The sequence below is a fragment of the Hevea brasiliensis genome, chromosome 14, assembly GCF_030052815.1.
Source record: "Hevea brasiliensis isolate MT/VB/25A 57/8 chromosome 14, ASM3005281v1, whole genome shotgun sequence".
In the NCBI taxonomy this organism is placed as follows: domain Eukaryota; kingdom Viridiplantae; phylum Streptophyta; class Magnoliopsida; order Malpighiales; family Euphorbiaceae; genus Hevea; species Hevea brasiliensis.
This window is the reverse complement of record NC_079506.1, coordinates 10,622,790-10,694,878: the sequence shown is the minus strand read 5'-3', so window position 1 is coordinate 10,694,878 and position 72,089 is coordinate 10,622,790. Positions and strand designations below refer to the sequence as shown.

The following is a 72,089-nucleotide window of genomic DNA, read 5'->3' as shown; positions in this document are numbered from 1 at the left end:
CCTTTGAATTTTTGGCAGCCATGGAACTTGAAGTTTGTTGCTTTTAAGTGATCAAAAATGGTTCCATGAGAATTATGTGATGAGTTGGAATGTTTGGGTGTTTGATTGTGTAGTGTTTGTGAAAATTTAAAACTTTGTAAACTAGGGTTTGTGTAAATGCTTGAGAAATTGGTGTAAATGTTGAAATTGACCTATTGAGTTGAGATTGTTGCTTGTAGAAGTGTATTGCATGCAAATTGAAGTAAGGAAGTTGAAGGAATTGAGATATTGGGAGTGTTTAATTTTCTACAGGTTTGGACTCAATGAGTCCAGTGGGTTTATTAACCCATAACTGAAAATGTGTGACTCCAATTGGTATGAGGCCAATTGGAGGTGAAAATAGACTCAAAATAGCCCATTTTTCATGCAGACTCCATGCCCAAATTTTGCCAAAATCATGACCAATTCTCTGCCCAAACCCGGATAACCAAACACTCAAACCCAGAAAATGACCAAATGAACAGTATAGTCATAACTCTCTCTATACTTGTCCAAATGACCTAAAATTTACATCAATAGAAAGCTTAGACATAAGGCTACACTTTTCATGAGAACTACTTGACCCAGTTTTTCCTTTAACCAAATCAAATTATTAGCACAAGTTGAGTCACTAAAACTGTCAACCCAGAAATTGTTCAAAATACTGTTCCTTTGGTATGCTTAACCAGTTTTGGCAAAAATGTCATAACTTGGTCTCCAAAGCTGCAAATTGAGTGAAACTAGTGCCAAAAGTTTTATAAGACATAGAACAACAATTTTTATGTTTTGACCAAGCTCTAGAAACCATTGCATCCTAGGGAAAATATTAGCCAAAATTAGGAATTGAAATTTGGAAAATGTTAAGTGGAATCCAGAATGCCATTTGATACCCATGTGTTCATTTGGGCATAACTCCCACTAGGAAATTCCATTTGAGATGTGCCAATATGATCTGGAAACATGATACTTAGGGCTACAACATTGATTTAGACACCTTTGCCAAATTCTAAGTGTAAAAAGAGGGTCAAATATACTACCCTGAAGTTTGGTTATTGCCTTTATAAGATTGAAAGTCCAGGTTAATACATTGACTATAACTTACTATACCAAGCTTGAAAAATTATGAAATTGTACCTGGGAGTCCCTAAGACATAGAAGAACATATCTTGTGAAGGAACCTAAGTCTAAAAATGACCATAAAATGATCAAATAACTAGTCAAAGTTTATTGACCAGGAATTGTAAATTCTGGACAGCTTTGAGGCAAAGGGACTAGTTATGGTATTTTGACCATAACTTGAGTCTATAACCCCAAATTCAGTGATTCAAAAACTGAAATTTAAGTTTAAACATAGAGGAGCAATTTTATGAAAGAAGTGTGGCTAAATAGACATCCTAACCTAGTCAAATTCCTAGATAAAGATAACACATCAACATGAACCTAAAGAAAGGTTCATGGGAAAAATGCTATATATGATAATTAAAATACTCATAAGGATAATTAAATATTAAAAATGATATGAATATGTAAATTGGGACTAATGTCCTATTAAATTGAAATTAATGGTACCAATAAACAGTACCAGAAAATAGTAACAGTGAATAGTGCTAAAATAATTAAAAATATTTAATTGCCCATACGCCTAGACTTATTTATTTAGTTTGGATAAATTGGTATACCAATTAAGGACTACAGATAGCAGTACTACCTACCGAGAAAATCATGAACTGACAAAATATGTCTGGTATGATTATTCTACAGGCTATATGCCTACTTATTGGCTATTGTGCCTAACTTTATTTCTGGCTTTATAAGCCTGACAGCGGGTCTCGTGCCCGATACCGCCTCGTGCGACAGACGATATCTTTGGATGGACATATGGCTGTCTAACCAGTATACACCCGTGCATCCAGCTTTTATAATTTGTTATAGGTTTCTTGGGCACTGATAAAAATTAATTAAGACTTAAAATACAATAAGTAATCATAAAAGATCCCGATAATATTAATTACTTCCAAAGAGCAATAAAAATGTAAAAGACCTACAAATTATGATTTGCAGATATTATTTCAATTGTTAAATTACTGTTATTATAAATTATACACCACTAAGTGTCATGCTTAGCGCGTTGATTTTCCATTGCGTAGAGCAGCAGCACCAGTAGTGCACTGACAGAGCTCTGACCAGATCTGCCACTGTCCAGAGCTACCTCACCGGTCTTTTGTATTTTGGTAGGGCCCATGTATAGATTAGTATTTTGGTTCATTATGTCTAGTCATGATCTATTTCATTTTGGACTTGTAATTAAACTTTGAGATTGAAATGAAAACTTGTAATTTATTATCTATGAATTTCTATATGAATGCAATAGTTGATACTTCATTTTTAGATCTCATAAATAATTGTAAATGATATGATACACGAGAATATGATATGGAAATGTGTAAAATGAATATGGACATATTAACAGGTGATTAGTGGAACTCGCCATATGCTAATAAAATAGGGGAGGCTCTGTCCTGGTCTCCACAGAAATAAGATATAAAAAAAAATTCTATACATAGAATATATGTTTTAAATGACATCAAAAGTTTACAATAGATATGATAAAACAAGATAGGGCGCTCCGGCACCGAATGTGGCACTTCTTGCTCAGCTATACAGTAGACGGGTAAGGGGCGTCACATAACTAGTCACCAAAATCTCATCAAACTAACATACTCAGGATTACAAACCTCTTATATTTTCATTTTCAACACTACCACTCACTATCTTTTTCAAAAAAAAAAAAGTTAATACTCCTTTAGTTCTTAAAGATGAGGGAAATGATGAAGATATTGATTTTGAAGATGAATATTAAGAGAATGAAGGTGTACAAAAAGATGAAGAAGATATAGTTACTTTATAATTTCTTAACTTTACTTATGAAAGATTAAAAGACTATTAAAGTTTTAATAATTTAGTACTTAAATGCTTATTTGTTATTATATTTTTAGTTTTATGTTATTTGAAGTTTGATGGAATATTCATATTTATTTTTTATTTTTTATTTTGGCGCCTCATCTCACTCAGGCGTGCGCCTTCGCCTTATGCTTAGGCTCCAGGACCCCTTGGCGCCTTAGTGCGCCTTGAGCCTTTATTAACTATGGTTCCAAAGTCCATTGGTGCATCAATGAAGTCAAAATAATCCTGGTTTTAAATAATCCCACAAAAAAAAAGTTACTTTATGGAAAGAAATAAACATATCAAGCATTCTGGCATAAAAATATAGGACTGTTATCAGAACAAACCTAGTACTTCCACATTTTGTATTCATCTTGTATAAAGAAATACTGAGTGCTCAGCGATGGGCAATATTTTCTTTCTTGTTGTATATAGTTGGTGATTAATATGACATGAAGAAGACAGATGAGATTCCTATGGTATACCTGAGGGTGGACATTAAATAGAGAGAAATGCAGAGAATAATAATGAGCCAGCAATCATAAACGAGAGACTATGGCTCCTAAGCATTTATTGATCCACACTCATCAAAGACAAGCAGCCGTCAACACCAAATTAATTGCAAAAGCTTCATTGATCTTGGCAATTCTCTCTAAGGAGCTGTAACATTCAAAGTCACCAATCTATGCAAAATGAGAGAGAAAAAAAGAAAAAAAAGGGAAGGGGAAGGGTGGGTGGGGGGTCGCGGGTTGGGGTGGGGGGGGTGGTGGGGTAGAGTTTGGGGAGGGGAAGGGGAAGGGGGGAGGGGTGGTGGTTGTTTGGGTGGTGTGGTATTAAAAGCATTGTGCTATAAGGACCATGGATATAACGTCATTAAGCACCCCAAACAGTAAGTATTTCTACTTACAGGTATTCCTAGAGCTTCAGGATTCACAGGAACATTGAAGGGTTCAGCTGCATCCATTTTCATTACCTTCTTAATCACCTGAAAGGATAAAAATAAACAAAAATCACATTTCAACCACACTGCAATGACAAAATTGACAATCATGTAGTCAATAAAAACAAGGGCATCCCACTGGAAACTTCTAACATACCAACAAGGCAGAATCTAACTCTTGCTTGTTATATTGAGATTCCTGATGAGGTGTCTTCGGTTCCTTTTGTTGTAAACTCTCATCATGCACCATTACAGTGCTACCATTCTTCTGCACACTCAATCCACCAAGCACATTTTATTTTCAATTCGAGCGACCAATTTACATTTTATTTGCATATATTGCAATTCCTGTAAGTGATCTCTTTAATTTTCAATGCAATTTAGTTATATTATTAATATTTATAAAGTGTTAATGATATACATTAAAAAATAAAGAAAATTAAGAGATATTAGGAGAATGTATTTAGGTAATTTTAACTTTTAGCAATTGAAAATCTACTGCAACAAGTAAAACAAATAACGAGAGATTTTGTGATACTAAAACTAAACTTTTAAAGTTGTTTTGGTAACAAATTGAAAAATTGACATGAAATATCCCTAAAATTTAAGGACCACAATTGCAAATTACCCCCCACTAGGCTCGTTCCATTTTGTTTCTTTACCTTACCCCACCACACTCAGTCTTGAGTCCCTTGACCATAAGATTAATTATATCTTTGTAAAAACCATATCCAAAAATATGGAAGGCTACAAAAAAGCTTGTGGTGTCCAATTATAGAAAAAAAGTTGTATCTAACAAAAGCAATTATTGCTCTTTATTTTACACTCTTCCATTGTGCTCCTTCCTGTTTGTTTCTCCTTTTGCTTATACAGACCTCCACTTATCTATTTATATTTATATAAATATCATAAAGTTTGTCTTAAAAATAATTTCACTAAAAAATGATAAGTGACATTTTATTTATTTGTCACCCGGTCATTTATTATATTTTCCCTTATTTTGATGCTCATAAATCTCCCATCTCATTTATTTTTTTATTATTTTAGTGCTTTTTCTTTTTATTTAGGCCACAACTTTAACACCAATATAATTCACTTTATACTTTTTGGAGTCACTTGATGGTTACAACAAATTATCATTTTATTATAAACTAAAATTAAATTACATATTATATCAAAATATTGACTTTCAAAATATAAACCCACAAGCTACCTTTTCCTTGTTTACTACAATTGTAAAATCATGTATTTAATTTCTTATAATAAAAAAAATTATGACAATATTTACAATTTAATTAATAGTAGGAAAATTTTTCTCTCAAACTTACGAAATAATATTTTAGTAATTATGGCATTAGAAGAAGATAGTAAGATAATCTTCGTATTATAAGAATTTATTTATATATTTTTTTGTTAATTTATTTGTTTATATTATTTTTAATTTATGTTTATTCTTTATATTTATTTTTTTATATACTTTATAGTTCTTTTCATAACTTTTTTTAAAACATTTTAAATAAATTAAATATAAATATATAGGAAATGCTATATAGCTATACATTCATTAAATTAAATAATATATTAATAATAATTATGCTCACGCAACACGGGCAAAAACCTAATTTATTTTACAAGTCTAGCACCAAACTTGATATAAATCAATTTATTTATATATAATTACGAATAATTATAAAATTCTATATATACTTTAGATCATTATAATTTAATTAATAGTGTCATTATATTATTAGTTTAGTTATTATAATTGATTAGGTATATCATTGAATGATCAAAATGTGAAATGAGCACATAAACTTGATAAAACAGGTGGATTTGCAACCAATTTTACAATCAATTTATGACTTTAGCTTTTGTTTTTTTTAAGAAAATAGTGCATAGCAAAAATTTATTAATTAAAATATAATTAATTATTAAATCGGTTGCAAATCAATATTATAAAAATCTTGAATATACAATTAGCAATTGATTCATAAATTAATTGCTAATACCAATCGATTATTAAATCAATTGCTAAATTTAGCAATTAATTGTGAATCGATTGCTAAATTATAGAGGTTTTTTTTTAAATGGCTTTATAATTTTGCAATCGATTCCCAATCAGCTGCTATTAGTAATTAATTTCTGAAACCAACTAATATCGGTTGATCAACCGATTGCAAATTGATTGCTAAATTTATGAGGCAAAAATACCACCAATTTTTTCGATAATCCTTTTTTTTTTTCAATTTGCATCATATTTACAAATTGGTTGCTAATTGTTCAAGGGAAAATTCCTACCAATTGTTAAAAAATTAGCAACCAGTTGATTCGGTTGCTAATTCATTTATATAAACTAATCAATTTTGTATTTCATCTATTTTATTTATTTTTTTTCTCATCATTCTTTAATTTTTTTTCTTTTTGATCTTTTTAATTTAATTTTTTTTGCTAGTCATAAAATAAAAATTATAGTAAAAATGTTTTTTTTTTTGTTAGTAATTTATCTGTAGTTGTAATTTTTTTGTAATAATTATTTTTTTGTTATATTATATATATGGAAATTTTTTTATTTTGGTTATTAATTATTGTTAGTAATTTGTTTTTATAATATTTTTATATTAAATTTTAAGTACTAATTTTTTGTCAATAATTTATTATTTTAGTAACTTTTTGAAAAATTTATTTATGTGAAGTTTTTTTTTTGGAAATTTAATTTTTTAAATATTTTTTTAAATTAGCATTGAAAATTTGGTTGTTAAATCAATTGTAAATAGCAACTAATTTAGAAAACGTTTACAAAATTGAAGACACCAAAAATTTTCAACTGGCTATATATTGGTAACTATTAGCAATGGTTTTTTGTTGTTAAAATGATTGCTAGTAGCAACCGATTTTTTTATTAAAAAATTTATTTTTTTAAATTAATTAATTTAGTATCCGGTTCAGTTGCCATTGTTATTTGCAACCAATTTTCGATTGCTAATACCGATTTATTAGTCGCTTGCAAAATGAAATAACAACTAATCTCACTGCATAATTTACTTTTCAAGCAATGATTTAATTTCCTACTAAGCAATCATTTACTTTTCAAGCACATATTTACTTTTCCAAGTGATATTTTTACTTTTCTGCAAAGCAATCAATTTACATTTTTCAAGCGAGTAATTATTTTTCTGTAAAACGATCAATTTACTTTTCCAATGCACATATTTAATTTTCAGTCAAGAGCTTAATGTACTTTTTCATAATGCAATTTTCTTTTCAAGCACATAATTTTACTTTTCAATACACAAGCCTCATTTCAAGTTTTTTCAAGCGATCAAATTTTCTTCCATTTTCACAAAAGTTTAACGAGTAGAAAATCCTAATGAAGTGCATCCTAGTAGAGTTAGGGAACTCAAGTGAAAATTAGGTCCTTTCATTTCAACCAATCGTTTGGTTTAGAAGTCAAATCGGCGCACATTTGTTTCACGCATACGCGTCCATGGCACACCTGCAATCCATTTCACACGTGAGAAAATGCTATACGTGTTTTTAACACGTGTGAATTGAGTAAAATCAATTTCATAGGAAACATAGTCGTTTTGGGCATTCCTGAGCAAGAGAACGCTCTTCTCCGACCCAAGGCGTCGAATACTCCCTTCCCACCTCTGGGTTGGGCTGCAAATATCTTCTCTTTTTGTTTTGTTATAGATTACATGTTGTTTTGGCAAGGATTTTTTCTACTAAACCTGCGTTGGTGCGTTTTCATCGGCATGGTCTAGTGTTTGGGTTAGCCCCACGGAAGGGTGTCTTTTATTGTTGGACCTCAAGGGTCTGATAGCCGACATGATCTGACGACCGCCTCACCGCCTATCAACTCTCTCTGCTGATCGCCGAGTAAAGATCTGATTTCGTTGTCTTGAGGCCCTTGTGCTATCCCCGGAAGATTAATCTTAATGGGTGGTGATGGCCTACTCGAGTTATGTCCATTACTTCTTGGTCAAAACATCCTTTTATCCCATCTTCCAGCTTCCCATGTTTTTTTTTTTTTTTTAGCCATAGACATTGTCTATTAGACAAATGTCTATTCTAGAAAAAAAAAAAAAAAAAAAATCTAACCAAGCTTGGAATGTTCGCAATTGTAACTTTGGTTTCAGTTCATGAAGAGGCTCCTGCCATATTTTTAAATTAATCCTTTTGAGGAATGGTTAGGATTTTGTCCTCGACACACCTGAACAGAATTTCCTAGGCTTCCACCTTAAATGCTGCTGTTCATTTAGAAATGAAAAAGAAATAGATGTGTGGAAATAAAATGGATCAACTATTCACAGTTTTACAAGTTATTGTTTCCTACAAAAACACAGTAAAGAATCTTTGCTCAATATTAAATCATTACAGGCACTAGGTGTTTTCACAATAAGAAATATCACAACAAACGCTGACTAAGGATTGTAAATCAAGACCACACCAGAGCAAATTACCATCCTCAGCTGAGAAGAACCAACAACTACCAGACATTCCATTTGCATGTAAGCATTTATGTCAAACATGCCACACTATAACATTATATTTGATCAAGGCGAAGCAAAAGATTGCTTCAGATCCTTTGCAGTCGCAAACTGAAGTAATCAAAAAGTACCTACTTCATCAAAGTTTCAATAGCAGCATGAATAGAACTTCTACGACCAGAACCTTCACGCTGAACCAGTGAGTGAGGTCCACTCCAGACAGACTTATGGTTGTCAGAGATGAGAGTTCTGCACAGACTTAGAAGCAAGGGAATTTCAGAATGGAACTTCTCAAACATTATAGCCTTCTGCTGTCTTTCTTGTGATTCCTGTAACCGTGTAAAATCATGGAGCCAGTGTACCAGATAAAAAACCTAACATCATAGAAGCGTATTGCGACATGGTGTGTGTGCATCTTCCAATGCGGCATGGTGACATGGATGAATTAATATTATTTTATTGACAAAATGTCAAATGACAAAAAATCCACCCACCCACATGCTAGGCTTCCTATGTCATCAATATGCTAAGCAAAATTGTTTGACAAGCCCACACACAAACATCACATAAAATTTATTATGGTAATTACCTTGTTCTTATTTTGCTGAACATTTTGAGTTTCTTCGTCATGATGCCCTATTTCATGTCCCTTCTCAATATGCATTTGGCCCACTGCACCTGCTATCCCTGCTAGTACAGGCTGAGATTGTTGATTAGGCTTCTCTCCTGATCTATCAGCAAACTCTGATTGCTCTGACGTTTCAACCTTCCCTTTCTTTTGAATCTCCATCTCATTCTCCTCCTCTTCTTCCTCATCATTATCGTCCTCCTCATGCTTCTCCTTGACCTCCTGGACTTTCTAGTAGTGAAGATCCCTTCAAGAAGTGAGAGAGAGAGACCAAACAGGTATCATTATTATTATTATTATTATTATTATTATTATTATTATTATTATTATTATTATTATTATTATTCACTTTATAACATGACATTTTAATATTATTCTTTTTGTGAGCACTAAGCAAAGAAAAGAATACTATAAAGGGAACCAAGGTGGTGCCAAACCTAATACATTTGTAAAATTATTTACAAGACAAAATCAAAGAAGCCCATGACAGCTATAATTCTTGCTCAAAGGCAAAAATCCCAGAAACAGTTATTGGGATAAGACTCAAACCTCTTCTTTCTCCCCTTATGTGGTGACATCACAAACCAATTCATTATAGAAAAGGGGACTACAATCAATAAGATTGAACCTCAAAAAGCACACTTTTTAAACAGTTATGCACAATCTAGTCAGTCAATATTTACATTTCATAATTTAAAGGAAAAGTCAATGCCATTAAGTGGGACCCTCCAGATAACCACCCCACTAATTGATATGGCATTAGATTCCCTTATTTCCTTCTAATTCGATATTCATATAAAACAGGGATTCTACTGCTGAATTTTACCACATTAGCAAAGGGCAATAATTGTCTTTTTGCTGAAACACAAGACAACAACTATCTTGGGGACAAATTAACAGAGAAATCAGTGTGTAACCATTAATTACACTCAATCAACATATAGAAGTAAATAATCATGTGCACACATATGTATATTTATAATTTACATGAACAGTTTATGAACAAAATTCCACAGGCATTGACTACTGTGATTGAACTAGCTGGTTTTCCACTTTAGTGCAATTTTTTTCTGCGTTAACTGCTAAGAACAAAAAGGGTTGCACACAAAGGTTCCACCTGTAACCAACACTTATCAAGTATGCAACTATGGGATACTTCTATCAAATTCAAAAAGATCTATTTCAAAATTTAGGTAAATTTAAGGAATATTGGGTATGTAACCAAGATCTTGTCAAATTGGATATTGTTATCAACCACATTGTTGTCCCAAAATAGTCCAAAAGGGGGGTGAATTGGACTTGAACAATTTTTCGGCCCTTGCTTGTAGTCTAATGAAAAATTGTGACTTTGTTCAACTAGGTGCTCCTTTATATATAATGAAAGTGATATGTATTTCAATAATGTGTCCCTAAATTGCAATTCAAGTTTCAATCAATATTTATACCGATTTTTAACATAATATGCATCACAAAATATTCAACTAAATTCTCAACCTGCTCAATATATCCTCAAGTATATCAACTCAATTTATTCAATTAACACTCAATATAATGCATAGAAATTGAATTACACAAAAGTAAAGAGATTAAGGTTAGAGAGATCAAACACAATATTTTTTATAGTGGTTCGGCTTAACTAGCCTAAATCCACTCTCTCAAAGAACCCTCTTTGAGTCTTTTCTCCACTATTTGCTCTTTTAAAGGCAAGATACCAAAAGCCCTTTTACAACTTTTTCAACACCAAGCTTTTACCAAGGTAGCTTGAACCCTTGACAAGTGCTATCTCAAGCACTCACACTCTCAAGCTTCAATAGGTGCTTGTACAACCTCTCTTAAATGCAATTTAATGTTTTAATACTCACTCTCACTCAATACAAATCAAACTATAAAGAAGAGATGAGTTGATTTGCCAATGGTGGATCAAAGACTTTAAAGCTCTTGAATGAAAGAAATAAATGAAAAATCAATATTGGAGTGCAAATGTAAGCTTTCATCAAATCTAAAATGAAGTAAAGAAGGTATATTTATAGTCCCAAATCATTTTAAATCATTTGAAATCCTTTTGGAACGTTATACACTCTGCTCTAGGCAAAATAGCCATTATTTTGTCTTTTTGTGCGAAGTTGAACAACTCTGATCATTTAGCAAACTAATGAAATTTTGGCGACAGTAGTAAACTAATTAGCAAACTAATATTTTAGCAAACACATTAGCAAACGAATACTTTAGCAAACAAGTTAGCAAACTAATTTACCAGTTGCCTGTCTCAAATTGTAATCTTAAAAAAAATGATTTAGACCTTAAAAAAATATATATATTCCAATAGTAATATTCAAGGTCACGATGAGAGAAAATTTTATAAAATAATTAAAAGAAAATTTTAATTTTGAGCTCCATTTGACTAAACTTTCATCTATTTTTTTTACACAAGTCTTAAGACTCAATTTCTAACTCTATGACTTTCATACCTTTACTTTGAGTCTTAGCTTTCATAATCTTGTTCTTTCTCATCTTCGATTTGTCTTGAGATGCCTTTGAGTATTCTTTCTCCTTAGATGCAACTTCAAAGATTCTTTATGAATAAGAGAAAGAATCTACACATCACTTTAAAGTTGGGATAGATAGATTCTGTTTGAGTTTTGTTATCATCAAAATCAATGCTCATTTTGAGCTACACGGGGTCAACAATCTTCCCCTTTTTGATGATGACAAAACTCAATTGAATCATCAATCAAGAATAAATAAGAGTGTGCGTAAGTTTATGTATAACCAAGCAAGTTAGTATGCAGAAAATACTCCCCCTAAATATATGCACAAAAAAAATATTGTCATCTATACAAAACTCCCCCTAAATTTATGCTACAAAGCATGTTCATAAGATATTCGCAATTTCAATATGCAAAACATAAACATACTTCTATTTTCAAAGTATAAGCACATATCCATTCTATTCTCCCCCTTTTTGTCATCATCCAAAAAGGAAACAGGAGATATTAATCCAAAAAGAATCAAGTTAGCCCAAACTTAAAAGCAGTAAAATAAACAGTAGCAAACTGAAAGATTAGTCAACAATAGTAGTAAACATACTAGTAAACTAAAAATGCAAATAGGAAACTAAAAATCCATATTATTTTCTAGTCATTAAGTCTTTTGCTCCTTCGAATAGCTTTGGAAGGCACCATTTTCTTCCTGGAAGGTTTAGTAGCAGGTGGCTGAGAACCTTGGTCAGCTAAATGCTCATGCTCCTGTGGCTCATCCTCATCAGATGGGGTTTGAAGGGCAGCAGCTAGAGTCTGGTATGGATTAGACGCCGTAGACTTAGATCTTTTTCTACCTTTCTTGGCTAGAGGTGCGGCAGCTGCAGAAGGTTGAGATGGAGCACTCTCTTGTTGATCCTTTAGAGAGGCTTCCTTTTGCTGTGTAGAGTCAACTGCAGGGTCCATAATTTGTTCACTCTCAAGCTCAACAGCTGGCTCACTTACAGGTTCTATAACCTGTTCACTAATATGCTCAACAGGAGCTTCAGCTGTAGGTTCAACTTCTGGTTCAACAACCTGTTCACTTTCATGTTCCACAGCAGCAGTAAACTCACCAAGACCAGGACCTCCACACTCAACTTTACCATGAGCAGAAACATGAGTAGCAGGTGAGGAAGAATCACTTGCAAGTATATCAGTCTCAACTTTGGTTGGCAAACCAGTTTCCCTTGCCTGCTAAAGATCTGCAATCTTTTTCTTTAACTCCTCATTTTGAGTAAGCAAATGACTTACTTTGTAATCAACAACATCCACAAATTTTCTCAGAAGTTTAATAGACTGATTTGTTGTACTGAATTTCTCATTAATAGAAGTTCTTAGCCCTTGAAGCTCACTCATAATCTCACTTTGAGAATCTGAATCAACTTTAGCTAAGGAAGATCCACCTTTTTCAAAACGTTTCTTTCTTCCATCAGTATCAGAATAAATTTCTCTAAGCACAATCAAATCTTTCCTAGAACTCTCCTTAGAGACATTTATATCCAACTCTTTAAACAAGACAGTCAAGAGATGTGCATAAGGCAATTTACTAATCCCATAAGCTTTACACGTATTCTTGAAAATCAGATATGCCAAATTCATTCTTACTCTGTTAACAATATGCCACATGATGCACATATCCAAGTAACTTAAATATCCATAGCTGCCAGATTTAGGATAAAAAATATAATTCATCATACTGTGAATAATCTTAATGTGCTGAAAAGCTTTTGTACTAGTGGACTTTTCACTAGTGGCAGTGTTGGCAGGAAAGACTTCATTTTCAAATTCAGCCAAGTTAAAGCCTGGAACTCTAGCAACATCTCTATGAGTAGAGATTTTATTTCCATCATTTGACAATTTTAAAACCTTAGCAATCAACTCAACAGAAATGACATACGCACTATCATTCAAGGAGACTTCAAATCTATCTTCTTCATCAACTATTCTTAGAGTTCTATAGAATTCTTGGACTAATCTAGGGTAATAAGCATTAGTGCATTCACAAACGTTCATCCATTCTTGAAATTCAAAGAGTTCCTTGAATTGAAAATTTACCTGATCAAAATTATCCCATTTAATGAACTTACAATCAAGCAGTGCTTTGTCACCAGAACCCGAAGATTTTGTAGCACCCTTTTTGCGTTGAGTATCAATCCCGCGCATTTTTCTCTCCTTTTTCTTTTCTGGTGCCATCAGAGCAGGTTCTACTACCTTAGATGGGTCGGAGGATACACTAGTCAATTCAGTTTCTGGTGTTTTCTTCTTTTCCTTCAATTTCTTCCTTAATGCGGCAACAGAGAGTTCTTCAGATGGCGACGAGGACGACGAAGCAGCAACAGCAGTAGGAGTTTTTCATTTAGTGCGAGCCATAGATGGGGAACCAGAGATGATGAAGAATGGGGAATTTTAAAATGGCTTCTGGTACAGTGAGGAATGAAAGAGAGATGGGAGATTTAATTGATGATTGGAGAGTGAGATAAGCATTCTGATGAATATGGGTCAATGTTAAAGACAAGAAAATTTGGAAGAGTAATGCCGTAAACCAATGTAGAGGAGAGAGAGAGTCGGGAAAAAAAAATTTGATGGGTGACGATTTCGTGTAGCAGTGGTTAATGTTTCTTGAGTCCCGCGCTTTTCCTCTTCTAGTGTACCTTATCTGAATTTTATTTTTATTTCAAATGTATCTATCTATCTCTCTCTCTCTCTCTCTCTCTATATATATATATATATATATATCTATAAATCTGTCACAGCAAGGAAAATGTGAATAGGTAAGTGCATTGATTAGCGCGCAGAGAATTCAAAGCACAATCACATTTTGGTTTGGAATTTGAACAGTACACGATACAACAAACTAATTTTAGTCACGCAATATTAGCATACAACTTAGTAAACTAATTTCTCGAGTACACAAATAAGTTAGCTAATGTTATTTAGAGGTTTCTCAGCAAATTTATATCACAGAAAATTACTCACATTGGATAATATGCAGATATATTAAATTAAATTTCAAGTAAGTGGTTCGCTCATGCCAATTTCCCTTCTAATTTTACAAAAGGTTTCCTCATTAAGTGGTTTTGTAAAAATATCAGCTAGTTGATTTTCAGAGGCCACAAATTCAATTTTGATATCTCCATTTTGAACATGATCTCTAATAAAATGATGTCTGATCTTAATATGTTTTGTTCTTGAATGTTGGATTGGATTCTTGATCAAGTTTATGGCACTTGTGTTGTCACACGTGATTGGAACAAGATTATATTTTAAACCAAAATCTTCTAATTGTTGTTTCATCCATAAAATTTGAGCAACACAACTACCAGCAGCTATATATTCTGCTTCAGCTGTAGACAGAGCTACTGAAGTTTATTTCTTACTGTGCCAAGAAACTAGTGCAAGACCAAGAAATTGATAAGTACCTGAAGTACTTTTTCTATCCAATCTACTTCCAGCAAAATAGGAATCACTATAACCAATAAGATTAAATGATTCACATTTTGGATACCATAAACCAATTGAGTGCGTGCCAATGAGGTATTTGAATATTCTTTTAACTGCACTTAGATGGGATTCTTTTGGACATGATTGAAATCTTGCACACAAGCAAATACTAAAGTGTATTTCTGGTCTAGATGCAGTAAGGTACAAAAGAGAGCCAATCATACCTCTATAAAGCTTTGTATCTACTTCTTTACCTTTTTCATCATTGTCCATTTTAATTATTGAACTCATAGGAGTGCCCATACTCTTCAAATCTTCCATTTTAAATTTCTTCAACATATCCTTGATGTACTTTGATTGATTTATGAAGATGCCATCTTTCATTTGCTTAATTTGAAGTCCAAGAAAGAATGTGAGTTCCCCTATCATGCTCATCTCAAATTCATTCTGCATAATCTTAGAAAATTTCTTGCAAAGAGATTCTTTAGTAGCACCAAAAATTATATCATCAACATAAATTTGCACAATGAGCATATCATTATGATGCTTCTTAACAAAAAGTGTTGTGTCCACTTTGCCTCTTTGGAAATCATTTTGTAAAAGGAATTTACTAAGCCTTTCATACCAAGCTCTAGGAGCTTGTTTTAAAACATATAAAGCTTTAGTAAGTTTATAAACATGATTTGGATGCTCATGATTTTCAAGATAAAGGGATGCATAAGAAGCTGCACAGGTTATGCAGAGTTAAGTGCTGTCCAGAACATGTGCATAAGTAGGGTGCATAAGCCGTGCGGTTCTGCATAAGTGGCAATATGGGTTGCATAGGCTATGCAGGACATTTGCATAAGGGGAATACAACCTGTGCAGTTCCGCATAAGTAGCAGAAAGGGTTGCACAGGCTATGCAAAATATTTGCATGAGGAAATTCATAGCCTTTGTATACAAAAGCTGCTGCATGAGGATTGGCAAGGGGAAATGTACAACCAGCAGTAGAAGCATTGAAATATATACAGGGTATGGGTAAATATGTACAAAATGGCAATCAAAGAAAATTAATGGAATAGCTATCCAATAAAACTTCAAGAAAAACAGAATTTAAAACAAACTAATTCAAAACAAACAAACATAATTCAAAACAAACTATAAATGTATGAACATATTTACAAAGAAAAGGTCCTACAAGATTGAACAAAAGTAAAACAGAAGCTAATATAGTTCTATTGTTTTGCCCTTGTCCAAAGATGTTGCTAAGGGGCTGGTGGCTGCTGCCTGCTGTCGAAATTATGGTGCTGGAGGAGGTGATGGAGGTGGGGGTGGCATGCCCAGAAAGATCATGAGTTGCTTCACCATCTCCTTCAATTCTTTCTGCTTGTCCCTGGTTTCCATGACAAGGTCAAATAGGTGATCATGACGATCCTTGAGTGTATCAAGACCAGTGTCAAGCTTCCTATCCACAAAGTATATATCATCACTAAGCCTGTCAAGATAGGTGAATAAGGCTTTAGTGTTGAATGCAGGAGGGGCTGTGGATGAGGAAGGTTCAGCTGTAGGAGGTATGGGCGAGAGGCTTTGGGATGTCCTGTGCAGGCTGAGGGGGTGGGATGGGTTCAGTGGAGTGCTGTGGGACTGATGGAAAAGGTTGGGCTTCTGGTTGTGCAATGGGCTCAGTTTCTGCTGCAGGTTGTGCAATGTCAGAATGTGGCAAACTGAACCCTGTTTTGGTTAAGTGTGCAGTATCAAAATATAAAGTGTCCACAAGTGCTGGTATTGGATGTTCTTCAGGATTAAAACCAAAATGCTTAGCTATAACTGTTATGAGCCCACCCAGGACAATGTCACCTATGGATTTAGTGGCAATATGCAACACATGCTCACAAAAGAAATAACCAGGAGAAACCTTGACCTTGTGAAATGCACACCATAACATAAATAATTCAGATTTCCCCACAGCACCAGAACTAGTCCCTCTGCCCAATATGGTGCTAGCAATCAGCCTATGAATAAACCTAAGTGCAGGGTCAAGTATTTGGGAGGTTTTTGATCTTCCAGCAGAGAAAGTTTGAGGTTGGTTGGTGATAATTCTCCAAAATTGGGCAGCATTCCAAATACCCTTGTTGGCTACCTCTACTCCAGTATGTGGCACCCGAAATAACCCATCAATTGCAAAACCAAAAATGCTATGAAATTGGTCCAATGACAGCTCTCTATTTTGCCCCAAACATCTAAATTTCATAATTGGCTTATGGTCTACATCATGCAATTTGAGGGTAGCAGAGAATGAAGAAATAAACTCCAAAACTAGAGTTGGATAAACTATCTCCTGCTTATGCACAAATTCCATCCAACCCATACCATCAAGATATGCAACTACATTGTCAAATAAACCAAGAGATTGTAGAGAATCGGCAGAAATATACCTAGTGGGTTGTACCCTCCTATCCTTGAGTCTCTTAAAAGCTGCCTTTTGAATTGTATCAGGAAGAGACCAAGGTAGCTTTGATACATGTGAAGCTACCGAAATTGTCTTTTTACTGGAGGAGGGTGTGGAGGTTGGAGCTTTTGGCTTTTTGGGTGGTGGTTCCAACAATGGGGTGGGTGGTTCTTTGCGTTTGGATAGAGGAGGTGCAGAGGACATGGGTCGCACAGATTTCGACCAGATTTTTCGTTTGTACGTGGTTGTGGGAGGTGGTGGGGGTGTTGCTTGTGGAGGGGAATCGGGATTGGGAGGTATCGTTGACAATGGCGAGACTTCGAGAGGAGAAGCTGGACGGGAATGGGGAGGCGACTCCATTGCCGATGGAGAAGAGGGAAGAGATGAGGGGGGAAAAGAAAATAGACACGAAGAGATTAGGGTTTAGGAGGTGGAAATACGAGTGGAGAAGAAGGGAAGGGGAAGGGTTATGCGGGTGAGAGGAGGAAGACAGTGAACAGGGATATCGGGTGAAGGTGGGAAAAAATTTACCGAAAATAAAAATTTGATTTGAACTGGTTTTGTAAAAACTGCATAAGGGGGAAAGTGAATGTGCATAGCTTATGCACTAGCTTATGCAAGTTTCACCCTGTTTTGAAGTTCAGAAAAATATGTCATGCAGAAGTGCATAGGCTATGCATTCTGCTTATGCAGGTCTCGGCAACTTTTGAAATTTGAGGAGTGAAGTCATGCGGGAGTGCATAAGTCATGCACTCCCCTTATGCACCTCTCGGCGGATTTGGTTTTTCAGAGAATCGGGTAATGCAGAAGTGCATGGGTCATGCACTCTGCCCATGCAGATTTCGGCAACTTTTGGAATTTGGGTTGGTGGTCATGCAGATGTGCATAAGCTATGCACTCTGCTTATGCACTCTTCGGTGGGTTTTGAGATTCAGAGTGTGAGGTCATGCAGAAGTGCATAAGTCATGCACTGTGACGCCCCTTACCCGTCTATTGTATAGCCGAGCAAGAAGTGTCACATTCGGTGCCGGAGCACCTATCTTGTCTTGTCATGTCTATTGTAAATTTTAATGTCCTTTAAATCAGGTAATTTACGTGTAGAAATTTTTTTTTTTTTTTTTTATATCTTATTTTTGTGGAGACCCGAACAGATCCTCTTCTGTTTTATTAGCATCTGGCGGTCCACTATCACCTGTTAACATATTCATAGTCATCTCACATATTTCCATATCATATTCTCTTTTATCATATCATTCGCAACTATTTATGAGATCTCAAAATGAAGTGTCATCTATTGCATTCATATTGAAATTCATAGATAATAAATTATAAGTTTTCATTTCAAGTCCAAAATAAAATACATCATAAACTAGTAATTACATAATGACTAGACATAATGAACCAAAATACTAGGCTACACATGGGCCCTACCAAAATACAAAAGACTGATGAGGTGACTCTGATCGGTGGCAGATCTGGTCGAAACTCTGTCCGAATAATACTGTGGCATTCTTGATCTTCAGTACCTACGCGATGGAAAACCAACGCGCTAAGCATAACGCTTAGTGGTGCATAATTTATAATAATAATAATTAAACAATTGAAATAATATTTACAAATCATAAATTCTGGGTCTTTTACATTTTTTTTTTTTACACTTTGGAATCAATTAAAATTATTGGGGTCTTTCCTGTTTACTTATTGTATATTCAGTATTAATTAATTATTATCAATGCCCAAGAAACCTATAACAAATTATAAAAGCTGGATGTATGGGTGTATACTGGTTAGACAGCCATATATCTATCCAGTATACGTCTGTCAGGCACGAGGCCTTCTGTCGGGCACGAGACCCGCTGTCAGGCTTGTAAAGCTAGAAATAAAGTAGGCACAATGGCCAGTAAGTAGGCATATAGCCTGTAGAACAATCATATCAGACATATATTGTCAGTTCATGATTTGCTCTGTAAGCAGTACTGCTATCTGTGGTCCCTAATTGGTATACTAATTTATCCAAACTAAATAAATAAGTCTAGGTATACTATGGGCAATTAAACATTTTTAATTATTTTAGCACTATTCACTGTTACTATTTTCTAGTACTGTTCATTGGTACCATTAATTTCATATTAATGGGACATTAGTCTCAATTTACATATTCATATCATTTTTAATATTTAATTATCCTTATGAGTATTTTAATTATTATATATAGCATTTTTCCCATGAACCTTTCTTTAGGTTCATGTTGATGTGTTATCTTTATCTAGGAATTTGACTAGGTTAGGATGTCTATTTAGTCACACTTCCTTCATAACAATTGTTCCTCTATGTTTAAACTTGAATTTCAGTTTTTGAATCACTGAATTTGGAGTTATAGAACTCAAGTTATGGTCAAAATACCATAACTGGTCCCTTTGCCTCTAAGCTGTCCAGAATTTACAATTTCTAGTCAATAAACTTTGACCAGTCATTTGATCATTTTATGGTCATTTTTAGACTTAGGTTCCTTCACAAGATATGTTCCTCTATGTCTTAGGGACTCCCAGGTACAATTTCATAATTTTTCAAGCTTGGTATAGTGAGTTATGGTCAATGTATTAACCTGGACTCTCAGTCCTATAAGGGCAAAAATCAACTTCAGGGCAGTATGTTTGACCTTCTTTTTAGAGTCTTTACACGAATTTGGCAAAGGTGTCTAAATCAATATTGTATCCCTAAGTATCATGTTTCTACATCATATTGGCAAATCTCAAATGGAATTTCCTAGTGGGAGTTATGGCCAAATGAACACACAGGTATCAAATGGCATTCTGGGTTCAACTTAACATTTTCTAGATTTCAATTCCTAACTTTGGCTAATATTTTCCCTAGGATGCAATGGTTTCTAGAGCTTGGTCAAAACATAAAAATTGTTATGCTATGTCTTATAAAACTTTTGGCACTAGTTTCACTCAATTTGCAGCTTTGGAGACCAAGTTATGGCATTTTTGCCAAAACTGGTCAAGCATACCAAAGGAACAGTATTTTGGTCATTTTCTGGGTTGGCAGTTTCAGTGACCCAACTTGTGCTAATAATTTGAATTGGTTAAAGGCAAAACTGGGTTAAGTGGTCTTCATGAAAAATGTAGCCCTATGTCTAAACTTTCCATGGTTAAAATTTTAGGTCAATTGGACCAGTATAGAGAGAGTTATGACCAAATGAACACGTACTGTTCATTTGGTCATTTTCTGGGTTGGCAGTTTCAGTGACCCAACTTGTGCTAACAATTTGAATTTGTTAAAGGCAAAACTGGGTTAAGTGGTCTTCATGAAAAGTGTAGCCCTATGTCTAAACTTTCCATGGTTAAAATTTTAGGTCATTTGGACCAGTATAGAGAGAGTTATGACCAAATGAACACGTACTGTTCATTTGATCATTTTCTGGGTTGGCAGTTTCAGTGACCCAACTTGTGCTAACAATTTGAATTTGTTAAAGGCAAAACTGGGTTAAGTAGTCTTCATGAAAAATGTAGCCCTATGTCTAAACTTTCCATGGTTAAAATTTTAGGTCAATTGGACCAGTATAGAGAGAGTTATGACCAAATGAACACGTACTGTTCATTTGGTCATTTTCTGGGTTGGCAGTTTCAGTGACCCAACTTGTGCTAACAATTTGAATTTGTTAAAGGAAAAACTGGGTTAAGTGGTCTTCATGAAAAGTGTAGCCCTATGTCTAAACTTTCCATGGTTAAAATTTTAGGTCATTTGGACCAGTATAGAGAGAGTTATGACCAAATGAACACGTACTGTTCATTTGGTCATTTTCTGGGTTGGCAGTTTCAGTGACCCAACTTGTGCTAACAATTTGAATTTGTTAAAGGCAAAACTGGGTTAAGTGGTCCTCATGAAAAATGTAGCTCTATGTCTAAACTTTCCATGGTTAAAATTTTAGGTCAATTGGACCAGTATAGAGAGAGTTATGACCAAATGAACATGTACTGTTCATTTGGTCATTTTCTGGGTTGGGTTGCAGGGAAATTCGAATTTGGGCAGTATTTAGGTCAAGTTTTGGACAGAATTTGGGCATGGTTTCTTCATGAAAAATGGGCTATTTTGGGTCTAGTTTCACCTCCAATTGGCCTCATACCAATTGGGGTCACACAATTTTATTTATGGCCTAAAATGTACACTGCCCTCAACAAACACAACCTGCAGAAAATTGACACTTCCAAAACTCAATCTCCTCCAACTTCCTTACTTCAATTTGCATGTAATACACTTCTATAAGCAACAATCTCATCCCAATAGATCAATTTCAACATTTTACATAAAGTCCTCAACATTTATACAAACTCTAGTTTTTAAAGTTTCAAATTTACACAAACACTACACAATCAAACACCCAAACATTTCAACTAATTACACATTCTCATGGAACCATTTTTCATCACTTAAAAGCAATAAACTTCAAGTTCCATGGCTGCCAAAAATTCAAGGGTTCTTTCCTCTAGATTTTCTTTTTGTTTTAATGGTTTTTATGCTTAGCTAAGCATGCTTTTCATGTTTAATAAAGAGAAGAAGAGGGATTAGTGCACTAACCTCTTGTGACCCACTTCAAACTTTAATCTTTCTTCTTCTAATGGGTATCTAAAGCTTCCTTATGGTGTGGGCTAAATTTTTTGTGAAGGGGTCTATGGGTTTTGGGGAGGAGAAAGCTTGGAAAATCAAGCTTTAAGAAGAACAAAAATGGAGGGAGGGAGACACTAAGGGAGACGGCAAGGAGGGTGAGAGAAGAGGAAGAAGAAGAGGGTTGGTGGGTTTTGTCTCTTGTGGGTATTTATATATATATTTATGTGTACTTTATTGTTTTTAAATTTCATAAATCTATTTCCTTTCTTTTCTTTTCTTTCCTTTCTTTTCTTTTCTTTCCTTTTCTTTTCTTTTCTTTTCTTCTTCTTTCTCTTCTCATTTTTCAATTTCAAATTCATAAAATTAATTTATGTTAATTATTCTATTTCCAAATTTTAATTTGACATTTAAGTCAAAATTCACATCTAGGGGTGAAATGACCAAAATGCCTTTCATGGTGCATATCGGGTTATTTTTATTATTTTTGTACCAAATAAATAAATTCTCTAAATTTTATTTTATTTCTCAAAATTTTTCCTATATTTTTTTTAATATTTATTTCATTAATTTATGCCTCCTTACTATAATTTAAGTGTAGTTCCAGACATCCTGACTGTCCGAACAGACATTAGTCGTCGGAACAGTAAAATGTACGGACTACCTACGGTGAGGGCATTACATGCACTCTGCTTATGCACCCCTCGGCAGGTTTTGGAATTCAGAGTCTTTGGTTATGCAGAAGTGCATAAGTCATGCACTCTGCTTATGCATGTCTCGGCAGCTTTTGGAATTTTGGGTTTCTGGTTATGCAGAAGTGCATAAGTCATGCACTCTGCTTATGCACCCCTCGACAGGTTTTGGAATTTAGAGCTTTTGGTCATGCGGAAGTGCATAAGTTATGCACCCTCCTTATGCAGACTTCGGCAGAGAGAGAAAATGAAGAATTTGAAGTTATGCAAATGTGCATAAGTCATGCACTCTGCTTATGCAGGTTTCGAAAGATGTGAAATTTGATAAAATTAGGCTATGCAGAGTTGCATAAGCTATGCACTCTCCTTATGCACTTGCAATAAAGGTGAAAAATGGCAAGAATTGTAATTATGCAGGATTGCATAAGCTATGCAGTTGCTTATGCACAATTCAACAAGATTAAGATTGCAATGGAACATGAATTGCAAGTGTGAAAAATACCCTAGAATGAGGAAATATAATTCTATGAAGCATAAACCATGAGAATTTTTCATCAAAAACACATCAATATATACAAAGTTCATCAAAAATGAATCACACAAGCTTGTAGAATATGGATCCTGCATAAAAAAAATTTGTGACCCATGCCATTTTGACTCAAATTCTGCAAATCAACATTTAGCACATTAAAACTCAATAAAATCTGCATAAAGTTGCATCTATTCATAAATGATGAAATGAACTCTCCAAGTTTTGCCAAGAAAATGCACCATACCTACCTTGAATCCTACAACCCAAATAAGCTCAAAACTGCAAAAATGACTCACTTACCACCATATTAACATTATAAGCACAAATATTAAAAAGTTACACACCCAACCTCACCAAGAATATAAGCCATCTGCTGCAGACACCCTCTTTGCTGCAGAATGTCATTTTTTTGCTCTGCATAAACCATGTAGCAACTTCAGCAGTTCACCAACCTTCCTCCATTGAAATACATCCAACCTCACCAAAAATACAAGCCATTTGCTGCAGACACCCTTTTTGCTGCAGATTTCATTTTTCCTCTGCATAAACCATATTGCAGCTCCTGCACAGGTTGTGCAGTAAAAACCAATCAGTTTTTGGGAGAATTTGAAGGACAAAATTTTAAAGTTAAGAATCACTTCCCCAACAGTTCACCAGCCTTTCTTCATTGAAAAACATCTACAAGGGACAAGCTTTAACAATGTCAAAAATTGAATTTGGGGAGATTCAAGATAAAAACAAAATCAATGAAAATGAAAGTAAATCAGCAAAAGCAAAATAAAAGGACTTGGGATGCCTCCCAAGAGGGCTAATTTATAGTCCTTAGCTGGACTCTTCATGAATTTCAGTGAAAAAGAGGTGAGGGATTGGAGAGCTTGTAACAGCTTGCTCCCTTTATTGGGTCTCCAGTTATGTAGTGCTTCAATCTATGCCCATTGACCTTAAAATTCCCAGATTTTTCACTCCAAATTTCAATTGCTCCATAAGGGAAAACCTTAGAAACTCTATATGGACCAGTCCACCTTGACTTGAGTTTTCCAGGGAACAATTTCAATCTTGAGTTGAACAACAAAACTAGATCACCTTCTTTGAATTCCTTTTTCCTCAGATGCTTATCATGCCAAACTTTAGTTCTTTCTTTGTAAATACGGGCACTTTCATAAGCATCCATCCTCAATTCCTCAAGCTCATTAAGTTGTAATAACCTTTTTCACCAAATTGCTTAAGATCAAAATTCAAGGTCCGAATGGCCCAATATGCTCTATGTTCTAGCTCCACAGGTAAATGACAAGACTTACCATACACCAACCTAAAGGGAGTAGTTCCTATAGGGGTTTTGTAGGCAGTCCTATATGCCCATAAAGCATCATCTAGTTTGATAGACCAATCTTTCCGAGAATTGTTCACTGTTTTCTCCAAAATATGCTTGAGCTCTCTGTTAGAAATTTCAACTTGTCCTGAAGTTTGAGGGTGGTATGGGGTAGCTATCTTGTGCACTACACCATACTTCCTCATTAAGCTCTCAAATTGCTTATTACAAAAATGGGAACCACCATCACTAATTACAGCCCTAGGAGCTCCAAATCTGCTCAAGACAAATTTCTTCAAGAATTTCACTACCACTCTAGCATCATTAGTTGGAGTTGCAATAGCTTCCACCCACTTTGACACATAGTCAACCCCAACTAAGATGTATCTATTACCATATGAAGGAGGAAATGGCCCCATAAAATCTATTCCCCAAACATCAAATAATTCCACTTCAAGAATATTATTTAGGGGCATTTGATCTCTTTTTGACAAATTTCCACTCCTTTGACATTTATCACAATCCAACACAAATTTCCTCACATCCTTAAAAAGATTTGGCCAAAAGAAATCAGCTTGCAAAATTTTACTAGCTGTTTTAGAGATTCTAAAATGTCCTCCATAATCAGAAGCATGGCAATGATGCATAATACTCTGTGTCTCCTCATCAGGAATACACCTCCTTATTAAACCATCACAACATCTCCTGAAGAGTAAAGGATCATCCCATCTATAAAACTTCACCTCATGCAAAAACTTTTTCTTTTGTTGCCATGTCATACCTAGAGGTAAAACTCCACAAGATAGATAATTCACAAAGTCTGCATACCAAGGTAGTTTAGCAACAAGAGAGAAAAGTTGTTCATCCAAGAAAAACTCATCAATAGGGATTTCATACAATTCTTCATCATCCAATTTCAACCTACTAAGATTATCAGCAACTACATTTTCAGCTCCCTTCTTATCTCTAATCTCCAAATCAAACTCTTGTAGCATCAGAATCCACCTAATGAGCCTAGGTTTAGCCTCCTTTTTACGGAGCAAATACCTGATGGCTGCATGATCTGAAAATATAACCACCTTTGAGTCAATAATGTAAGGTCTGAATTTTTCCAATGCAAAGACAATTGCTAAAAATTCCTTTTCAGTTGTTGCATAATTTGTTTGAGCCTCATCCAGTGTTCTACTAGCATAATAAATAGCATAAGCCTTTTTGTCCTTTCTTTGACCAAGAACAGCCCCAATTGCATAGTTGCTAGCATCACACATAATTTCAAAAGGTAGGCTCCAATCAGGTGGTTGCATGATTGGTGCAGTGATAAGAGCTTGCTTCAACCTGCAAAAGGCATCCAAACACTCTTGGTCAAATACAAATGGTGTGTCATTACTTAACAAATTAGACAAAGGTTTGGCTATTTTAGAAAAATCCTTGATACAGCGTCTGTAGAACCCGGCATGTCCTAGAAAACTTCGAATTCCCTTGACATTGGTAGGAGGAGCCATCTTCTCTATCACTTCAACCTTGGCTTTATCAACCTCTATTCCTCTGTTAGACACAAAATGTCCAAGCACTATCCCTTCCTGAACCATGAAATGACACTTTTCCCAGTTTAACACAAGGTCAGTATCTGCACATCGCTGCAAAACTTTAGAAAGGTTAGCCAAGCATATGTCAAATGAAGATCCATAAACAGAAAAATCGTCCATAAAAACCTCCATTATGTCTTCAATGAAATCTGAGAAGATTGCCATCATGCACCTTTGAAAAGTGGCTGGTGCATTACATAACCCAAATGGCATCCTTCTATAAGCAAAGGTTCCATATGGACAAGTGAAAGTGGTTTTCTCTTGATCATTCGGATGGATAGGGATTTGAAAAAAACCTGAATATCCATCTAAATAGCAAAAGTAAGAATGCCTAGCCAGTCTTTCCAACATCTGATCAATGAAGGGAGGTGGAAAATGATCTTTTCTAGTGGCAACATTTAATTTTCTGTAATCTATGCACATTCGCCAACTAGTTACTGTTCTGGTGGGAATTAATTCATTATTTTCATTTTTGACAACTCTCATTCCACCCTTTTTTGGGACAACATGTACTGGGCTCACCCAAGTACTATCTGAGATAGGGTATATGATCCCTGCATCAAGCAACTTTAAAATTTCCTTTTTAACAACTTCTTTCATATTTGGGTTCAACCTCCTCTGATGTTCAATAGATGGCTTACAATTTTCTTCCAAAATGATTCTATGCATGCAAAAGTGTGGGCTTATTCCCTTAATGTCATCTATGGTGTATCCCAAGACTTTCCTAAATTATCTCAACACTCTTAACAACTTATCAGCCTCTAAGGTACTCAAGTTTGCATTTACAATTACTGGATAAGTGTTATTAGTGCCAAGAAATTCATACCTGAGCTGAGAAGGAAGTTGCTTAAGTTCTACCTTAGGTGCATCTTCTTCCTTGAATGATGGTTGCTTAGATTCTGCTATTTCCTTTTGTGTGAGTTGGAAAACTGGAGCAGAAATGAATGATGGACTTCCCTCTAAGTGTTGAGCATATGCAGCCACATGAGGGTTGTCATAGTCTATGCCTCCTCCATGAACCAAGTAATTTTCAAGTGGATCTTCTGGATATTTCTTTCTGAAATGTTCAACCAGCTCATCAATAATATCAACTCTCAAGCAAGTATCAGCTTCAGAATGATGCTTCTTCATAGTGTTATTAATATTGAAAACCAATTCCTCTTCACCAACCCTAAGAGTCAGCTTTTCTCCCTTAACATCAATCAATGCTCCTGCTGTAGCTAAAAAGGGTCTTCCCAAAATAATTGGAATATTAGAATCTTCCTCCATGTCCAAGATGACAAAGTCAACAGGTATATAGAACTTTCCAACCTTCAGAGGCACATTTTCCAAAATCCCTTCAGGATACTTAATTGATCTGTCAGCTAACTGAAGAGAAATGTGGGTTGGCTTAAGATCTCCCATATTGAGCTTTTCATAAATGGAGAGGGGCATAAGGCTAACACTAGCCCCTAGATCACATAAAGCTTTTGTAGAACATGATTCCCCAATGTGGCATGGAATTGAAAAACTCCCTGGATCCTTGAGCTTTGGGGGAAGTTTCCTTTGAAGGATAGCACTACATTCTTCTGTCAAAGCAACAGTCTCATGGTCTTCAAGTTTCCTCTTGTTTGAGAGAATTTCTTTCAAGAATTTTGCATAAGAGGGCATTTGTGAAAGAGCATCAACAAACGGCACATTTATGTAAAGTTTCTTCAAAACCTCTAAGAACTTCCCAAATTGCTTATCAAGCTTGGCTTTTTGAAATCTTTGTGGAAAGGGAAGTTGTGGCTTATAGGGCTCAGGAGGTATATATTTCTCTTCCTTCTCTTCAATTTTCTCTTTACAATTTTCTGCACTCTCTTGTTTTTCACTCTCATCAGTTTCTTTCTCATTTTCTCTCTTCTCACTGTTTTCACTCTTCTCATCATTTATAACTTTCCCACTTCTTAAAGTAATAGCTTGACACTGCTCTCTTGGGTTTTCTGGTTGACATGGAAGCTTTCCAAAAGACTTGGCACTTGAGGAAAATGCTTGTTGTGCAATCTGGTTTTCCAGCATTCTGTTATGTGTTTGCATCTGTTCCAGCCTTGCTTTCATCTCTCTCATCTCCTCATAATGCTTATTTTGGTTAGCAAGAATCTGTTGCAATAAAGCTTCAGTGGTGGAATTTCGTTCTTGCTGTTTTGGTGGAGGGTTCATATTTTTCTGCTGAAAATTAGGCAATGGTTGCCTATTTTGCTGATATGGAACTCCTTGTTGCTGTTGTGGTTGAAAATTCTGATTTTGAACTTGATTTTGCTGATTTCCCCATTAAAAGTTGGGATGATTCCTCCAATTTGGATTGTAAGTTTGAGAATAAGAATTCCCCATTTGTTTGTTTCCATAATTACCAACATATGCTGCTTGTTCTCCATAATCTACTCCACAGCTGGTAGTTTCTTCTGCATAAGCCACTTGTTGTGAACTTCCAGCTGATGATGATGAACTAACCAATATACTCAAATCTTCCATCTTCTTAGCAAGGACATTTGTAAGTGCATCAAATTTTGCATTAATCATGTTGAATGGATCAAGATCATACATTCCAGCAGCTTGCCTTTTTTGAGTTGGAGCTGGTCCTCTTGGACTACTCCAAAGATGAGTATTCTTTGCAATTTTCTCCAATAGCTCATAAGCTTCATCTTCATGCTTTATAATAATTGAGAATTTTGAATCATTTGAAGAACTCCAAAATCCATCTTGTAACTATTTGCATCAATTCTTGGTCTTGCTATACTCTCTCTCAAGTCATCAAAACGTGGAAAAGCATGATCCATCATACTTCCCCTAGGCACGTTTGCATTAACAACTTCTTCCCCTTGGGCTTCATTTTCATTGTTTTGACCATTTCCAGCATTACCAACACCAATTCTAATTCTTTCATCAGCCATGTCTGCTTCAATTTCGGTTTCTCTCAAAGCTTCTTTTCTTTTTCTGGTTTCTTTCTTGTTGGCTTTACAAAATTTCTCAATTTCAGGATTAAATAATAAGGATGTGTCACTTGTGCTTCTAGCTCTTCTCATAAAAGGTTAAAAGTACCTGAAAAAGAACAAACAAATACAAAATGAAAAGATAACAAAAATAAAACTATAAACAACTAAAATAATCAAGAATTCAATCTTAAACAAATAACTCCCCGGCAACGACGCTAAAAACTTGATGTGGCCCAACCGCAAGTGCACGGGTCGTACAAGTAATACAGTAAAGATATCATTCCCACGAGGAGTTGAGTTAATGATTGAATTTTTGATATAAAAGTTGACTAAATTGAAGTATTTATGAAATTAAAGCAATGAATTGATGGGTAATGGAGTATGAAATCTAAATGTGCAAAATTAATATTCTATTCAACAATGTATTAATTAAACTAAAATTGCATCAAATTGAAATAAGCAAGTTCAAATATGGCAATATTCAAAATGGCAAGTAATTAAATTCGATTAGAAATTAACAATGGTAAAAAGGCGATTCCGGAGTTCGGAATTTCATATCCGAGCTATTTTGGGATTTTAAATTGGTTATCCAATCTTGTGAAACTAATGGGTTTTAAGGAGATTAATTCTTAAATCCTTTGAATTCCCTTTCGAGTGAGACAAAGAGTGCCTTAATCAATCTAATCCTACTTTCGTGGACTTAGAGTTAATTAAGACCCATTAAGTTCTTTAATTAATCTGTGAATCCTCTTAATCCTTAGCCTATTTCTAGGTTTAAGTTAATTAAGTCCAATTTCTTGATTATCTATCACAAGGCCTTCTCCTTTCGGTGCTTCAACCATGGATTAAGAACATTACTTAATGGGATCCTACACTAAGCATGTCATTAAGCACACAAGAAATGAATAAAACTCATTAAGACCACAAAATATGGATTACCCAATCAAAATCTACAAAATATCTCAAATATTATAACCCTTACTCCAGAATCAAAGTAAAACTACTCACTATCCATAATGCTTACAAGATATATTGAGTTTAAATGGAAATAAAGCTTTAATCTAAGCTAAGGAATAAGAAATTAAACACTAGAAGTGTAGAAAAATATAAGGGAAGAAAGAAATCTGCAAATCTTGGTTGAAAATGGTGTGGAAGGTGAAAGTGACTCTTCAAATTCTGCCTTCCTTCTCCTTTCCTTTTCTGCTCCTTCTCTCCTTCTTCTAAAATGGGAAAATGAGACTATTTATAGCATTTTTCTGACATGGAGCCCTAAAATGGTATGTTCTAGGAGGAATTATCTGAGGGAATCTTCTGCCAGCTCATTAATGAACTCTTTATGGGACTGCATAAGTTATGCAGTCCCTTATGCAGTTTTCGGCTGATTCTGGTTCACTTATGCGAAACTGCATGACTTGGTGCATAGGTTATGCACAATTCCGTGAGAGTGCATAAGGGAGGCGTGAATGTGCATAAGCTATGCAGTCTCCTTATGCACATTTCGGTATTGAAACAATGATTTTTCTCCTTATGCAGATCTGCATAGCTTATGCGGCAAGTTATGCACAATTTGGTCAATGCATATTTCAACTTGAAAACTTGTTTTTGACATCTTTGGCTGTAGAAGTCACTCCTCAATGGCAAAATTTCTCTTCGGTCCTTCAAAAACACTATTTTTCCTACAAAACAAAGTAAAAATTACAAATTAATCCAAAATTGACAATTATGAAAAACTAACTAAATAACTAATGAAATTAGCTAAAAGTGACTAATAATCAAATAAAATGGCTATGAAATTAAACCTAAATGATTATGCAAAATGTATGCATCAATGTCTAGAACAGTGGAGGAAGTTTGTATATGCTATGCATTAACAGAAAAAGAATTAACCCATAGAGAGACATACTGATGCGTCCCATATCAGTTTTGTGGGGAGGTCTTAGGTGTTATATATACGGGTTTGTAAACCTTCCCTTGTGAGCTAACTTTTGAAGTGGAGTTAGGCAGGTTCATATTATTTGGTATCAGAGCCTCACTTTGTATGGGTCGGTGGGCCATGTACAAAGGTTCCTTGACATTCTTCGGTAGAGGTCGGGGTGAACGAGTAATGACCCAAGTTGCCTTACGAGGATCTTTAGTCTAAAGGGGTCGAGAATGATGCATCCCACATCGGTTCTACAAGGAGGTCTTGGGTGTTATATATATGGGTTTATAAACCTCCCATTGTGAGCTAACTTTTGAAGTGGAGTTAAGTAGATTCATATCACATACCCATGATATTTTTTTGTCTACTGTTTCAATTAACTGCTTATACCATGTCCTTGACTTGATGCTCCAATGTCCTCCCCTTGAGAGCCTTCAGCACCTAGCACAATGAAAATGAATAATGCTTAGGCTACCACAGTAAAATGCAGCCAAACAGCCTTAAACCAATGGAGCCCAGCATTTTCCAATAAACAAGCAGCAAGAAAATTTTCCTAAACTATCTAACACAGACAAAGCCATGAACGTAAGAATCAGCTGTTTCAGCTGTCAGCAAACCCCACTATGAACAAATTCCTGTACTTACCAACTGATAAAGGATCAGAATGAATCAGGGTTAACTTATGATGTTTTGGGATGAAAGAAGAGTTACTTTGTGGTAGCAATCATGAAGTCTACCTCTGATACCATATATGATTTGGCACTAAAAATCTTATGGTGACCGTTCATCCGATTTGTAGCCATATATATTTCAGGAAATTGATACCCTGCCACATTAGTTATTTCTTGGCATAGTTTGGCCCCAGCAACTCCTGCTTAAGACCCATGTAATTAAGCTAATGATAATTTTAAATGAAAACTGATGAAGGATATAATTGTATCACAAATTAAAATTTGATCTGAATTGATAAGAGTAAAAGTAAAAAAAGTATTGCTATATTGCCAAAAGCACTGAAATTCATTTTTTTATATTGTTATCAAGTCCTAAAATAATAGCTATTCCTCCATTTTTGATGCTATGATTTATAACAATAAAAAAAGGCCTAGGATAAGTAAGACCTAGTATTCATATGGTGGCAATGTTTTCGCGTGCCAACCAATAAAAGGCTATATTAGTGTCAAAATGATAAAAATGATTGGTTCATTTTGCTTTTTCTTTTGGTTATTTTGAAAAAAAAAAAAAAAAGAGAGAGAGAGAAAGACAAGTTTACCAAATGAGCCTTAGCAGACAAATAAAAATGATTTGATTAAGGACACGACCATAAAACAAATACCACTGGAACCTCTTGATTGTTCAGTGAATAAACCAGCTGCAGTCCAATACTTCATAAAATTCTTCTTCACCGCTTCTCATGAGGTCAATATATAGTCACCTTTACTATTATACTTATAACAGTTGTCCCAAATGAATTGAATATCTTTATAGACATCCTTTGAGTTCATATATTTATCATCTTTTTCAAGATTTCTACATATTGTTCCAAACATAGTTATTAAATGCGCGTCTCAGGCTCCAGGCTCACCAGGCTCCAGTCCTAGCATCTCTACAGGAGAAAGGCAGGCAACATTCGCCTTGTTCTAAGCGTGCGCCTTGTTCTAGGCGCAAGGCTAGAAAGGCGCGCGCACCTTTTTATTTCTACATTCGGCGAGTACTTCCATTGACAAAAAGCACTATCACCTAACTCGAAATTTATTGATCTAGAAGTTTTCAAAATTAGTATCATTAGTAATAACTAGTCACCAAAATCTCATCAAACTAACATACTCAGGATTACAAACCTCTCATATTTTCATTTTCAACACTACCACTCATTATCTTTTTCAAAAAAAAAAAGTTAATACTCCTTTAGTTCTTAAAGGTGGGGGAAATGATGAAGATATTGATTTTGAAGATGAATATTAAGAGAATGAAGGTGTACAAAAAGATGAAGAAGATATAGTTACTTTATAATTTCTTAACTTTACTTATGAAAGATTAAAAGACTATTAAAGTTTTAATAATTTAGTACTTAAATGCTTATTTGTTATTATTATTTTTAGTTTTATGTTATTTGAAGTTTGATGGAATATTCATTTTTTTTTTTCTAGCCTCATCTCACTCAGGCGTGCGCCTTCCCCTTGCGCCTTGCGCCTTCGCTCCAGGACCTCTTCGCGCCTTAGTGCGCCTTGAGCCTTTATTAACTATGGTTCCAAAGTCCATTGGTGCATCAATGACGTCAAAATAATCCTGGTTTTAAATAATCCCACAGAAAAAAAAGTTACTTTATGGAAAGAAATAAACATATCAAGCATTCTGGCATAAAAATATAGGACTGTTATCAGAACAAACCTAGTACTTCCACATTTTCTATTCATCTTGCATAAAGAAATACTGAGTGCTCAGCGATGGGCAATATTTTCTTTCTTGTTGTATATAGGTGGTGATTAATATGACATGAAGAAGACAGATGAGATTCCTATGGTATACCTGAGGGTGGTCATTAAATAGAGAGAAATGCAGAGAATAATAATGAGCCAGCAATCATAAAACGAGAGACTATGGCTCCTAAGCATTTATTGATCCACACTCATCAAAGACAAGTAGCAGTCAACACCAAATTAATTGCAAAAGCTTCTTTGATCTTGGCAATTCTCTCTAAGGAGCTGTAACATTCAAAGTCACCAATCTATGCAAAATGAGAGAAAAAAAAAAAAAAAAAAAAAAAAAAAAAAAAAAAAAGGAAGGGGGGGGGGGGTGGTGGTTGTCGCGGGTTGGGGTTGGGGGGGTGGTGGGAAGGGTTTGGGGAGGGGAAGGGGAAGGGGGAAGGGGTGGTGGTTGTTTGGGTGGTGTGGTATTAAAAGCATTGTGCTATAAGGACCATGGATATAACGTCATTAAGCACCCCAAACAGTAAGTATTTCTACTTACAGGTATTCCTAGAGCTTCAGGATTCACAGGAACATTGAAGGTTCAGCTGCATCCATTTTCATTACCTTCTTAATCACCTGAAAGGATAAAAATAAACAAAAATCACATTTCAACCACACTGCAATGACAAAATTGACAATCATGTAGTCAATAAAAACAAGGGCATCCCACTGGAAACTTCTAACATACCAACAAGGCAGAATCTAACTCTTGCTTGTTATATTGAGATTCCTGATGAGGTGTCTTCGGTTCCTTTTGTTGTAAACTCTCATCATGCACCATTACAGTGCTACCATTCTTCTGCACACTCAATCCACCAAACACATTTTATTTTCAATTCGAGCGACCAATTTACATTTTATTTGCATATATTGCAATTCCTGTAAGTGATCTCTTTAATTTTCAATGCAATTTAGTTATATTATTAATATTTATAAAGTGTTAATGATATACATTAAAAAATAAAGAAAATTAAGAGATATTAGGAGAATGTATTTAGGTAATTTAAACTTTTAGCAATTGAAAATCTACTGCAACAAGTAAAACAAATAACGAGAGATTTTGTGATACTAAAACTAAACTTTTAAAGTTGTTTTGGTAACAAATTGAAAAATTGACATGAAATATCCCTAAAATTTAAGGACCACAATTGCAAATTACCCCCCACTAGGCTCGTTCCATTTTGTTTCTTTACCTTGCCCCACCACACTCAGTCTTGAGTCAGTTGACCATAAGATTAATTATATCTTTGTAAAGACCATATCCAAAAATATGGAAGACTACAAAAAAGCTTGTGGTGTCCAATTATAGAAAAAAGTTGTATCTAACAAAAGCAATCATTGCCCTTTATTTTACACTCTTCCATTGTGCTCCTTCCTGTTTGTTTCTGCTTTTGCTTATACAGAACTCCACTTATCTATTTATATTTATATAAATATCGTAAAGTTTGTCTTAAAAATAATTTCACTAAAAAATGATAAGTGACATTTTATTTATTTGTCACCCGATCATTTACTATATTTTCCCTTATTTTGACGCTCATAAATCTCCCATCACATTTTTTTTTTATTATTTTAGTGCTTTTTCTTTTTATTTAGGCCACAACTTTAACACCAATATAATTCACTTTATACTTTTTGGAGTCACTTGATGGTTACAACAAATTATCATTTTATTATAAACTAAAATTAAATTACATATTATATCAAACTATTGACTTTCAAAATATAAACCCACAAGCTACCTTTTCCTTGTTTACTACAATTGTAAAATCATGTATTTAATTTCTTATAATAAAAAAAATTATGACAATATTTACAATTTAATTAATAGTAGGAAAATTTTTCTCTCAAACTTACGAAATAATATTTTAGTAATTATGGCATTAGAAGAAGATAGTAAGATAATCTTCATATTATAAGAATTTATTTATATATTTTTTTGTTAATTTATTTGTTTATATTATTTTTAATTTATGTTTTTTCTTTATATTTATTTTTTTATATATACTTTATAGTCCTTTTCATAACTTTTCTTAAAACATTTTAAATAAATTAAATATAAATATATAGGAAATGCTATATAGCTATATATTCATTAAATTAAATAATATATTAATAATAATTATGCTCACGCAACACGGGCAAAAACCTAATTTATTTTACAAGTCTAGCACCAAACTTGATATAAATCAATCTATTTATATATAATTATGAATAATTATAAAATTATATATATACTTTAGATCATTATAATTTAATTAATAGTGTCATTATATTATTAGTTTAGTTATTATAATTGATTAGGCATATCATTGAATGATCAAAGTGTGAAATGAGCACATAAACTTGATAAAACAAGTGGATTTGCAACCGATTTTACAATCAATTTATGACTTTTGCTTTTTTTTTTTTAAGAAAATAGCGGATAGCAAAAATTTTAGTAATCAAAATATAATTAATTATTAAATCAGTTGTAAATCAACATTATAAGAATCTTGAATATACGATTGGCAACTGATTCATAAATTAATTACTAATACTAACTGATTATTAAATCAATTGTTAAATTTAGTAACCAATTGTGAATCAATTGTTAAATTATAAAGTTTTTTTTTTAAATTGGCTTTATAATTTTGCAATTGATTCCCAATCAGCTGCTATTAGCAGCTGATTTCTGAAACCGACTAATATCGGTTACTCAACCAATTGCAAATCGATTGATAAATTTAGGAGGCAAAAAAACCACCAATTTTTTCGATAATTCTTCTTTTTTTTTTCAATTTGCAACAGCTTTACGAATCGGTTGCTAATTGTCCAAGGGAAAATTCCTACCAATTGTTAAAAAATTAGTAACCAATTGATTCGGTTGCTAATTCATTTATATAAACTAATTAATTTTGTATTTCATCTATTTTCTTTATCATTTTTTTCTCATCTTTCTTTAATTTTTTTTTCTTTTTGATTTTTTAATTTATTTTTTTTTTGCTAGTCATAAAATAAAAATTATAGTAAAAATGTTTTTTTTTTCTGTTAGTAATTTATTTGTAGTTGTAATTTTTTGTAATAATTATTTTTTGTTATATAATATATATGGAAATTTTTATATTTTGGTTATTAATTATTATTAGTAATTTGTTTTTATAATATTTTATATTAATTTTTAAGTGCTAATTTTTTGTCAATAATTTATTATTTTAGTAACTTTTTGAAAATTTTATTTATGTGAAGTTTTTTTTTGGAAATTTAATTTTTTTATATATATTTTTAAATTAGCAATGAAAATTTGGTTGTTAAATCAATTGTAAATGGCAACTAATTTACAAAACGTTTACAAAATTGAAGACACCAAAAATTTGCAACTGACTATATATCGGTAACTATTAGCAACGGATTTCGGTTGCTAAAATAATTGCTAGTAACAGCCGATTTTTTATCAAAAAATTTATTTTTTAAATTAATTAATTTAGTAATCGGTTCAGTTGCTGTTGCTATTTGCAACAAATTTTCGATTGCTAATAACAATCAATTTATTAATCGCTTGCAAAATGAATTAACAACCAATCTCACTGCACAATTTACTTTTCAAACAATGATTTAATTTCCTACCAAGCGATCATTTACTTTTCAAGCACGTATTTACTTTTCCAAGTGATATTTTTACTTTTCTACAAAGCAATCAATTTACATTTTTCAAGCGAATAATTACTTTTCTGTAAAACGATCAATTTACTTTTTCAATGCACATAGTTAATTTACATTCAAGAGCTCAATGTACTTTTTCAACTCAATCTTTACATTTTTTCGCAATGCAATTTACTTTTCAAGCACACAATTTTACTTTTCAATGCACAAGCCTCATTTCAAGTTTTTTCAAGCGATCAAATTCTCTTCCAACTCAACTCAACTCAACTAAGCCTTTATCCCAAATATTTGAGGTTGGCTATATGGATTCGCTTTCTCCACTCTAAACGATTTTAGGTTAAATCTTCAGAAATGTGTAGTGCTTCTAGGTTATGATGTACTACTCTCCTCCAAGTCAGTTTAGGTTTACCCCTTCTTTTCTTTCTATCTTCTAACTTAATGTGCTTTACTTGTCTAACTGAAGCCTCCCTATGTCTACGCTTTACATGACCAAACCACCTCAATCTCCATTCTCTTAACTTATCCTCAATTGACACTACTCCTACCTTTTCTCTAATACTCTCATTACGGACTTTATCTAGTCTAATATGGCCACTCATCTACCTTAACATTCTCATATCTGCAACTCTTATTTTAGACACATACAACTCGTTCAGTGCCCAATACTCACTACCATATAATATGGCCGGTCGTATGGCTGTACAGTAAAATTTTTCTTTCAACTTATTGGGAATCTTGAGATCATATAAAACTCCCGTGGCACGTCTCCACTTCAACCATCTGGCTTTAATCGGATGACTAACATCCTCCTCACATCCCCCATCTACTTGAAGGATTGAGCCGAGATATTTAAAGTGATTACTTTGGGACAATACCACTCCATCCAAACTAACTCATTCCCTATCACCAGTTTGGCCTTCACTGAACTTGCAATGCATGTATTCTGTCTTCGTTCTACTTAACTTAAATCCCTTTGACTCTAAAGTACTTCTCCAAAGTTTTAGCTTTCTATTGACTCCTTCTCGTGTCTCATCTATCAGAACTATATCATCTGCAAATATCATGCACTAAGGGATACTCTCTTGTATATGTTTCGTCAATTCATCTAAAACTAATGTAAAAAGGTAAGGGCTTACAGCTGATCCTTGGTGTAATCCACAAGAGATCTGGAAATCTCTTGTGTCTCCTCCCATTGTGCGCATAATAGTAGTTGCTCCTTCATACATATCTTTCAACACTTGTATGTACCTAATAGATATCCTCTTTTATTCTAACATTCTCCATAAGACACATCTTGGAATACTATCATAAGTCTTCTCTAAATCAATAAAAACTATGTGTAAATCTTTCTTCACATCTCTATATTTCTCCATCAAGCTTCTAATGAGAAAGATCGCTTTCATAGTTGAACGACCAGGCATGAAGTCAAATTGATTTGAAGAGATAGAAGTATTATAACGTAGTCGATGCTCCACAACTCTCTCCCACAACTTCATAGTATGGCTCATGAGTTTAATTCCCCTATAGTTTGAGCAACTATGTACGTCTTCCTTATTTTTAAAAATATGTACTAAAATACTCCTCCTCCATTCATCAGGCATTTTCTTTGAGTTTAGAATCTTATTAAATAATTTAGTTAACCATGCCACTCTAATATCTCCCAAATACTTCCACACTTCAATTGGTATTTCATCGGGTCCACAAGCTTTACCCACTTTCATTCTCCTATGTACTTTATTTACTTCTAAAGATTTAATCCTTATAGTATAATTTACATTCTTTTCTATTGTTCTGTGGTCTATATTCACGCTATTACGATTTTGACTATTATTAAAGAGATCATTAAAATAATTTCTCCATCTTTCTTTAATGTCCTCATCTTTCACCAACACTTTTCCTTCTTTATCCTTAATGCACCTAACTTGATTGAGATCTTGACATTTCTTTTCTCTCCTCCTTGCTAATCTATAAATATCTTTCTTCCCTTCTTTAGTTCCAAGTTTCTCATATAACTTTTCAAAGGCCTGCAATCTTACTTGACTAACTGCCTTTTTTGCCTCTTTCTTTGTTATCTTGTACCATTCACATGCCTAATTATATCACTTTTAGGTAATTTCTTATACCATTCCCTCTTTCTCTTTACTGTCTTTTATATTTCCTCATTCCACCACCATCTCTCTTTTGAGGGTGAACCATGTCCTCTAGACTCTCTAAGTACTTTTCTAGCTACTTCTCTAATCTTTGATGCCATCTGTATCCACATATCATTAGCCTCTATATCCAACTTCTATGCTTTGGACTTGAGAAGCTCATTTTTGAACTTCTCTTGCTTTACTCCTTTGAACTTCCACCACTTTGTTCGAGCTACCCTATTTCTTCTGACCTTACTTGAATTGTTTCTAAACTTGACATCTAAGACCACTAATCGATGTTGTCTTGTTAAAGCCTCTCCTGGAATGACCTTGCAATCCTTGCATAGAGTTCTATTTGTTTTCCTAGTTAAGAGGAGGTCAATTTGGCTTCTATGTTGCCTACTTTTGAAAGTCACTAAATGTGACTCTCTTTTTATAAAGTAAGTATTTACTAGAATTAGGTCTGTTAGCATAATTACAACAATTAGCATGATTATAGGAGATTTGTGTAGCATAATTACAGCAATTAGCATGATTATAGGAGATTTGTGTAGCATAATTATAGCAATCATTATTCTTGTCCAAATTAGTTCATATTCTCATGTATAAATAGACGTAATATCTCTGTAAATGAGACACAGACAAATATACAATCCTTTCCTTCATTACTTGTATTCTTTCTTCTAACATGGTATCAGAGCCATAAAGCTTTTATTTCTAGTTTTTTGGGTCTCTCTGCTCTCTCTACAACCTGTTCTGGTTCATTCTTTCATACCTATTATTATATCATTTTTTTTTCTCCTCATCTTGTTATCAATGGAGAAATCTGATATTTCAAAACCTATTACAACAGTTCTGACTGGTTCCAACTATAATCTTTGGGTTCAAGGAATGAAAAGTTTTTTGATAGGTCGCAAGCTTTGGCGTATTGTTACCGGAGATATCACTACACCGACAAGAGAGAACAATGGAACTGATGCAAAATTTGCTAACCGTCTTGAGGATTGGGATAGTAAAAATCATCAGATCATCACCTGGTTTCGCAATACCTCTGTCTCGTCCATTCACATCCAGTTTGCTAATTATGACTCTGCAAAAGAAATCTGGGATTTTTTGGCTAATCGATATCAGACCACTGGACTTGCCCACTATTATCAGTTGTGGACTACTCTTCATAATCTGAAACAAGAAGCAGGTCAATCTGTGAATGATTTTCTTGCCCAGGTCCAACCTATTTGGAATCAAATATCTCAGGCCAAAATCAGTGAAGATCATCTTCATCTCATTCAAGTTCTAATGGCTCTTCGATCAGAATATGAGGCCGTTCGAGCGTCCCTACTACATCGAATCCACTCCCATCATTGGAAACTGCTATTCAAGAGATTATTTTTGAAGAGACTCGTCTCAGTTTGGATAAAACTCCTCAATTTGAAGCTGCTCTTGCAACTACTCGATCCTCACATCAGAAATCTGGCAATCAACTCTGTAAGAATTGTAATCAAATTGGTCATGCTTTTGCATATTGTCCTACTATAGAATGCAAATATTGTCATGGTTACGGTCATATTCTTGAACATTGTCCCACACGTCCTCCAAGACCAAAAGGAGGGCATTCTAAATTCAAGAATGTCTCAAAGCCTGGATCTTCCTCTGTCACTGCTGTTACTGCTACTGAGGGCTCTACTGCCATCACCATGAGTGATCTTGAGGCACTATTCAAACAGGTTATCTCTTCTAATTCTCCTGCTGCCATGTCTGTCACTCCGGGTAATTCTTATTGGCTTTTTGACTCTGCATGTTGTAATCATATGACCACTAATCTTAAATTCTTGTCTTCTTCAAAACCTGTATCTTCCTTACCACCAATCCATACTGCAAATGGTACTAAAATGAACATCACACATACTGGCCATGTTGTTAGCATAATTACAGCAATTAGCATGATTATAGGAGATTTGTGTAGCATAATTACAGCAATTAGCATGATTATAGGAGATTTGTGTAGCATAATTATAGCATTCATTATTCTTGTCCAAATTAGTTCATATTCTTATGTATAAATAGATGTAATATCTCTGTAAATGAGACACAGACAAATATACAATCCTTTCATTCATTACTTGTATTCTTTCTTCTAACAATGTCATATGCCATAGCAAAATCCAGGATGCTTTTTCCCTCCTCATTTCTACTGCTAAAACCAAAACCTCCATGAACATTCTCATAATCTTGCCTATCACTTCCTACATGTCCATTCAAATCTCCACCAATGAAAACATTCTCTTCATTCGGTATGCTTTGTATTAGATCATCCATATCTTTTAAAAACCTTTGTTTACTCTTACGATCTAGTCCTATTTGTGGGGCATAAGCACTAACTATATTTATTATTTCTCTTTCTAGTACTAGCTTTACGAGTATAATTCTATCCCCTACTCTTTTCACCGCTATTACAGCGTCTTTCAATGTTCTGTCTATGATTATGCCCACTCCGTTCTTATTTCTCTCCTTTTCGGTAAACCACAATTTGTACCATGAATTATCCACTTTCTTGCTTTTCTCTCCTACCCATTTTGTCTCTTGAATGCAAGCAATATTCACCCTTCTCCTTTCCAAGGTATCCACAAGCTCCATTAATTTTCCTGTAAGTGATCCAATATTCCAAGTACCAATCCTAATCCTCCTCCTATCCTGTTTCTTCCTAATTGATCTCCTTCTATGATATCTTCTATTGTTCTCTATGCCTATCTTGTGTTCTGTTCCACTATCTGTTCTACTATCTGTCCTATGGATTAACTTCTTTACCCACGCCCGTCCATGATGTGGGAACCCTTGCTCATTTAACACCACACCCGAGCACCGGCATGGCACATCGCTTTCGGTGAACGCCCTACACCCTTACATATATCTCACTACACCAGGGCTCCGATGTAGCGCGTCGTAAGTAGAGGACGTCTCAACGTTTATATCATTTGAATCCATATCATAAGGTGTGACGAAATTTTTACGCTGGTTGTCACCTACCGCAACCCTCCTCCTTTATCCGAGATTGGGACCGGCTAAGCGCAAACTACTTAGGCGGAGTTGATCAAATTCTCTTCCATTTTCACAAAAGTTTAACGAATAGAAATCCTAATGAAGTGCATCCTAGTAGAGTTAGAAAACCGAAGTGAAAATTAGGTCCTTTCATTTCCACCAATCGTTTGGTTTAGAAGTCAAATCAGCGCACATTTGTTTCACACATAAGCGTCCATAGCACGCCTACAATCCATTTCACACATGAGGAAAGGCTATACGTGTTTTTGACACGTGTGAATTGAATAAAATCAATTTCATAGGAAACATAGTCGTTTTGGGCATTCTCGAGCAAGAGAAGGCTCTTCTCCGACCCAAGGTGTGGAATACTCCCTTCCGACCTTTGGGTTGGGCTGCAAATATCTTCTCTTTTTGTTTGTTATAGATTACATGTTTTGGCGAGGATTTTTTCTACTAAACCTGCATTGGTGTGTTTTCATCGGCTTGGTCTAGTACTTTGGGTTATCCCACGTAAGGGTGTCTTTTATTGTTGGACCTCAAGGGTCTGATAGCCGACATGATCTGATGACCGCCTAACCCTGAAGGCAAAGTTATTGTTTGAGTTTTGCCTATCAACTCTCTCTGCTGATCGCCGAGTAAAGATCTGATTTCGTTGTCTTCAAGCCCTTGTGCTATCCCTGGAAGATTAATCTTAATGGGTGGCGATGGCCGACTCGAGTTATGTCCATTACTTCTTGGCCAAAACATCCTTTTATCCCTTCTTCCAGCTTCCCATGTTAACCCCCCTTTTTTATTTTATTTTTTTTTTTTTCAGGCTATAGACATTGTCTATTAGACAAACGTCTATTCTAGAAAAAAAAATATATCTAACCAAGCATGGAATGTTCGCAATTGTAACTTTGGTTTCAGTTCATGAAGAGGCTCCTGCCATATTTTTAAATTAATCCTTTTGGGGAATGGTTAGGATTTTGTCCTCGACACACCTGAACAGAATTTCCCAGGCTTCCACCTTAAATGCTGCTGTTCATTTAGAAATGAAAAAGAAATAGATGTGTGGAAAAAAAAAGGATCAACCATTCACAGTTTTACAAGTTATTGTTTCCTGCAAAAACACAGCAAAGAATCTTTGCTCAATATTAAATCATTACAGGCACTAAGTGTTTTCACAATGAGAAATATCAAAACAAATGCTGACTAAGGATTGTAAATCAAGACAACACCAGAGCAAATTACCATCCTCAGCTGAGAAGAACCACCAACTACCAGACATTCCATTTGCATGTAAGCAATATGTCAAACATGCCACACTATAACATTATATTTGATCAAGGCAAAGCAAAAGATTGCTTCAGATCCTTTGTAGTGGCAAACTGAAGTAATCAAAAAGTACCTACTTCATCAAAGTTTCAATAGCAGCATGAATAGAACTTGTATGACCAGAACCTACATGCTGAACCAGTGAGTGACCAGAACCTTCATGCTGAACCAGTGAGTGAGGTCCACTGCAGACAGACTTATGGTTGTCAGAGAAGAGAGTTCTGCACAGACTTAGAAGCAAGGGATTTTCAGAATGGAACTTCTCAAACATTATAGCCTTCTGCTGTCTTTCTTGTGATTCCTGTAACTGTGTAAAATCATGGAGCCAGTGTACCAGATAAAAAACCTAACATCATAGAAACGTATTGCGACATGGTGTGTGTGCATCTTCCAATGCGGTATGGTGACAAGGATGAATTAATATTATTTTATTGACAAAATGTCTAATGACAAAAAATCCACCCACCCACATGCTAGGCTTCCTATGTCATCATTATGCTAAGCAAACTTGTTTGACAAGCCCACACACAAACATCACCTAAAATTTATTAAGGTAATTACCTTATTCTTATTTTGCTGAACTTTTTGAGTTTCTTCCTCATGATGCCCTATTGCATGTCCCTTCTCAATATGCATTTGGCCCACTGCACCTGCATTCTCTGCTAGTACAGGCTGAGATTGTTGATTAGGCTTCTCTCCTGATCTATCAGCAAACACTGATTGCTCTGACGTTTCAACCTTCCCTTTCTTTTGAATTTCCATCTCATTCTCCTTCTCTTCTTCCTCATCATTATCGTCCTCCTCATGCTTCTCCTTGACCTCCTGGACTTTCTAGAAGTGAAGATCCCTTCAAGAAGTGAGAGAGAGAGAGAGAGACCAAACAGGCATTATTGTTATTATTATTATTATTATTATTATTATTATTCACTTTATAACATGACATTTTAATATTATTCTTTTTGTGAGCACTAAGCAAAGAAAAGAATACTATAAAGGGAACCAAGGTGGTGCCAAACCTAATACATTTGTAAAATTATTTACAAGACAAAATCAAAGAAGCCCATGACAGCTATACTTCTTGCTCAAAGGCAAAAATCCCAGAAACAGTTATTGGGATAAGACTCAAACCTCTTCTTTCTCCCCTTATGTGGTGACATCACAAACCAATTCATTATAGAAAAGGGGACTACAATCAACAAGATTGAACCTCAAAAAGCACACTTTTTAAACAGTCATGCACAATCTAGTCAGTCAATATTTACATTTCATAATTTAAAGGAAAAGCCGATGCCATTAAGTGGGACCCTCCAGATAACCACCGCACTAATTGATTTGGCATTAGATTCCCTTATTTCCTTGTAATTCAATATTCATATAAAACAGGGATTCTACTGCTGAATTTTACCGCATTAGCAAGGGCAATAATTGTCTTTTTGCTGAAACACAAGACAACAACTATCTTGGGGACAAATTAACAGAGAAATCAGTATGTAACCATTTATTACACTCAATCAACATATAGAAGTAAATAATCATGTGCACACATATGTATATTTATAATTTACATGAACAGTTTATGAGCAACATTCCACAGGCATTGACTATTGTGATTGAACTAGCTGGTTTTCCACTTTAGTGCAATTTTTTTCTACGGTAACTGCTAAGAACAAAAAGGGTTGCACACTAAGGTTCCACCTGTAACCAAACTATGAGATACTTCTATCAAATTCAAAAAGATCTATTTCAAAATTTCAGTAAATATAAGGAATATTGGGTATGTAACCAAGATCTTGTCAAATTGGATATTGTTATCAACCACATATTATCAAATCAACTTGAGATCTACTTAATCAATGAAGTTTGAACGTGATGACCATTTCATTAGTAAGAAAATATAGATGCACCTCTTGCTTTAACTCCTGAGCAAGTTTGTTATCAGCACCTCCAATCTGACCCTTAGCAAGTCTAGCATTCTCCTCACACTCTCTTCTACAGCGCTTTAGAACACATATGGCACATAGACAATCAAGTTTATGGCGCCTTCTGCAAATTAGAACTAGCTATGTTATTTAAAACAGAGAAAGATTATGATAAAATATCTTGTACAATCTAAGACATTCTAACATGTGAGAACAAAGCAAAAGCATGGGCCACATGCAGTCTGTTTGATGTTTACATTAGATTTTATCCAAGTTTCTTAACACCAGTTAACAACTGGACTACACTGAATAAATTTCGCAACTATAAGATTTAATCATCCAAAATATCTCACAGGACCAGTAGAAAATTGAGTATAAAAACAACAAACAGAGGGATGGGAAAAAAGAACGATAAAAAAATTGTCCTCTGCTAATTGTATGACCATTCATCATTACCTGCTGAATTTATCAGCTGCCAATGTAGATTTACCAGATAACCTCGATGAGACATCTAAAAGTTGGATATTCAGAATCCAGGAATTACCATTTAATTTAAAGAATTCCCAAAATATGTCTAGAACAGTGGAGGAAAATTGTATATACTATGCATTAACAGAAAAAGAATGAACCCATAGAGAGACATACCGATGCGTCCCACATCGGTTTTGCAGGGAGGTCTTGGGTGTTATATATATGGGTTTGTAAACCTCCTATTATGAGCTAACTTTTGAGGTGAGTTAAGCAGGTTCATATCATTTGGTATCAGTGCCTCACTTTGTATGGGTCGGCGGGCCATGTACAAAGGTTCCCTGACGTTCTTTTGTAGAGGTCGGGGTGAACGAGTCATGACCCAAGTTGCCTTACGAGGACGTTCAGTCTAAAGGGGTCAGGAATGATGCGTCCCACATCAGTTCTATAGGGAGGTCTTGGGTGTTATATATATGGGTTTGTAAATCTCTCATTGTGAGCTAGTTTTTGAAGTGGAGTTAGGCAGGTTCATATCACATACCCATGACGCTTTTTTGTCTTTTGTTTCAATTAACCGCTTATACCATGTCCTTGACTTGATGCTCCAATGTTCTCCCCTTGAGAGCCTTCAACACCTAGCACAACGAAAATGAATATTGCTTAGGCTACCACAGTAAAATGCAGCCAAACAGCCTTAAACCAATGGAGCCTAGCATTTTCCAATAAACAAGAAGCAAGAAAATTTTCCTAAACTATCAAACACAGACAAACCATGAACATATGAAACAGCTGTTTCAGTTGTCAGCAAACCCCACTACGAACAAATTCCTGTACTTACCAATTGATAAAGGATCAGAATGAATCAGGGTTAACTTATGATGTTTTGGGATGAAAGAGGGGTTACTTTGTGGTAGCAATCATGAACTCTACCCAGTGTTATTAAAGGCGCTCTGAGGCGTCGGGCGAGGCGCTAGGCGAGGCGAGGCGACCCTCAAGCGCCTCGCCTGGCTCCGCCTGGCCTGGTTTGCATGAGGCGAACGCCTGGGAGAGAGAGGCGCAGGGCGTGAGGCGAAGGAGGCGACTTCTCTGTTACATAATGTTTTTTTTTTTTTTTTAATTCATTCTTTAAACTGCAAGTGTTAAAAACCCTAAAGAGGAGACTCTAATTTCAACCCATGACTCTACGGCTGCTTGAAAAAGGGAAAGAAGAACAACCCAAGGAGTAAGGTATGTCTCTCTCTCTCATCCTTCCTCTCTTTCTCTCCTCTGCTTCTTCCTTCCTCTCTCTCCTCTCCTCGCTTTTTCAATTCTTCCCTTCTCTCAAGTCTGTCGCAACACCCATGTTTTTCTTCTTTTCTTTTTAACTTTTTTTTTCTCCTCTCCTCCTTCTTTTCTCTTCTTCTATTCTTTCTTCTCTCACAGTCACGCCGTTTTTAATCAATCTGCGATTCTGCAGCATTTATTTTCCTGCATTCTTTCTCCCTTTTTACTTTTTTTTTCTTCTCTTCTCTCCTCCTCTCTTCTTCTATGCTTTCTTCTCTCATAGTCACGCCATTTTTAATCCAACTGCAACACTTATTTTCCTGCGTTCTTTCTCCCTTTTTACTTTTTTTTTCTTCTCTTCTCTCCTCTCTCTTCTTCTATGCTTTCTTCTCTCATAGTCACGCCATTTTTAATCCAACTGCAAGTCTGCAACACTTATTTTCCTACATTCTTTTTTCCTTTTAACTTTTTTTTTTCTCCTCTCCTCCTCCTCTCTTCTTCTATGCTTTCTTCTCTCACAGTCATGCCATTTTTAATTACCCAGCAGCCGCTTTTTTTTTCTTTTTTAATTTATTGTTTCATTGTTTATTATATGGGCATTGTGATATGTATTTTTAGATGGATATTGTCAATTTTGATATGCTTTTTATTAAATGAGTATTGTGATACGTTAGATTGAGGTGTGTATTTGCAAATGATTATTTAATTTTGAAATTAGGTACTATTAATTGGAGACTTGGAGCGTGAATAATTGTCAATTGTGATATGTTTTTTTATTAAATGGGTATTGTAATATGTTAGATTGAGGTGTGTTATGTATTTGTAAATGGTTACTTATTTTTAAATAGTTAATGTTCTATTAATTGGAGGTGTGATATGCTTTTTAATATGTTTTTTTTACTTCTTAAACTTGTTAAAAGGTATGAATTTTTATATTAAAAGTATGTATATATATAATTTAGGCAATTTAGGTTATAGCGCCTTGCTTCAAAAAGGCTCTCGCCTCTCGCCTCTCGCCTCTCGCCTAAGGCCATAAAGTAGCCTATCGCCTTAGTGTAGCCTTTCGCCTTAATAACACTGACTCTACCTCTGATACCATATATGATTTGGCACTAAAAATCTTATGGCGATGGTTCATCCGAATTGTAGCCATATATATATTTCAGGAAATTGATACCCTGCCACATTAGTTATTTCTTGGCATAGTTTGGCCCCAGCAACTCCTGCTTAAGACCGATGTAAGTAAGCTAATGATAATTTTAAATGAAAACTGATGAAGGATATAATTGTATCACAAATTAAAATTTGATCTGAATTGACAAGATTAAAAGTACTGATATATTTTCATACAAAAAAAAAAGTAAAGCTATATTGCCAAAAGCACTGAAATTCATTTTTTTATATTGTTATCAAGTCCTAAAATAATAGCTATTCCTCCATTTTTGATGCTATGATTTATAACAATAAAAAAAGGCCTTGGATAAGTAAGACCTAGTATTCATACTTATAACAGTTGTCCCAAATGAATTGAACATCTTTATAGACATCCTCTGAGTTCATATATTTATCATCCTTTTCAAGATTTCTGCATATTGTTCCAAAGTCCATTGGTTCATCAATGATGTCAAAATAATCCTGGTTTTAAATAATCCCACAAAAAAAAAAAAGTTACTTTATGGAAAGAAATAACTTTATGGAAAGAAATAAACATATCAAGCATTCTGGCATAAAAATACAGGACTGTTATCAGAACAAACCTAGTACTTCCACATTTTCTATTCATCTTGCATAAAGAAATACTGAGTGCTCAGCGATGGACAATATGTTCTTTCTTGTTGTATATAGGTGGTGATTGATATGACATGAAGAAGACAGATGAGATTCCTATGGTATACCTGAGGGTGGTCATTAAATAGAGAGAAATGCAGAGAATAATAATGAGCCGGCAATCATAAACGAGAGACTATGGCGCCTAAGCATTTATTGATCCACACTCATCAAAGACAAGTAGCGGTCAACACCAAATTAATTGCAAAAGCTTCATTGATCTTGGCAATTCTCTCTAAGGAGCTGTAACATTCAAAGTCACCAATCCATGCAAAATGAGAGAGAAAAAAAAAAAAGGCGGGAAGAGGTTTTTGGGGGGGTGGTGGTGGTGGTTGTTTGGGTGGTGTGGTATTAAAAGCATTGTGCTATAAGGACCATGGATGTAATGTCATTAAGCACCCCAAACAGTAAGTATTTCTACTTACAGGTATTCCTAGAGCTTCAGGATTCACAGGAACATTGAAGGGTTCAGCAGCATCCATTTTCATTACCTTCTTAATCACCTGAAAGGATAAAAATAAACAAAAATCACATTTCAACCACACTGCAATGACAAACTTGACAATCATGTAGTCAATAAAAACAAGGGCATCCCACTTGAAACTTCTAACATACCAACAAAGCAGAATCTAACTCTTGCTTGTTATATTGAGATTCCTGATGAGGTGTCTCCGGTTCCTTTTGTTGTAAACTCTCATCATGCACCATTACAGTGCTACCACTCTTCTGCACACTCAATCCACCAAGCACCTTTGAGGACTTAATCTTTATACTGCCAGGTTTCGTTGACACATTTCCAGGAACACCAGTTTTGATTTCAGATAGGGAGTTGCCAGTGTCTTCAATTTTATCACTAACCCCACCTTGTTTCTCCAAAGCCAGTTGTGGGCTGCCCTTATCAGTATCACTCTGCAATTCTAACAACTTTGAAGTCTTGAGCTTAACCTTAACACACCCAACTGACTTTCCTGCGGTCTTGTCGATGGAACCATCAGGTTTGATACTAGCAAGATTCAATGGTTGGTCTGTACCAGTGGAAGAAGGCGTATCAATATCCATTCCAGATTCATATTCTTCATTATTATGACTATGATTATTATTATTATTATTATTATCATTATTATTATTATTATTATGATCATCGTCATCATCTGCAGCAGAATTATCTTCCCCATCCAAACTGACTAAATTTACAGCTGCCTCATTTGTGGCAGCCACAGAAGGGCCCTTTTGCTTACCTTTCTTGTTCCCTCCCTTTCGTTTCATATTACACACTACACAGAATGCCAAAACAAAACAATCACAAAAGAATCTCATAAATCTACAATTCACACATTTTCAGAAGATCCCAATCAGTTACAATTAATTTCCAAGCCCATTGCTTTACACCAAAAGGAAAAATAGTACATTGAATATAAAAATTGAAAATTTCCCATTCAATTATCGAAAATATGAAGCTTCAAAGAAAATTTACAAGCAAGACCCAAAAAACGGATAACACGAGTACACTTCAATCTTCCCTAACCAGCAAAACCCTAGAATCAACCTGGATAAAAAGAAAAAGCGTAAATTACCGGTTGATAAATAGCACCACATCTTCTTCCAGTTGAAGGAGAAATTCGAGCTGATAACAGATTCGGAGGAGATAAAGACAGAGACAGAGCTCTGTTATTGACGTTCTGAGCTTCCAGTTCCAGTTCAATTGAGAACCTTTCAACTAAAAAAAAGGACTCAAACGGCACAAACCGGCGTCGTTTTGATAGCAACTTAATTATATTTTTATTTGAAAGAAAATAAGTATGTATATAAAATAAAAAAATAAGTTTAATTTACTTTTTATTTCTTGAATTATAAGAAGTATTCAGATATTAATTAAATTTATGACGAGTCTTAAATAATTTCTTTTATTTTATTTTTTATTTTATTTAATTTTAATTGAAAATTCAAAATTGACACTTTATAATCTGAAAAGATCTTCAATAATATTGAATTAAAATTTATTGGTGAATAATTTTAATTTTCTAAAAGCCTATTTCTCTTATTTTGTTTGAATGTTTTATGCTGATGATGCCTTTCCTTTAGGAATGGCAGCTTAAGCTTGCTGTGTTAAAAGGAGTAATATAACCAAGAGCTCTAGCAGATGATCTTCCACCTGCTGCCATTCTCTTTGGAAATAGATACTCTAACTTGGATGATGAATCCTCTTTGCCAATTCTGCAATTAATAAAAGGGGTTCATATAGAACCAAGATATGACGTATTCTTGGCCATGGTCTGATTTGAAGGTAAATCAATTTGATTTAAATTGATTAATTTGGTCTTATTTCTTATCAAAATCAAATTTGTTTTCTTTTAAAAAGGAGAAAATTTGAAAATTACAAAAGCATCGTTTGAACATAAAGAACTACACCAATTACATTAGTTATTAACAACAATATCAAACCAGCAATCTTAATCAGAGGAAAAAGCCCAAAAATCTCTGCAGATTCCTTTTACCATTCTCAATGTCGCTTTCATCCATCCATCAAGATAAAGAATACCAACCATGATCAGGGATCACACCAAACCAAATAATACGAAACTCTTATTACGAGCAACAAAATTCACGAGAGGACTGTTCCAGTTATGAACAATACATGCTAAAAAACATAAACCTTATCTAGCAGTAGTGGTTGCATGTCCAATCAAAAAAGACAGGTCCAGTCCACCAAGCCTAGCAATAACATCATGCACCAACACAAACAAATATTTAAAGAGGGGGGAGAGAGAATCCAAAACACATATTGACGAGTCCTGTGATGTGAAGATCATGCCCCTCTATAGTCTCTAGTCATCCTGCATGCAAAGTAAGAACACAACAATAAGTTAGAATTTATGTATTTAAGTCTCAATGGAGGTCAATGATCATAATGTGCACATATCCCAAATTAAAAGTTTATGTAAGATGCATCAGTAGGGCAGCAAACTAGCCAACTGCACCTCAAATGGAAGGACCCGCTATAATGGTCAAGGTTTTCTTAACAAAATCAGAATGGCTTGGGATAGAGGCAGGATTAAGGGCACCCGACCCACTCCTACCAGGATATTTACTTCTTATTAGCATAACCTTTCATTAACCCCATTCCTTTCTCTCAATTATAGGTTATACTATCTCCTTGTCAAGTCTCAACAAATAGTGAAGGCAAGAATCTAGCACATTCATCTTCTACTCTAGACTCAAAAGCCCTGTGTGTGTGCCAATAGAGTACTCAGCATATGACAAATTAAACAGTAATAAAGGCAATCTAGTACTAAAATTTTGTTTATTGTGAACATATAGAATAGTCACAAATGTATTTCTAGACTATATTCATTGAGGACCCCCAGAATAGTTAAGAGTAAACTATTAAACAATCTGAGGTTTGGCCCTAATATACATTCCCTATTATTTTAAAATTAGCTAATATTATCAACAGTGAAATGTTGATATTCACAAATAACTTTGTAACATTCACTTGGATTAGCTATGTTAAAAAAAAAAAAAGAGGTTTTGCAACAATTATGACAAAAAATAGGAACATTGCATCATATAATCCAGCAAGGGAGATTATGATTTTCAATCCTCCACTTGATTAGATTAGTGATCATCACCTGACTAAGGAACTAATTCCAACTTGGAGCTTGAAGGCTCCATGGAGATGGACAAACCAACTCCACTATAGCAGTTGGGTTAGCGTACATGTATAGTGTGACAAATTTTTTGATATTCCCTTCTCAACAGCCATAAACTTACACTTCTGACCCATTTGATAGGTTGACTTCATCCAAGTTATAGGGATAGGGCCTGACAAACAGAGGATAAATTTGAAGGATGAAGGCATTTTGCAGGACAGGTCGTACTAATGAAGTTCTGTATCCCCACGCTGTCCAGTTCAAGCTGACTAAACACCCCCCCATCCCATCCCCACCCCACAAAAAAAAAAAAGGTAGACATTTTTAATCTCATCAATAATCTAGTCAACCATGCGGTTCAAATTTTTAACCTCTAGCACCTAAGATTAATAGAAACAACAAAAATGCTAAAACCATGATAATACAGAACAAATGGTTAAGCCAGGGACCCAGGGCAGTACAAATTATGTAATACAATTCACAATTAAACTAGATCACTTCAGTGTTTACATGCCATTTCTATGTTTACACGCCATTTCTATCTTACGCTGGCCTTTGTTATGACTAATAAGGAGATGGGATGAGATATTGAGATGGTATGGAGGAAGGTAGAATAGGGGGGGATTCAAGAATAGGAGTTGAAGGGAAAAGGAGGGCAGTTATTCTGTCAACAGGGCTGTCATCTTATTGCAGTTGGTACTTGTAATTGGGGCATTCCAGAATCAATAACAATGAAGATTTCTTCTTTTCTCTCTTCTTCTATTCCTTCTTCCCTTTCTCTCTCTAATTTCTCTCTATTCTCTATTTTTTTTCTTTGATTGAAAACCTGTTACATAACAGCCTTCTGTCTTCTTATTTGATAGGTTATTTCAGCAAGAAATGCACAAACCAAAGAAGCTAGTGATAACATTAGAAGTAGTTTAAGGAAAAGTGAGCTATCATAAACAATTAGATTCATATCAGTTGAATTTGTTCAGTTTACTGTTCCCAATACAACTTTCATCACAAAGCAATGAGCAAATATTCCAGTTTGGAAGAGAACTAGAAAAAAAAAAAAAAAAAAAAAAAAAGAGGAAGAAGAAGAAAATCTAAGTTACAAAAACAGAGGTCCAAATAATTTCCAAATTCAAAGTTAAAAAATAAAGCCCTCTTTGAAGAAAAAAGAGAGAGAAAGAGAGAAAGAGAAACAACTAAAGTGCAAAAGGAAATTGAAAAAGAAACCCCATGAGAAAAAGTATCATCACCTCATCAGATTGAACTGCATGACTTGCCGAGGACTGTGCTTGTGCCTGCGGTGAATCTTCAGGAGCATTATTAGGAACCTATCAGCAATGACAAGTATTGTCATGCAAAGCAAAATGCTACATACTTTAAAATCTAATTCAAGAATACCTATAGATACCTGTTTTGAACCCAAGGCACCCATCTTGCCAATCAGATTCTCCATATTTGAAGTCATCCTAGCTATTTGGGCTTCCAAGGATGCGTACTTTTGCTCCATGGCCTCCATTTTGTTTAACATCTTGCTTACCTCCTCATTTGCTAATCTCTTGGCCTCCAAGCCTATCCTCACAAGACTCAAACGGCTAGGTTTTCGGGCCCAGATATCAGCAGGACTGGGACCCATCCCAACCATGCGCACATGGCCACCTTTTTCTTTTCCCATTACTTGGGAGTAGCTGTCCTCATGGTCATCGCTGCCATGTGAAGTCTGCTGTTTTTGAGCTTCTAGTTCATGGAGTTTTGTCTGCAATGAAGATTCAATTATTCAATTTATAAGGTTTAAGTACTGAATAAATGAAAATATGTTGAATAATAAGATGAGTAATGAATTTGCAGTCTAGTTAATTGAAACATACTATTACTTCTGCTGCTACTTTATCCACAGGTTGTCCATCCTTACGCGTACGGGTTAGTATGTATAGTTCTCCTCTAGTAAGTTCCGCTCCATCAGCCCTCTTTGCACGCTATCATCACATAAGCAACAATAAATTGACATGTTGTATATATACCAATGTGCATATATAAGTTCCAAAAAGTTTGGGTTACCTCTTCCTCACGTATCCTTGCAAAGCTCTTTGAGCCCGCAGCATGGGCACTCTTCTGCTTTGCACGGTTGGCCTTATTTTTAGCACAACGCAACTACAATGCCATAGGTAAGTATCACAATTTGAGTTTCCATAAGAATATATAAACAATAACTTGTAAATTGTCATAGCCATAGCTAGCACATACCTGCACCTCTTCAGAGTTCCAATAGGATACAAGGGCCGCCCATTGATCAGGAAGGACTCTTTTGTTACAGTCCTTCAAACGTTCCTCATCAGTTGTATGAGGGTTATAATGGTCAGCCTTCAACTGAGCTTTCCAGTTCCTCCATTTTGATGCAAGGGACTTCATAACCCAAGTTTTGCATGTGGGGTCAATGTCAAACTTTGTCTACATTACAAAAAAGAAAGGAAGTAGTCAAGAAACAAGAAGGCAATAAAATATTTGAAAGAACACTATTCAAGAAGATAAAGGACATTTTCATTTGCTCTTTCAATATCAGCTCCCACCCTATCCTTTTGCCACATAGAACAGAATGTGGTTTCTTGATACCTGCACAAACTGCCACATATCCTCTTTGATTGCATCTGGCATTCCTGACCATTCCAGAAAATTAAGTGGCGCCATCTCACCATTTCGTGCTAGAGTGCCCAGGAAGGAAGCCAGCTTTGATGCTTCAGGACCAACAGGCTGTCCCAGCATGTTGATAGGGATGAATATTCGCTCACCGTCAGGCAAGTCCAACATGAAACGGCATCGAGTGGGGCCTCGACCCCTCCTCTTTCTCTCAATTGTGGAGTGTTGTGACCTATGTGGGTGGCTGTGGCTCCCAGATGGCTGTTGAGGCACAGAATGGCCCGAGACCAATGGGATTTTGGCCAAAGGGCCAGTAGAGGCCAAAGGGCCAGTAGAGCACCTCTGCATATGTCTTCGTCCCCCCCTCCTAGCCTTCACACGTGGCATGCCTGATCATCCCACATAAAATACCAACAAATAAAAGCGGGGTAGGTTAGAAAAATGGAAAATGATTAACTTCACCTAAAATGATATATCATATATGTAAGACCTATGCATTTGTGTTAGAGTGATTGATGTATTGTTGCTTTTGTTTTTGTCACTTTTAATTATTATTATTATTATTATTATTATTATTATTACTACATATCAAAATCCAGAAAATATTTTTATCTACAGTATTATAAACTTTCAAGGATAGCATACCTGCACCAGAAACACCTACACTTGGCTGAGACGGCTGAGGCTGCCCAATGCCTGCCCGAGGCTGATTTGATTCACTTGCTTGGCAGTGGCTCGGTTGAGGTTGGCTCATGCTGCTAAGCATGTGATCCACTGAACAACCAGGTACAAATCCATTGTGCATCATATTGCAATCCACAAGAGGAAGTAAGTGCAGATGGCCAACAAAATAATCAGAGGTCAGCAGGTAATCATTAAGAGAGCTCACATAACTGAAATATCTCTATAGAAAAATAATAAGCAAAAAGGGCTGTTTCTCCAGCAAATATGAGAATGCATACAAATTATACCTGTGTTATTAATATCTGCACCACTATGCAAATGAGATGGCTGTGGCTGGCCAGTGCTCTGCTGTGGCTGCCACAAATAACATGAGCTTAGTTGGTGCTGTTGTTGCTGGGAATGTGTTGAGCCACTCATCATAGGGACAACTGAATGCTTGCGGGTTTGTTTTTCCACCCCCATGGGAAGGACTGTAACAGGTGGCCCTGGTATGCATGAATGTCCTACAAGAGAAATATTTAAAAGGTTTCATTGCAGTTGCAGATGAAAGCAATAACTTGTAGAGACAAGTTCATCCTTTTAATTTGGTTTTAACGGGTCCAAATTACATAAGAGAACTCCAAATATGTATGACCCACTATTTTCAATCAAGAAATATACATTTCTTATAATGCATGCATTAGTGAGAAACTAAAGACCCAAAAAAATAGAATCTGATAGACAGCTGCAATAGATTAGAGAAGCAATTGCACTTTGAATCCATAAACTTACTACAAAAATCCATCTTGTACTTTGGCCACATGACAAACTTTTCTTCTTCACTAATTTCATTAGAAATCCACAGAAAATTTGTTACTTATTTTATATATCTCTGATACTAACAAATTAACAAGATCTCCTCCTGCTACATTAAGTATTGAAGCATTTCAAGGGATCAACACTTTTTTCGTAAAATGGCAAAGAGAGAAGGAAAAGACACAGGTGGTGGAGGGAAGAGGATTGCCAAATATCACCATCAAAGCTTCCAACAACTGCCAAAAACTCCTGACCAACCTTGATAGATGGGCAAAAGGCAGGTAGCATTTCTGCTTACATCCATTTCCACCTTGATATAGGGAATGCCCCTTGCTACAACAACATGATGCACCATGAAATCTTCTTCCCTTTAAATGATCTCAAATCAAACTGTCTGAAAACGACTACAAGATATTTAAACCAAGACCTGCCAAACACCAACTCAGGAAAGTCATTCAAACCAATGCCCCCACTACACTCTCAAACTCCACAACTGAAAGGTTTGGTTGAACCTCTCCCCTCTGAATTTCCTTGCTATGATCCAAGCTTCAAGCTTTAATAGCAAAATCAATCAATTGCATAGTGTTGAAAGCTTTATCTTGTCTCAGCCAGTTTTAAGGAAAGTACAAGTCTCATATTGAAGATGAAGATCAAACAAGTCTAGGATACAAGAAAAAGAACTGAATCTTTATATGATAACAAAAATTTTCACTTTATGGTCAGCAAAAACTGTTTTATGTTGTATCTTTTTCTTTCTTGTAACATGAAATAGGATACAAGACCTCATGATATGAAAACCATCAAATTCACCAATCACAGTTAATAAGTTAGAGAATAGCCACACTAAGAAAAATGATAATAATAGCAATTACTAACAGGTTGTCTCCACAGAAGGGCTATCTCCACAGAATTACATTGGAACTCAACATGAGCACATAAATTGAAAATTGAAATCTGAAATAATTCACCGTGGGTTTGCGTTACTTGGTCTACCTAACATATGTCTTTATGTCCATTGAATTACTCTGAAGGCCTGTGTTCATATTTCAATTTAGCAAATGAAGAAAAAAAAAAAAACTGACAATATTGCATATGAATTTCAATGCTAGATGGATAATTTTTAAAAATAACACTCAAAAGGGGAAAGAGGAAGAAAGTATCTAAGAACTTACGTTAAATGCTTGAACAACAACAACAACAACAACAATAACAGATGGATAAATAGTAATATATGAATACACAATACAAGGAAGCTACGTTAGATGAAACTCTAAATTAAAGTTGATAAATAGCTAAACTAAAAGGTGGCCATTATTGCAGCAGAAATATACACAATCATTTGATACACATGCAAGACCTCCATAAGCATGAACCTCCATTGTTATTATTGAGGCACACAATTTACCTGCATAAATACTATCCACACCAGTAGGTAACTGGGAAAATTGTGGCACTCGGGTGGTACTTGGCTGACACTGATGAGACTGATAAGGCTGTGTGTAGCTTGGTTGGGGTATTTGAGTCTGGGGCTGGCCAGTGCCAAAAGAATCATGCTGCATCTGACTGGGGTTACTTACCATTCGGTTCACCACAGCCCGATCACTTGAAGGTGCCAAGTGAGAGTGTCCTAAAAAAGCATGTAAATAAATAATGATTCAAAAATACAATATATTATGATGCATGCATGCATGCATGATTAAAAGATCAAGAGATATCCTATATAAATAAGCAAACACAGATGAAAAGACATATTAAAAGGTCTTAGTATTGGTTAGCCTACTGTATACACGCACGAGGACAAACACAATGTGATTCAGATTATTAACCTACTTCATTTAACAATAATTGATAAAGTGAAACTGTAATGGCTTAAAAAAGTTATTACTACAATGAAGGATTCTATTAACTATAAAATATAACTGAAAAGTATTCAAAGCCATGTTACCATTACAGAAGTATTGTACTACAAGCTCATTAAATTAAAAAGCACCTTACATCCACATTTTAGAAATTAAGGAACTACAATATTTTATTGTAATTGATTAACCAAAGAAGAGACTTTTAAATGAAATGAAGATGGTGCAATTATTCTTTCTTCTTCTATAAGTGATCAAATAATACATTTTAAAATAATAGATTGAAGGGCACCTACAAATCATTAAAAAAAAAAATCCACTTCTCAATTCATTGGATGAATAGTGAAAATATCATAAATATGTAAATTGATATGAGTTCCTAAATCCTAGTACTTTAGCTATTGACTAAAAAAAAAAAAGATTTTCTAGATTTTCAACATTTGAATTAAATGAGAAAATTAGTCAAGCGTGTTTCATGACCCAAAGAAAAGCTACAAGACATTTTCAAGGAAAACGATTTCCCTTTTCTTTTTTTTTTCTTTTTTTTTTTGAACTTCTACAAACTCACCAAAAAGGAAGAAACTTGCAAGAGAACAACCTAAGCAGTACGTAACCAAACACCACTGATTGTTCTCAATTGCAGTAAGCAATTGCATTTCCTTCTCTTTTTTCTTTTGGTATAATTTTCACCTCTATTAAATAAATAAAAAATCATCCAATGCCAAAAAATAACTTCTAGTTGAGTGAAAAATAGAAAAAAGCTTGTTTAAAAAAAAATCTATAGAAAACACTTTCTATAGGAAAAGAGATTTTCCATAATCATATGGAGCCCAAGATGAAAAAAGTAAACAGAAAGATGACTAACTTGACAACTAACATCTAACTTCTAGAATCCAGGACCAAAATAGACATAGATAGATAGACAAAAAGAGTATATTCCATTATGGATAGACTAAAAAGTATAATTCATTACTCTTTCTTACCATTACTTGAAATTAACAGGTCTATATACTACCATGTCTAATTACGATAAATACACAAGAAGTCCTTTACATCACAGTGAAATCTCTATTAAGCCTCAAAACCTTTTTTAATTTCTCAATCAAACCCTTGCACTTTCAAAATAGGTTCATACTTCAAAGTAGTCTAAAATGAATCCACCTGTGCCACATGCACCACACTACCAGGCCGCATGAACATGTTAATTCATGAAGCATTTTCAAAAAATTCAACGACTTATCTGGGAAGAAAGAAGTCTGAGGACTTCATTGAAAAATCACTATCCCTAAATAATTTCAGTCCTTTAATTTTCAAAGCCGTTTCAAAATCATTGTATAGGGATATTAGTTCAGAAAGACTACAACATGTACCTAGCACCTAAAGGCGGACTCCAAAATGTATTTTGCGCTATGATTAACATAAAGCTATCAGTTAAACACTAAAAATTTTGCTTTAAGATAGCATCTTCAAGTCTACACTTCACTTTCTCCCTTTAGCAACCTATCTATAGCAAACCAGAGCAATGAAAAAGGATTGACATATATCAAACAAGCATTACTAATGATAAGGCTAATAAATGACTTCAGAAGCAGATGATAGGCAGCAAAATAAAGAGATATTGAGACTAAGAGGTAGAAGAAAACCACAATTCCGCCAGTAGTAGATACCACATGAAATTTCACTATGTTAGCATAGAATTTACTAGATGGCGTCTTGACACTATATCATAAACTAATAGGCTGTACGAGATATCAGACAATCTTAGTAGATTTAGTAATTAAAACATCACAATGAGGCAATAGTTAAATGCATATTCATGGATACTCAACTCAACTCAACTAAGCCTTTATCCCAAAAAATTTGGGGTCGGCTATATGGATTCGCTTTTTCCACTCTGAACGATTTTGGGTTAAATCCTCAGAAATGTGTAAATGCATATTCATGGATAATTTCAGAAATTTTTTTAAACAAATTAAAGTAATGAAGAAGGAAATCAGGCCCTGCAACTAATCTTATATACCTAACTAATTACTTCTACCAAATAACCACAAACATGATCTTCAATGATTAAACATCTCTTCAACGATTAAACATCTTGCCCCTTTAACAATGGGGAGTAGGGTTTAAGGATTTACATGAAATCTATGAACTAATCCCATACAATTGTTATCCAGAATAGTTATCCAAGAATGCTCAAAAAACTGTACTGGCCAAGTCAAGCAAAGCAAGAAAAAGCATAATCATGAAATTCATACCACCAAGCTTGTTCAGAATATCACTACGTAGTCCTGCAGCTGTCCAGTATTTCATAAACTTCTTCTTCACCCTTTTCATAAGGTACACAATGTAGTCACCCTTTTTGTTATACCTATAACAATTCTCCCAAATGCACTCCACATCCTTATACACATCTTCTGCATTCAGGTACTTGATACCATTTTGAAGATTGCTACAGATTGTTCCAAAATCCATAGGCATATCAATGACAGTGAAATAATCCTGCTCACCACAACAGACCCCAGCCCCTCAACATGTGAGAGAGAGAGAGAGAGAGAGAGAGAGAGAGAGAGAGAGAGATCAGTCCATGTTAGACATTGGCTACCACAAAACAGCCTGCTTATATCCAATCCAAACTGCATGATAGAATAAGAATGCACAATATACTGAACATAAATCACTTTGAATCCATGAAATAGTACACCATAGTGGAAAGGCATAATCAATATGATTTGTCTAAATCTCTTCTTCCTGTCCGCATGAAGGGTGATGAGAAGAAAAGATAAGGCATAAGGGGGACCTGTTACGCTGTGGAATAAAACAAACAGACACATGCATTGCACCCATAAGTCATAGGATACAATTTTTTATAGAGTCTCTCCCCCAAAATTGTCCAAGATGAACAGTAAAAAATAAGAAATTGCAAGAATTCTTGGCCATCTCCAAAATTGCTTGCAAGGGTGTTAAGCATGTCTAAATTTAGCCATTTAGTTATCAGGCTAGTCTGATCTCCAAATCTAAGTTAACAGAAAAACCACTAAACAATTCAAGTGTCTTTCTTATCGTTCCAATATTAAAGCTGAAATGAAGCACACACTATCATGCATCTATCACAAATGTTCCACTAACTACCTGCATTGCCTCAACTAATGCAAATGAGTTAACTTACAGTGTCTGAGGAACAAGTTGCCATTTTTTTTATGTGCAATGCCTCTATTCTAAAACCTGGACTTGTCACGTACAATGTAGGTACTCCCACAGTCTCGCACGTTCTTAGAGACGAGCACTATCCTAAGATGCAATCTTTGATAGAGTTTATACTCATCCAACATATATAATGCACTAAATAGCCATTGAAACTTACAGGTATTCCCTGAGAAACAGGATTCACAGGAGCATTGAAAGGTACAGCCTCATCCATTTCCATAACCTTCTTAATCACCTTCAAAAAAAAAAAAAGAAAAAAAAAATCAAAACTTTTCCGATACAAAACCCAGCAAACTGGGACCTACAATAATCTAAATTCACAAAAATCACATAAATTACTTTAGCCAAAAGCCCAATAAACTAAAAATGCCCAACGTACCGCTAAGGCAGCTTTCAATTCATTCTTGTTAATCAGAGAATCCTGAGCTGGGTTCTTCGATGGTACTTCTTTCCTGCTCGAAGATCTCAATCCCGACGTAACTGTAGCACTTGTACCTTTCCTTGAAGCTTCCCCTTTCTTTGGTGGAGCACGTTTGTTAGATGATCTTTTCACCCTACTATCAATCGCTGGTTCCTCAAAACCACTACCACCTCCTCCCTCGAAATGAAATCCATCACTTTCGCCTGAAGAAGAAGACAAAGACAAAGACGAACTAGCCTCCTTTTCAGAATCATACAGATTAAACCCATGATCATTAGGTCGATCTGGCAAAGAATTTTCATCGACATTTTTAGCAACGAAGTTCAGAAATGCTTCCTCATCAGCATTCACCACAGCAGGCTTTTTCGCAGCAGATTTTTTGGGACGTCCACGCTTCCGCTTCATTTCTATCAAAAAAAAAAAAAAAAACACTGCAATCAGTCTTTCGAATGATAAAAGGAAGCAAAACAAAATTTGATGGGCACCTTATATTTGTGAATTGGGGATAAAATTGGGAATCAGGGCTTAGAAATGTAGAGAATCCAGGGTGTTGGGTGAGGGAGATTTGCTGCTGCCTTCATCATCCACTAACAGGCTCAAAGCAAGGCCTTTGAGAAATGAGAGCGGAAGTGTAGTGTCGGTACCCTCGCAGTGTCGCTAATTGGTGTAAGAGACGAGTGGGATTTCGCAACTTGGAGAAGGCTACCGTTACTGTTTGTATCATTAGTGACGCATGTATCAGTAATTGTCGCTGCTATGTCGTTTTGGTGATAACAAATGAACAAATTTTATATTGGCATAATAATGTTTAGGAAATATCGTTTGCATTAATTAATAAAATTCATTCATAAATAAATTATTGCGTTTGGTATTATAATTAATAAAAATAATTTAAATTTATTAATTTGCACTTCATTTTGTAAAGTTTTAACAATTTTATTGACATTTGATTCAAGTGTCACTAATATCATAAAATTAAATAGGTTAAAATATAAATTACTAATGTTTTTCTAGCTTTTTGTTTCAAGTAGAATCTTTCTAGATTATGGCTATCATAACTCTCCTTGAACCTGAGACTCACGATTATATGTTTTCGATTTAATTTAATTCTATAAAAAAATTCATTGAAAGAAACTTATATTAAACTCAAAATGATATCTAATAAAATAAATTATTAAATAATTTACAGCCGTCTTTCATTATATTTATAAATAAAAATAATATTTAGTTATCATGTTGATAATGTAAAAAATTAAATTAAAATGAAATAAAATTATTTTATTAAATTAATTAATAGACTATCACGTTCATAATAAAAAAAATAAATATCTTAAAAATAATATCGTTATAAAAAGTAGACAATGAAATTATTAATATTATATCTATTTCATTGTCATTTTCTTAAAATGAAACTACACCTTATTTTACTTCAAATAACAAAAGCAATTTCTATATTGTAGTAAAAAAAATAAAGAAAAATATTAAAAAAATTTAAAATTGTGAAATTTAAATTTAAATTTTAGTTGATTAAAAAACAAAAAAGCACATAAAGTAAGAACAAAAATTAAAAATAATTGTAAAATTGCACCAAATTCCACCTGATAACCAGGTTAGATGTGGCTGTAATAAATGTAATAACATTTTTTTACACTGTCTTTTCAATACTTTCTTTGTTTTTTAAACTTTATTTTATATAACTAAAAATCTATTATTTATGTTAAATAACGTTTTTTTATTAATAATTTAATTAAATTATGTAAAATTGATTAAAAATAAATAAATTCAATAAAAAAAACTTTAAATTACGAAGAAACTTAACTGAAATATTATTTAAAATTCTGATTATATCACAATTTTAAATAATATATTATTTTTAGAATTTTTTAAATAAAAATATTTATAATATAATAATGTTTTAATTAATTTTATATATATTTAATATAAATATTTAATTTAATAATTATAAAAAAAATCCGTTTTCCTATAAATACACCCAAATTAGAAATTATCCATGATAGACGGTAGAGGCGTGGTGCTGTCGTGACCGATGGTTGTGGGGGCGGTGCCGGTTGCGAGGTTCAGCGAGCTGAGAGTGAGACAATCAGTGAAGCTGGCAGATTACGTGGCCTCAAAAATCGCATTGCAATATTGCATGTGATGACGTGGACCCATATGGCACGCGGCCCCACCATGGAGGTTCAATCAACATCATCGTAGACTACTTCAAGTTCTAGTGGTCGTCTTCTTCTTCGACCTCAGTACTCTCGTCTGCTTACTCTCTACCTCCATAGCCAACTAATCCAAGCATTAATGTCTCTCTCTCTCACTCTCAGTCCCTTCTATGCGGCCCCTCAAAAAACCCACTTGGCCAATTTCCCTCTCACGAGATATGAACAAAGATTTACCATCTATTCACCTTCAAAATTCAGGAGCCTAACCACTGTAGTTAGATCGGTTCATAAGGATTCTGGGCATTTACCTGTGACTCCAGCAAAACCCAGATGGGAAAATGTGTTGTCCACTGCAGCTAGCTTGTATCCTCTCTATGTGACTGTAGGAGGGGTTGTTGCTTGCCTGAAGCCCTCTACTTTTGCCTGGTTTGTGCAGAGAGGACCAGCTTCATATAGTTTGTCGCTTGGGCTCATCATGTTGGCTATGGGTCTTACTTTGGAGCTAAAAGATTTGATTGGTTTATTTATGCAAAGGCCTCTCTCTGTGAGTCTTTTTCCCCCTCATTTGGTAGTAAATAGTTCTGGTGTTAAGATATTGGAGTACCGTATTGCCTGAAATTTTGATTCCTTAGGAAAAATTTTGGAACGGGCATGCTTCATTTTGGTTCTTTTAGTTGGCAATGGGAAAAATTGACTTGAAATTGAGCAATTCAGTTGTATGATTCTATATTTGAATTTCAAACTTGAAATTTGTTTTGGTTTGACTTTTGAACCAATGGTTTATGTGTTTGTGGAATTCAATGATTGGTTGTGGTGATGTTTCGATTTTTTTATACAACATTGAGGAAAGCATTGTGGGTTATTGTAATTCATTGAGTGTGGAGTGATTGAAGTTTTTGATTTGTAAATGACCTCCGTGAATTTTGCATTGCAAAAATGCTGTTCTGAAAATAAGATTCCCTGTCATTGAGTTTCTTGTTTGCTATGTCTTGCTCAGATACTATTTGGATGCGCTGCTCAGTATACAATTATGCCAACGTTTGGAGCAATTGTTAGCAAATCCTTGGGACTTTCACCTTCTCTTTCAGTTGGACTGATATTGCTTGGATGCTGCCCCGGAGGTACTGCCTCTAATGTGGTAAGAGCGCTTTGTCCCTTTTTTTTCCTTGTCTAGAATCCTTTATGCTATGCATACTTAGAAGCATGTTTGAGAAAAATATTAATAGCTAAATTAGGGAAAACTGATCCTTTTCTCTGTTTGTTGTTGATTTATCACTTATTATCATCACTGCAAAGGACTTTTTGCCTATTTTGTAGGTAATGATTGGCTCATATAGAGTAGCATATCAACTAGGAGATAGATGCTTAGTGCATTGTAATTTATTTAGATACCCTTTTTTGGATACTTCAATTTCCTAAGAGTTCCTTAATATGAATCTTTGCTAATAATGGGATTGGGATTACAATTTTACTTACGAGAATTTTGTTGATTCCATTGGCATTTTTTTTGACATAAATGGTATTTATTAGGGGATGGCAATTTTGGACACGATCCGCGAACACGACATAAAAATATAGGGTTTGGGTTAGGCTTATTCGTGTTCGTGTCGACCCATTTATGACAGGGTTATAATCGTGTCGTGTCACAGGTTAACTCGTTAATCCGACTTGACATGTTTATGGCACGATTTAATATTCGTGTCACCTGTTGACCAGTGATCCACTAACCCATTTGACCTACTATGACCCATGAACCCACTTATGTAGCGTGTTAAATAGGTTAAGTCGTGTCAAACCGTATTAAATTGGTTATTTCGTGTTAAATGAATCGTATCGTGTTGAATATACCTAATACAATTTAATATTAATTGTGTCGTGTCGTGTAACCCGTATAATAGAAGGGTCGTGTTTGTATTTAAATTTTTAACACGATTTGTTAATCCTATCGTGTTCGTGTCGACCTTAATCGTATTCGTGTCGCGTGTTGACACGACACGAATACGACTCATGAACCCGAATTGCCACCCTTAGTATTTATCTGTTCAAGAATCCATCTAGTGAAAAATTGTTTGACACTTGAGAGTGTGAATCTTATCTCTAGATGTTTTCAACATTCATGAATTCACCTTCCTGAAATGTTTATAAACTTATGGGTGCACTATATTTTGTTGTCAAGAAATTCATGCATCTCTGATTGGCAAGAAATTCATGCATCTCTGATTGTCGTTCTTTTGGAATTCTAAATGGTTAAATGTGTAAGGTTAATGTTATTAATTAATGACAGCAGCATAAATTTTTTTCTTCCCTTAACCAAATTTTGTACTTGTCGTTCTGATAATCTGTTTGACATCTAGATATTACTGTCATGTTTGTGTCCATTAATAAGTGTCCTTTACTTATTTTAATTATTCAAAACAAAGTCGATCTTAAGAAAACTGGTTGTTTTCATAAGCTGGACAAAGTATTAGATATGTTCCCCAAAACTAGGCTAATAGAAACTCCATAAAAACTGGGAATTTTGGCCTCAAGGAGTAACTACGGCTGTTCTTCTTTTGATATAGACATTCCAGAAGGTTGATATATTAGCATGTATACATGGATGAGAAATTGGTTCATTTCTATTCTGCTGAAGTAGTATTACAGGTGACCTTAATTGCTCAAGGGGATGTTCCACTATCTATTACAATGACGGTGTGCACTACTCTTGGTGCAGTCCTTCTCACTCCTATGTTGACAAAGATTCTAGCAGGGACTTATGTTGCTGTGGATGCTCTTAAACTTTCCATCAGCACCCTTCAGGTAACTTTAATATGTGCTTAACTACAGGTTATTTCACATCCTATATTTACTGATGTTCTATTCATTTTCAATTCTTGTCCAGGTGGTTGTAGCTCCAATTCTGTTGGGTTCCTATTTGCAGAGCAAATTTCCTGCAGCAGTGAAAGCTGTGATACCTTTTGCACCACTATTTGCGGTCTTGGCTTCATCACTGCTTGCATGCAGGTTTTTGTTGTTGCCATTTGATTTATTTGGTGAAATTAATGCATCTGGATTCTTTGTCCCTTCCTCATATTATTTTTTTTTTATTCTGGTTCTGGGGTTTTGTCCAGCGTCTTCTCAGAAAATGTTGTTCGTCTTAAATCCTCAATGGTTGGTGCTTCATTGCCTCCTGGTTCCTCTCCAGTTCTTTTCATTCAATCAATAGTGTCTGGAGATCTGGGAATTATAGTACTATCTGTTTTGCTGCTACATTTTGCTGGTTTCTTTGTGGGGTAAGAGCTTCTTTTAATTGTTATTGTAATATTATCATTTCTTTGATGTTTGCCTTATGCTTTGAGCTGATATTTACATCTTTTTTTACATATGTATCCTTTTTTTTTCCCTAATCATCATGATATGTTGAGTAGCTATGCAAGATGGATATACACAAAACCGCATACATATAAATCTTTTGTCTAATAATGATTTTCATGTGGCATTAGACCAAGGGAAAGTTTTCTGATTTAAGTTATATCTGGGCAAACTTGCACGAATAGATATCTAAAACCAACTCTAAAATGTTTTTTCTACACTTCATAATATCAAATGACTAATTTTTCATGTATCCAGAAAGTAGAGTTTTCTCTACGAAAACCCCAAATGAAAGAAATTTTTGTATCTCCAACATATGCTATTTGAAAAGAAGTGACTTTATCTATTTAGCTGACGTACATTCATATTGATTTTAATTTGGTTCTTTTGTAATGTTTTCTGTACATCCCATATTATTAGATGACTTAATGTTTACATCATGTAAACCAGAGAATAGAATTTTCTCTACAAAAACCCCCCAAATGAAAGAAAATTTGTCTCATCTGCTTTATCTCATATACTTGAAACACGCATGCCTAATGATTTTCATTTGTTTTTCATTGTCTTACGTTCTTACTTTCTCTCCCCTGCCCTTTGGCACTCTTCAATGATGAAAATGATTGCCTTTTCTTTCAACCAATTAAGTGAGAGAGCCAGCCATCTTCTATCCCAGTCGAACAAACATCTTTCTTTGTACTTTTCAAGGCCTAGAAATGGTTCTTTATGTTAAAAAGGTTTATAATTGAAGTGAGGTTTATAATTGAATTGATGGTGTTTGAATTACTCTTGGCTATTGCATTCTCACTACTTATAGGCATAAATATTTCTTGAATCAATGATGTCAATTCAATGTGTGTGTGTGTGTGTGTGTGTGTGTGTGTGTTTGGAAACAAAAGTAGGTGGATGAAAAGTTCAGACAGAGTGAGACAATTTGAAAATTTTCGGTGAACTAAAGCAGTTAGGATCCAAGAATTTCTTCATCCATTAGTTAGTTTTAGAGAGAGAGAGAGAGAGAGAGAGAGAGAGAGAGAGTCTTACATGCCTATTGGTTCAAGTTTGAGAAAATGAAGAGAAGGCATGTAAGTTTGTTGAAGATGGTTTCTAAGTCCAAATGGAAATGTTCTTGAATGAGATGGCCTAGAGTAAAATCTATAATGTGGCCCCTCATATTTGTAGAATAGTAAATTTTTGGTTTTTGTTTTAGTGCTGTTTTAGACTTTACTCATCTTTTGATATGTGAATTCTGCATGATGTTTAAATGCACTGCACAAGCTATTCCTGATGGTGGGCCTACTAAAAATTTTATGCATAGTCAAATAACTACATTTGTACCTGTATATTTGAGTTGATTGAACCAAAAACTTTACTTCTGAGTTGTATCAGTAATCAAGATGTAAAACTATGTATCTGCAGTTATCTATCAGCAGCTATTTGTGGATTTACAGAACGTGAACGGCGAGCTATATCAATTGAGGTATGATTCAGTGGATTTTTACCTGATCTAGAATGCAATTGAAGTTTGAAAATTCTGTTGTGAAATAAATTTAATTTTCAACTATGCTATTAATTACATATAAAAAAAAAACCTTTCGTTTGTTTTCTAGAATTTTCAGTTCATGTTTAAAATCTGGCAATTTTGATCTGTAAAGGGCTAGAACAAGGAAAAATTAATAGAAGCTTTCATTTTGTTGTTGTGCAATGCTTCTTCACAGGTTGGTATGCAAAATTCGTCCTTAGGTGTGGTTTTAGCAACATCCCATTTCACTTCTCCAATGGTTGCATTACCCCCAGCCATGTCTGCTGTAATAATGAATATCATGGGTAGCAGTTTGGGATTCGTTTGGAGATATATGGATCCATCCAAATTGGATGATAGTCCTAAGCTTACTGGAAAGTGAAGATGGAACACTGAAATGTTGATGGCATAGTTGATTCTGCTTTATTTCTTCATTGGAGTTATGTAGAATCAATTCTTTGAATTATATAATTCAGCTTTTTGGCCATTGGCTATGGAAGCTGGGTAGCCATGAACCTCACTTGACTTGTTGAACCCCTAGCTTGATTTAGGATGACAACCCTACCATCCCTTTTCTTGAGGGATATGTCCCAAGATGGTAGGCAGCCACTTCTGTGGATATTGTTCTTAGAGAGAATTGCAAAAAGTCTTGTTTATATTTTTTAAATAAATTAAATGGTCATTGACTTAAGTTCTTTTATTAAAATATAATTTATTTTAGTCTCTTTTTTTTAATAATATTTTACTTATTTAATTTTTAAATAAAATAACTTTTTTTAATCTTTTGAAAATTAAAACAGGGATTAAATTGTTACTTGTATGAGATGAGAGGCTAAAATATAATGATTTTCTTTGGTTACATTCAAGTGTTATTTGATTTATTTTTGGAAAATAAGAATACAAGTGTGAATAACTATTACTGTGAATGGGATCTTTTGAAGTGCTCTATATATAGCCAGCTCTCCTCATGACACTTCTGTTTGATCGCTGTTTTCATTTCAAGATTTGCCCTTCTCATTTGTGCCATTGATGTGTTGAGACTTGAGGCATAGCATCTTTGGCATTCAATTTAGGGTTTCATTCATTTTCACTTACAGGATTTGATGACAAAGTGATGCATGAAGTTTTGATCGGTAGCAAATCACGACTTACCATCTATTCTTCATCAAATGATATAGATTAAAAATTAATATTTTACAAATTTAAATTATTTCAAAATAAGAGAAAAGAAATTTTAAAAAATGATACATAAACACACTATTGGTAGTTGTCAAATTGGCTAAAGTGGATAATAAGGCGGAGAAGATAGAGGAAACTAAAATGGGACTTATACCAAAACAATATCAAGCCGACTGAAGAGCTTCATCATCATACAAAAAATGAAGAGAAAATCAGAGTTTCTGATGAAAGAGGTCAACTACCTGAGCCCTGTGAACATTAAAAATGTGAGAGCATACCTAAACCTCATAAATAGAAGAACCAATGACTAGGAAAAATATGAGAGCAAGCAATTTATATAACACACTTAATTTTTAAATTAATTATTTTATGAGTCGATATTAATATTTTATTTTATTTAAATTTTGAGAAATTATTTAAAATTTTTCGGATTTTAGAAATCGGGTTCGATTTTTTGAAAATATAAAACTTTGGTGATCTTTAAAAATTAATTTAAAAACCACGTGGCAAAACTAAAAATATATTTAGACTCTCCAAATTTTTTTGAGTTTTCTAGAATTTTTTTTCGGAATTTTTGGGTATCGTTTTTGGTCCCAAGGCAAAGTAAAAATTCAATTTTTGGTATCTTGAATCGAACTGGCCGAATTAAACTTGACCAGATCGAATCGGACCAGCCCATTTTCTTTTTTTCTTCTTCTCCTTCGCGCGCCCCCGACACCCTCCCTCTCTCTCTCGATTTCTCTCTCCTCCCTCAGCCTCTCGCCGCCCCAGCCTTCCCAGCTCGCCGGCACACCACCTCAGCCCTTTCCCCTCGTCGACCGCCGCCTATAGCGCCAAAAAAATGCGCCCAAAGGCGCTTATGAGGGCAGCTCGCAGCTTCATCTTCCCGGCCAAAATTTTGCTGATTCGGCCACCGATTGGACCGGGTCTTGTGCCAAAACCCATCTACACCTCGAGAGCTTTCCATAGACACCAAGAACACCAAAATCCATCGAACAGTTTGTCCAATTTTTATCCGGGAAGTTTTAGCATATTTTGACTTTCGAGCTAGATTTCTCAAAAACCGTAAACCCCACAAAAAATCCGAGAGTACCAGAGTACTCCACTCGTCGAGAGTTTCGCGGTAATACCCATTTCAAATTTTTCCAATATCATTTTTCGGTGGTCCCGCGAGACTTCATAGTATTTTTTCAAGCATTAAATGAGCTTAGAAAATTTCGTAAAAATTATATACTAATCTCTGTGTTGTGGGCTTCTCGTAGGTACCTTCAATTCGCGAAAATTCAACAGTTGCTCAGGTCTGTAATTTTAGGCCGGGCAGACAAGCTACTGAAAAAGTCTTCAAATTGAGTCGAGGTTATAGGCTACCCCACCATTTTCAGACGTCCAGGATGAGTCTCCAGGGTCAGAATTGGCATAAGTAAACCCGAACCCTCATTTTTTTTAATTTACTAGTGCCTGATTTCGATTAAAAATTTATAAAATATTCGTGGTGGGTTAGAAAAATATAATTCTTTTTGCGTTAGCTCTATAATATTGCTAAGAACCTCAAG

At 34.8% G+C, this 72,089-nt stretch overlaps 3 protein-coding genes across 3 annotated transcripts; 1 reads left to right on the top strand and 2 right to left on the bottom strand.

Moving 5' to 3' along the window:
- Positions 1-43,366: 43,366 nt before the first annotated feature.
- Positions 43,367-50,829, bottom strand: LOC110670990 (uncharacterized). The gene is made up of 8 exons (XM_058134215.1): positions 50,659-50,829; positions 49,700-50,358; positions 49,510-49,587; positions 48,762-48,892; positions 46,172-46,195; positions 45,512-45,650; positions 44,169-44,438; positions 43,367-43,914 (listed from the first exon to the last, which is right to left on the bottom strand). The coding sequence occupies exons 1-8, from the start codon at positions 50,678-50,680 to the stop codon at positions 43,681-43,683; spliced, it is 1,557 nt and encodes a 518-aa protein (XP_057990198.1). The 5' UTR covers positions 50,681-50,829; the 3' UTR covers positions 43,367-43,680.
- Positions 50,830-51,639: 810 nt separating this feature from the next.
- Positions 51,640-63,023, bottom strand: LOC110671003 (uncharacterized). Its single transcript, XM_021833342.2, has 14 exons — positions 62,805-63,023; positions 62,278-62,726; positions 62,056-62,133; positions 60,950-61,193; positions 58,244-58,465; positions 56,331-56,546; positions 56,005-56,133; positions 55,336-55,748; positions 54,970-55,173; positions 54,784-54,876; positions 54,594-54,701; positions 54,137-54,481; positions 53,979-54,056; positions 51,640-51,918 (listed from the first exon to the last, which is right to left on the bottom strand). The coding sequence occupies exons 2-14, from the start codon at positions 62,722-62,724 to the stop codon at positions 51,910-51,912; spliced, it is 2,586 nt and encodes an 861-aa protein (XP_021689034.2). The 5' UTR covers positions 62,725-62,726; positions 62,805-63,023; the 3' UTR covers positions 51,640-51,909.
- A 1,304-nt stretch (positions 63,024-64,327) lies between these two features.
- LOC110671005 (probable sodium/metabolite cotransporter BASS1, chloroplastic) lies at positions 64,328-70,048 on the top strand. The gene is made up of 7 exons (XM_021833345.2): positions 64,328-65,034; positions 65,488-65,628; positions 67,134-67,289; positions 67,372-67,493; positions 67,601-67,762; positions 69,255-69,315; positions 69,554-70,048. Exons 1-7 carry the CDS (start codon positions 64,630-64,632, stop codon positions 69,737-69,739), a joined length of 1,233 nt encoding a protein of 410 aa, XP_021689037.2. The 5' UTR covers positions 64,328-64,629; the 3' UTR covers positions 69,740-70,048.
- The last annotated feature ends 2,041 nt before the right edge of the window (positions 70,049-72,089 follow it).

Bases quoted from the DNA above. Each gene is read 5' to 3' on its own strand.
- LOC110670990 (XM_058134215.1), bottom strand. From the start codon at position 50,680: ATGTGGTGCTATTTATCAACCG. The intron at 46,196-48,761 runs GTATGAATACTA...CAAGACCTCCCT, and splicing joins ATTTGGGACAACTGTTATAA to GCAAAACCGATGTGGGACGC. The intron at 43,915-44,168 runs GTAATTACCTTA...GATTTTACACAG, and splicing joins TTCAGCAAAATAAGAATAAG to TTACAGGAATCACAAGAAAG.
- LOC110671003 (XM_021833342.2), bottom strand. From the start codon at position 62,724: ATGAAGCGGAAGCGTGGACGTCCCAAAAAATCTGCTGCGAAAAAGCCT. The intron at 54,702-54,783 runs GTAACCCAAACT...ATGTGATGATAG, and splicing joins CAAGGATACGTGAGGAAGAG to CGTGCAAAGAGGGCTGATGG. The intron at 54,057-54,136 runs GTATCTATAGGT...CATTGCTGATAG, and splicing joins GTGCCTTGGGTTCAAAACAG to GTTCCTAATAATGCTCCTGA.
- LOC110671005 (XM_021833345.2), top strand. From the start codon at position 64,630: ATGTCTCTCTCTCTCACTCTCAGTCCCTTCTATGCGGCCCCTCAAAAA. The intron at 65,035-65,487 runs GTGAGTCTTTTT...TGTCTTGCTCAG, and splicing joins TTATGCAAAGGCCTCTCTCT to ATACTATTTGGATGCGCTGC. The intron at 67,290-67,371 runs GTAACTTTAATA...ATTCTTGTCCAG, and splicing joins TTTCCATCAGCACCCTTCAG to GTGGTTGTAGCTCCAATTCT.